The following is a 72,089-nucleotide window of genomic DNA, read 5'->3' as shown; positions in this document are numbered from 1 at the left end:
GGGTAGCGAGGCACGCATCGTGTTGTTGCCATCAAGGGTAAAAAGATGGGGTTTTCATCATTGGTTTGAGATTATCCCTCTACATCATGTCATCTTGCTTAAGGCGTTACTCTGTTCGTCATGCACTCAATACAATAGATGCATGCTGGATAGCAGTCGATGTGTGGAGTAATAGTAGTAGATGCAAAAAGTATCGGTCTACTTGTCTCGGACGTGATGCCAATATGTATGATCATTGCCTTAGATATCGTCATGACTTTGCGCGGTTCTATCAATTGCTTGACAATCATTTGTTCACCTACCGTAATACTTGCTATTTTGAGAGAAGCCTCTAGTGAACACTATGGCCCCCGGGTCTACTCCACACCATAATTTCAGCCTTACACTTTTTACTTCGTTGCACTTTCCGCCTTCAGATCTCACTTTGCAAACAATCTTGAAGGGATTGACAACCCATTTATAGCATTGGGTGCAAGCTCTTTTGTGTTTGTGCAGGTACTCTGGACTTGACGAGATTCTCCTACTGGATTGATACATTGGTTCTCAACTGAGGGAAATACTTACTGCTCATGTGCTGCATCACCCTTTCCTCTTCAAGGGAAAAACCAACGCAAGCAAGTCTCCGTCAACGTGTCAATTTTTGGCGCTGTTGTTTGAGAAGTAGCAGAAGGATTTCTGGCGCCGTTGCCGGGGAGGATCAAGTCAAGAACTCATCCAAGTAAGTGTCGCAAACTCATCTCTTGCATTTACTTTGTTTGCGAGTTGCCTCTCGTTTTCCTCTCCCCGACTTCACCAATTTGCCTTTTCGCTCGCCCTTTTTCTTTGCTTGCCCTTTGTTCGCTTGTGTGCTTGCTTGCTTGCCAAAGTCACATGAATGAAAACACCAAACTTTGTGACTTCTCGAATACTAATAATAATGATTTTATTAGTACTACGATTGCTCCCGCCACTAGTGCGGAGTCATACGAAATCAATGCCGCTTTGCTGAAACTTGTTATGAAAGAGCAATTCTCTGGCCTTCCTAGTGAAGATGCCGCATCCCATCTCAATACCTTCATCGAGCTTTGCGTTATGCAAAATAAGAAATATGTGGATAATGATGTGATTAAATTGAAGCTTTTTTCCTTTCTCGTTGCGAGATCGCGCAAAAACTTGGTTTTCTTCTTTTCCCAAAAATAGTATCGATTCTTGGGATAAGTGCAAAGATGCTTATATTTCCAATTATTTTCCGCCGGCTGATACGTCCATTTTGCATCATGTTTTCATGTTGATATTTATCGCTTCTTTGGCTGTTATTACATTTCACGATACAACTCTTTTGACTTTCTCTCTTATTTTGCAAGGTTTACATGAAGAGGGAGAATACCGGCAACTGGAATTCTGGCCTGAAAGTGGAGCAAAGTTGAGATACCTATTCTGCGCAACTCCAAACACCGTGAAAATCAACGGGGATTTTTTCCCAATTTATAGAAAATACTGGGCCGAAGAAGTGCCAGAGGGGGGCGTGCAGGTGGCCACAAGTCTGCACGGCGCGGCCACCCCCCAGGCCGCGCCATGAGGGCTTGTGGGCACCCTGCAGGCCCACTTGCCCCCCTCTTTTGCTATATGGAGGGTTTCGTCCAGGAAAAAATCAGGGCGGAACTTGAGCAGAACCAATCTAGAGCTCCGGCAGGATGATCCTGCCGGGGAAACTTCCCTCCCGGAGGGTGAAATCGTCGCCGTCGTCATCACCAACACTCCTCTCATCAGAGGGGACTCATCACCATCAACATCTTCATCAGCACCATCTCATCTCCAAACCCTAGTTCATCACTTGTAACCAATCTCCGTCTCGCGACTCCGATTGGTACTTGTAAGGTTGCTAGTAGTGTTGATTACTCTTTGTAGTTGATGCTAGTTGGATTATTTGGTGGAAGAGTTTATGTTCAGATCCTTGATGCTACTCATTACCTCTCTAATCATGAGTAGGATGATGCTTTGTGAGTAGTTACTTTTGTTCCTGAGGACATGGGATAAGTCATGCCAATAATAGTCATGTGAATTTGGTATTCGTTCGGTATTTTGATATGTTGTATGTTGTTTTTCCTCTAGTGGTGTTATGTGAATGTTGACTACATAACACTTCACCATTATTTGGGCCTAGAGGAAGGCATTGGGAAGTAGTAAGTAGATGATGGGTTGCTAGAGTGACAGAAGCTTAAACCCTAGTTTATGCGTTACTTCGTAAGGGGTTGATTTGGATCCACTAGTTTAATGCTATGGTTAGACTTTGTCTTAATTCTTCTTTCGTAGTTGCGGATGCTTGCGAGAGGGGTTAATCATAAGTGGGATGCTTGTCCAAGTAAGGGCAGTACCCAAGCGCCGGTCCACCCACATATCAAACTATCAAAATAACGAACGCGAATCATATGAACATGATGAAACTAGCATGACAAAAATTCACGTGTGTCCTCGGGAGCGTTTTCCCTCCAATAAGACTTTGTCCAGGCTTGTCCCTTGCTACAAAAGGGATTGGGCCACTTTGCTGCACCGTTGCTACTTCTTTTACTTGTTGCTTGTTGCGAATCATCTCACAACACAATCACTTGTTACCGACAATTTCAGTGCTTGCAGATATTTCCTTGCTGAAAACCACTTGTCAGATCCTTCTGCTCCTCGTTGGGTTCGACACTCTTACTTATCGAAAGGACTACGATAAATCCCCTATACTTGTGGGTGATCACCGGCTAAGATCATCTCTCTCCATAATGATATCGTGAATTTCAAGCAACTTGATCATGAAGATGTTGCACAATCTTGGGAGAGAATGAAATTGATGATTTGAAATTGTCCCGCTCATGGCTTGAGTCTTTGGATGATTATACAAATCTTTTATGTTGGCTTGAATTTCGCTTATAGAAATATCTTGGACTCTGCCTCAGGTGGAACGTTCATGGAAATCACGTTAGGGGAGGCCACAAAGCTCCTAGACAATATCATGGCGAACTACTCTCAGTGGCACACTGAAAGTTCACCTACTAGTAAGAAGGTACACGCTATAGAAGAAATTAACTCGTTTAGTGCTAAGATGGATGAGTTAATGAATTTGGTTGCTAGTAGAAGTGCTCCTTTAGATCCTAATGATATGCCCTTGTCTTCTTTGATTGAGAATAGCAACGCTAGCTTGGACGTTAATTTTGTTGGTAGGAATAATTTTGGCAACAACAATGCTTTTAGAGGAAACTATGTTCCTAGGCCTTTTCCTAGTAACTCCTCTAATAACTTTGGCAACTCCTACAACAATACTCATGGAAATTACAATAGATTACCCTCTGATCTAGAGAGTAATATCAAAGAGTTTATCAACTCACAAATTTTTTTCAATGCGTCCATAGAGGAAAAACTACTCAAAATTGACGATTTGGCTAAGAGCGTTGATAAAATGTCTAGTGATGTTGATGCTTTGAAAGTTAGATGTGCTCCTCCCAAGATCAATATGGATGTAACTTTGAAAGTTATGCGTGTTTCCATGATTGAGAGCAAAGAAAGAACCGCCCAAATTTGGGCTAGACATGAATGGCTTAAAAAGGCGTGTTCTCGTGATAAGAATCACAAAGATCTTAAAGTGCTTGGTGTGACTCCCATTGAATCTTTGTTTTCTTGTGTCAAACCTAATGATTATGGGGCTGGATATGAATCCACTTTGGTTGAAAAGTGCCCCAATGATTTGGAGTCCATCTATCTTGATGCTAAAAGCATTAAAAGTGGAGTAGAAGATATTAAAACTTTGAGTAGTAATGAAATTACTACCTTGGATTTCAAGGAATTCAATTATGATAGTTGCTCCTTGATTGAATGCATTTCCTTGATGCAATCCATGTTAAACTCTCCACACGCTTATAGCCAAAACAAGGCCTTTACCGATCATATCGTCGAAGCCATGATAAAATCTCTTGAAGAGAAACTTGAATTGGAAGTCTCTATCCCTAGAAAGCTTCATGATGAGTGGGAACCTACCATCAAAATCAAAATCAAAAACTATGAATGCAAAGCTTTGTGTGATTTGGGTGCTAGTGTTTCCGCGATTCCAAAGTCTTTATGTGATGTTCTGGGTTTTAATGAGATTGAAGAGTGTTCTCTTAATTTGCATCTTGTGGATTCTACAGTCAAGAAACCCATGGGAAGGATCAATGATGTTCTTATTATTGCAAATAGGAACTATGTACCCGTGGATTTCATTGTGCTTGACATTGATTGCAATCCTACATGCCCTATTATTCTTGGTATACCTTTCCTAAGGACTATCGGTGCTATCATCGATATGAAGGAAGGGAATATTAGATTTCAATTTCCTTTAAGGAAGGGCATGGAACACTTTCCTAGAAATAAAACAAGATTGCCTTATGAATCCATGATGAGTGCCACTTATGGCTTGAGCACCAAAGATGGCGATACGTGATTCTATCGCTTTTATGCCTAGCTAAGAGCGTTAAACAATAGCGCTTGTTGGGAGGAAACCCAATGAATTTATCTTTTTCTTTCTGTTTTGTAGCGTCCACACTTCATAATTCTGTTGTGATTGTGTTTTTTGTGTTTGAGCCAAGCAAAACTTTTATGACTAGTCTTGGTGATGGTTGTTTGATCCTGCTGAAACAGACATAAACTTTTCGCTCACGAGATGATTTTTCATTTTTATTCAGAAAGAGATTTTGAGTTGATTCTTCTTGCTGCTGGTTGATATGCCTTTTTCCCACGCAATCATAATTGTTCAGAATTTGTGAGGTACCAGAAGTATACGAAGTATACAGAGAGCTACACACTGGTCTGTTTTTGACAGATTCTGTTTTTGTTGAGTTGGTTGCTTGTTTTGATGAAACTATGGTTAGTATAGGGGGTACTAGCCATGGAAAAGTGAGAATACAGTAGCCCAACACCAATATAGATAGAATTCAAGTTTGCTACAGTACCAAAAGAGGTGGTAGTTTGTTTTCTTGTGCCAATGTTATCACGAGTTTCTGTTTAAGTTTTGTGTTGTGAAGTTTTCATGTTTTGGGTGATGTTCTCATGGACAAAGAGATAAGGAGTGTAAAGAGCTCAAGCTTGGGGATGCCCAAGGCATCCCAAGCCAAATTCAAGGACACCAAAAAGCCTAAGCTTGGGGATGCCCCGGGAAGGCATCCCCTCTTTCGTCTTCAATCCATCAGTAACATTACTTGGAGCAATATTTTTATTCACGACATGATATGTGTTTTGCTTGGAGCGTCTTGTATTGCAGGAGTCTTTTCTTTTTGTTGTATCACAATCATCCTTGCTGCACACCTTTTTGAGAGAGAGAGACATGCACTCATCGTGATTTTGCTAGAATGCATAGTGCAACTGTGAATTATTTGAAGTAATTACTCACTGTGTGCTTCTCTTGTGAATTTCTTCACTTCCTCCAATTTGGCCTTTGCAACCTCTAGCTGTGTTCGGTCGATCTGAATGTCCTCGGACAATTTCTTGTTTTGATCCCTCGAGGCCTATAAAATATTGCAACAAGATTATTAAGACCCTTAACTCAATCGTCTCGACCAAATTAAGATTTGCGTTCTACTAGGTTATAATTTGTGTTCAGTTGTTAAAATCAACACTTACATTAAGACTGGTTGACATACGGTTGGTGACTCCTTCAAGTTCTGCTCGAGCAGCTCCGAGGTATGCATCCACCGAATTAAATGAATTAAACTCATGTTCAAAAAGTTTAGGATGATGTAGTGACTCTTTCCATCGGTGGTGATAAATCACGCTTTCAACTTCAGAATTACTGACTGAAACCTCCTCCGGATCCTCTGGAAGTTAGTTTGAAGCAGGAACCTCTGCATTACCTCCCGCTGTTACGGAATGCCTTGGCCTGGGGTCACTACCTTCAACCCTCTCGACATCTTCGAATAGAGGTGACCATGTTCGGTTCCTATAGAGTTCGGCAACAATTGTGAATACCCACAAGTGGCCGTAAAGAGTACCAAAATTATGATTTTAATTTCAGTACCTCTTGGTTGGGGGTGCGGTCGAGGTAGTCCCTGTGGTTGCTCTGCGCTTACAGGCCCTACCATTGTTTGGGGCGGGCTTGGACAATGTTATTTTGGCCGGTGTTTGGCGTGTGGAGTGATGACTTTTGGGAGTAGGAGTCGACGCAGCATGGGACGGGCGCCCTTTTCTGGAAGAAGCCTTCTATGTACCCCGAGTAAAGGAAGGGAGTATCCGAGGGTGATTGGCTATAAGAGCAACTTTAGAGCTGTCAATACTCTCCTAGAAAAATACCCCGTCCTGAAATATGATCGACGTATCTGGGTCGTCATGGAACCATGGATCATCATCGCAGGAGTAATTCTTTGGTTGCATGTGCCTCGTTGGCAGGACCTTCCCATTTCTATCATGTCACGTCGCTTAGACCATTGTAGTGCCATAAGGGATGTATTCTTTGTTGAAGAGGTTGAACACCTCGACTAATGGCTGTGGCAATCACGTCGATGATGGTTAGCTTATGGTGTGTTAACAATCTCACCTTGGCGACCAGCTATTTCACTTCCGAACTATCCTCCTCGAAAGGGCTCTTTGGACACCAGTTGAACCATTTCTTTAGAGGAGCGGTTGGGAATTCGGGCAAACCCCTCTGAGCTAGATCGAATAAGGGGACGTCTTCAATATAGAACCATTCGGAGGTCCACTCTTCGGAGTCCTTCTTTGGGGTCCCTACAGGGTACCTCGTCCCTGCTATACGACATACTTCGGCTCCGCCTACTTCAAAAATGGTCCCTCCTCGAGTATAGGGGACGAGGCAGAAAAATCTCCTCCACAAATCAAAATGGGCTTCAGACCCCAGAAACATCTCGCAAAGGGAAATGAACCCAAGATGTGAACAATGGATTCAAGGGTGAGATGGTGGAGTTGAATCGCATAAAATTCTAACAAACCCCTTAAAAAGGGTGAATGGGAAAACCCAATCCTCGTAAGAGGACGGAAATAAAGCATACCCTGTGTTCCTGGCATGGAATAGGGAATTTCTCTGCAAAGTCTTCACCGTTTTGGAAGTTAATCCACAACGGGAGGGTGATAGATTTGAGGAACGAAGATATCCTTGCACCCCTAGATCACGCACACGAAGACGAGAAACGAAGCAGCTTGCCCAGTCACGTGGGAGCGGGTCGTGAGGGTGAGATGAGGAGCTTGGAGCGCTCGCCATGTCTCTAGGCTCACTGATGTTCTTCTCGGTGGTTGGGGGAATAGGGTGTGTTGCTTGAAGCATGCGTGACTGATTTAATAGGTGACTCCCCCCTCACACATAAAGGGATTTTTTGATAAAAGATTATTGGAACTGTCTATCTCCTATTGGTGTGCAGGAATTGAGGGGTGTCATCAACTCTGCACCAAAAAAGTCAGTTTTGTTGGCCATGCAACGCTTCGACAATCGGGAATGCCCGCAAGTCGAACTGGAGTCAGCCGACCATTGTAAAAGAGGGGAACTAGCCCCGCAAGCTGAAGACTTTGGACACGTGATCAAGACTGCGACATTGGAGGCCAGTTTGGGGGCTACTAAGGGATCTCGGTATTAAGGGGTCCTTGGGCCGCTGTCCTATATCTATGGGCCGAACAGGTAGGCCACTTTATGACTGTCACTAAGGGACCGAAGATTCTGATGAAACCGTGTACAAGACGGATACCTTCTGAGCCGTGGCATGTACTCGAAGTCATCATGGTATATTCGGTATGGCCACTCCTTGAGGTAACCAACATTGTGTAAATCTAGGTACCCCTGGTATCTATATAAACCAGAGGGTTTTAGTTTGTAAGGCACATTAAGATCATTACTCCTAGGGTTTTAGACCACAACATGCAATCTCAAGGTAGATCTTCTCTGTATTCGATACTCCGTCATTAATATAAACAAGAGCAAGACATAGCATTTTACCTCCTTTAAGAGGGCCCGAACCTCGGTAAACATCATCTCCCTTGTCCTCTATTACCCATCGATCCAAGATCCACAGTTCAAGACCCCCTACCCGAGACTCACCGGTTTTGACACCGACAAAGTGTTTACTATGCATTAGACTAACAAGATGGGATCTAGAAGATAACTAGTCATTTGATAACGGTGAGTAAAACAATGACTTAAAAACAAATGACAAGTCCAAATGGTATTAGTGAGACTTACACTCCTAGGAAGTCCTTGGCTAATGCCACTCTTAAAAGGTTGGGCACTTCTTCTGAGAGTAGGAGATTGGAAGTAAAAAAAAATAGAAGTATAAAGGCAAAATAAAGAAAACTGGAAGGTCCAGCTCATGTATGAATATCATGGATGTGATCTATGTTATGAGCATTGATGATAATATGATATATCCATAACAATGACGCTAAATGTCACAAGAATAAAAGAGTACCACATATGTGTGGCGCTCCATTTGGTCACACTAGAGAATCCGGTGTGGAGAAATTCCATAATGATGGATTTCGAAGTCTTTTGATTATGAATCATCTGACACTTGCAACATTCCTTTGTAACATGAAGTGACTAAAATACCCTCCACGGCCTATAAGGAATGAGCAACAAAGTTATTTGTAAACACACATTCTGATGTGTTCAGTCAAATGAGCATTGGTTGCTAGCAATGGATTTGTCTATCTAGAGAGATAACTCAAATAGATTTCCAAATATTTGCTTTATGAGACATAAGTCTGAATCTTTTTGAAGTAATTCAAAAGGTTTCCAGTATTAAGTAGAAATTCTTGTAACTTGAAAAAATATTTTTCCTACATTTATATTGCCGAAAGAAATACTTGAGTTTCAAGTTTAGTGAATGCCTCATAAGTTGTGATAAGAGTTTAATAACTTATACCTCCCGGAACACCACTTTCAGTGGAATGTCCATGAAGATGTAATCAAAACATTTATGACATCGTAAGATCAAAGATGACATAAATCAATTTTCCATTATCCCCTTTTAAAGTAATGTTTTAGAGATTGCAACTTTTACACTAACAAGAGCACCATCGGATTTGTTGAAATGATACCATGGTATGGTACACTGAACCATGTTATGTCTTTTTCTTTATATTTGGAATATGCGGCATGTGTAAAATGTTTACAAACATATTCCAAATCAGACAAGTGCTACTTTGTAGGTTATCCCCAATTATTGGGTATTTCTCCATCACTATACTAAGGCAAAAAGGTTTTCCACAAAGAGCAGTATGATTTCTAAGAAAATGTTTCTTCCAAAAAGGTGAGTGTGAGGACAGTGCAACTTGGTGAGATAACAATATCTTCATCGTTAAGTCATAGGAAACAAATCTTGGAAGAAATTTCAGAGTTTCCTACTATGAATGGTACGGAAGCCTCTACATGAGATGTATGGACTTTGGTCGAACTTGCAACTAAACCACATAGGCGAAACTCCTACAAACCTCTGAGGTGCATAAATGAGATAATGTTGTTAGACAATAGTATACCTACGACACACACAGAAGCGTTATTGGCCCAAACTCTAGAATTGGATAAATGGCAACATAATCCTAGATAGTATCCATATATATATATACATATATATATATATATATATATATATATAAATGATTGAAGATTAGATCTTGGTAAACACATTGGAAGACTTAGAGTCGAAGAAATATTAATGGAACTAAAAAATGATACGGATAAAATGTTTTATCCATAAAGCTTGACTTTTTAATTATAACAAATTCAAGGAGTTGACTATGGCAAGATTATCTCACCGTAGTGATGCTTAAAGTTTGTTCAAGTTAAACTAGCATATAATACATATTTCAATCATGAGATATGATACATGGATGCCAAAAGGATTTCCATGAGATGGCAATACAACCCAGGAATTGCATGTCATACAGTCCAAAGTATTTTATCAATCCATAGGATGCTAGTGAGTGTGCAAACTTCAGAGTTCCGGTAATGGACAGAAGAGAGCAAAATGGAGTTGGAATATTTGTTTTGATGAAATAGTCAAAAGAGTTAGATTTCATGAATGTATAGTGAAGATGCTTGTGTACAAGAAAGTAAGTGGGAGCATAATAATATTTCTAAAACCTTGTATGCTTGCACATTGTTGATTTGAAATAATATAAATTTCTTGACACGAATTAGGACTTCACTGAGAAATATTTTTTTATGAAGTACTTAGGCTAGGTAGCCTCAGTATTAGGCATAATTACCTATGGAGATTAAAAAATCCTAATAGGGCTAAGCCAAAATACATATTGACAAGATGCTAGAATGGTTTAGCTTGAGAATGCTAACATGTGTTTCTTGTCGATGTCACACAGAAAGAGTTTTAGCAAGACTCAATGTCCTAAAACCCCGATGAGCACAATACATGACGGAGTCCACACACATTTGTGTTTGTATTAACCATGTATTGCATGGTATGTAAATCAACCACACATGTCTTGTACTCCCAAGTAGTTGTGAATAAATATACCAAAGTTATCAAAGTACTGATCATAGGACAAGTGTGAAAAATCTCATCGAGTGCTAAAGTAGCACTAATGACATGTTGAATCATACACTTCATTCATGAACTTAGCATGGTTCTAAGAAGGCTTTGGTCAATGGAACATAATTGTAGATAGTTGGTCGATAACTAGTTCTGAGGAATCAATGTTCGACTAGTGATTCACATATATACAAAGCCATGCCCACATAAAATATATATTTTTTTTAAATCGTGAAAATGCGAGGATATGCAAATATACACACGGACCTAAAGTTGTCAGATCCTTTGGACAAAGACTATACCACAACTGAAGCCTATTTACACCTGTATGCCATAGGTGTAAAGTGTATTAGAATCGATAGATTATTGACTTTAGTGCAAGTGGGAGTCTGTGGCAAATATGCCTTACAAGAAATAATAAATGTTATTATTTATCTCCAAGTTCATAATTATGTTTATATTTCGTGCTATAACTGCTATGGTCCTCGAGTCTGCAATAACCATGAGGGTCGGAGGAAAACTCATATGCACGTGTGGAATAATAAATGGTAATTGTATTCCTAGTCATACTTCTAAGGTTAGCTCAAGTGTTACACGATGATTATGTTTTCTTGATCATGAGCATGTCTATGTCAGCAAATTTGAGGATACAATGTTAGAAGAACACTTGTCTTGAATTGAGATACATTCGTCACAATATAGTAAATAACATAGAGTAAGTTAACCTTTGGATAATTCCCCATGATAGTATTGAGTTTCTTCATGCTTTCTTAATAAAATTTGGGGTTTGTTAAAGGTCATCCGTAAAAGGGTGGCTATTATGGTAGCTTGCGGGTTTATGGAAAAGTATGACATGGAACTAGATAGCTCAAGATTGGGATTTCCTCCTCTGACAATTGAGAGATATTATTTGGGCCCTCCTGGTGTCATTATATCCATCATCGTCTAGCCAGACACAACGTGATTTGATCACGATGATTCCAGAACACGGGAACGAGAAAAGAGAACAAAAACGGTGATGAGGTAACAAGCAAAATGGACATGTTGTTGATTCACTACGATGCCGATAAATCACACCTCGGGTTTTTGTAATATATCATGAAGCAACATGAATAGCACATGACAACTATAGGTTCACTCGAATATTTACTCGTGTGGGTATAGGGGTTAATATGGATGTCCACGGTTCCACTATTGATCATTGATCGTAAAGTTCTTTGTTCTTGTCTATACTTCACCGAACCTACAGGGTCACATGCTTAAGTGTCATGTATCTATTGAATACTAGACAGGGAGTTTGAGACAAAGTCACCAGAAAAGTTTGGAGACAACAAAAAAGTTCTGGAGAGAAAACCAAAAGTGTTTCGGACCTACCGGAATTGTTTCGAAGAAAATGAAAACATTATGGAATTAAACCACGATGCCATAAATGTTTCAGAACATGCCCAGAATAGTTTTAGAGAGTACCAGAAATGTTCTATGACCTTTTGGAGTTTATTCTGAAGAAAGAGTAGCGGAAAACATCTTGCCCTAGCGTGAGGGAACAATATCCCATGATTCATGGGCTGTTTTGTTGGGGTGCCCCCAAGCCCTTGTTTGGTGGCTTTTTGGGGAGGGAACATCCATGTTTGGTGGCTTTTTGTTAGCCAGTTCCATGTAGGGGCACCTACCTTCTAGGCTGAAATTCTCAGCCACCACCACCTCCTCCTTCCCTATAAATAGAGGTGGAGAGGAGCTTTCCACACTAACTCTAAGTCTCATACAAATGCCATGCATGATCTGGCTTTCTTCTCCCCCTCACACGAAATAGTTTTGTAGAGACGAAAGGTTGTCTAAGTTCTGGTAGGAAGTAGTTCTGAACGGTGAAGCCCTATCTGATAGCTCACATAATATGTGCCCAACCCCATAGAGAGGTCGTATGTTTGTTTTTCTAGCCAAAGGGTTGTTTAGGGTCCTCCCGAAGGGCTATCCATGACACAATCCTAGGGATTGTCAGACCACCTCCCGAAGGGATGACCGAGGAGCAAACGATGGAGAACATCCTCGCGGTTGGGAGGTTGTAAATCCTAGCTGCGGGGATCTGAACTGATGATCTTCATCGAGTCTACTATTGTTGTGCTATGAGTTGGTAACGATCAGATCAAAACCTCGTATGCATCTTCATAGTGGTCCTGGGCTGGTATGTAGGACGAAATTTTATTGATTTCTGTTGTGTGACCCTATAGGAAGTTTTTGTATGGTGGGGCGGGAGTAATATTTTTGCTTTTGTTTGGACCACCATTAATGTGTTTAGCATGGAAGATACCGAAAATCTTTAACGTAACGTTGACACGAAAGGCACACCACTCAAAATATATTCATCTCTGTTTTAAGCCTTGAGTCGTGGCACCCCCGCCAATCTCTGCTTCCCTATATGGTAATTCTTTTACTTTTATGTTATTTACTTTCATTGTTGAGTCATGACGTCTACTATGCAACTTTATTCTTGTAGACGTTGTTGGGCCTCCAAGTGTAGAGTTTTATAAGACAACAACAAATTTCCCTCAGGTGGATGACCTAAGGTTTAACAATCCATGGGAGGTGTAGGATCAAGATGGTCTCCCTCAAACAATCGTGCAATCAAATATTAGAAATATCTTGTTTCACCAAGACACCCAATACAATGGAAAATTGTATAGGTGCACTAGTTCGGCGAAGAGATGGTGATACTGGTGTAGTATGGATAGGAGATATAGGTATTTGTAATCTGAAAATATAAAACCAGCAAGGTAGCAAGTGTAAAACAACGAGAAAAATGTTGTATAAATGCTGGAAATAAGGCCTAGGGTTCATACTTTCATTAGTGCATTCCCTCAACAATGCTAACATAGTAGTATCATATGACCATCCCTCAACATGCGACAAAGAATCACTCCAAACTTCATAAGTAGCAGAGAGCATAAGCTGAAATTGGTGTAGGTAGTATAACCACCACAAAGTTATTCTTTCAGATCAATATTTTGAGCTATTCCTATAAGTGTCACAAAAAACCCTATTGTTTGTACTAGAATAACACCTATGACACATATCAATCAACCCTAATGGCACCTAGGCACTCCAATGTCACCTTAAGTATCAGTGGGTCAATTATACGACATGCATCAAACAATTTCAGATTCATCATATTCAATCCAACACAAAGAACTTCGAAGAGTACCCCAAGATTTCTATGGGAGAATGTAATATGCAAACACGCAATCAACCCCTATGCATAGGTCCCCAAGATCACTGTAATCCGCAAGTTGATGTCATAACATATATCAAGTGAATCAATAGAATACCCCATTGCCACCACGAGTATCCACATGCAAGACATACATTAACTATTCTCAAATCCAATATTCAACCCAACAGAACGAAATCTCAAAGGGAAAGATTCAATGCATCACAACAAGATAGCAAGGGAAGAACACCATATGATCCAACTATATTAACAAAGCCCGTGATACATCAATATCGGGACATCTGAAAAACATTAGAGAGAGAGATTGAACACATAGCTACTGGTACATACCCTCAGCCCGGAGGGTGAACTACTCCCTCCTAGTCATGGCCTCCATCGGGATGATGAAGATGGCCACCGGAGATGATTTCCCCCCTTTGGAAGGGTATTGGAAAGGCTCTAGACGGGCTTTTCATCGATACGGAGAGTTGTGGCGGCAGAACGGAAGTTCTCTGCTTATTTCCATGGGTTTATGTATATATAGGATTTTTTGGCATTGGAATCATGTAAACGGAGCCACATGGACCCCACAAGCCATCACATGCGCGTCCAATATTGCTCATATGTTCCAGAAAAAATCGTCAAAAAGTTTCGGTTGATTTCGAGAACTTTCATTTTCTGCACAAAAAACAACACCACGGTAATTCTGCTGAAAACAATGTTAGTCCGGGTTATTTCGAAATAAATCACAGAAAGTGCATCAAATTCATATAATAATATTGTACACATAGGTGAATAGGGCATGAATACTTCATAAATTATCGATACGTTGGAGACGTATCAACATCCCTAAGCTTAATTCCGACTCGTCCTCGAGTAGATAAATGATAAAAGAAATAATTTACGAAGTGCTAATGATAGCATAGTATATAAATTTGATCAATGATAACTCCAGCCACCTTTTCTAGTAATATAACCAGCAATTTTTTCATCAAAATCATCATGGTTGAGTAGCAATCAATTCACATGTCATGGTTCAAACAATGCCTTTTCTTGAAACTTAACAACCCATGTTCTTAGTCGCCAAACAACTTCAATGCATCATCAAGTCTAAGTAAGATCTCCACATACTCAATTATCATATAATATTCTATGATTTATATTACTGGAGGAAAAAATTTAGAACAAACAACATCCATCGAACATAGAGAAAGATATGGGCTTAAAATTTCGCCTCCCAACATACTTACCATAAAGATAATTTTCAACAATAGTGAATCATGATGAGATATATTTGACTGGATATATATGTTTGGATCTTTCCCCACCACATTATGCTTGCCAACTAATAGATTGAGGTTGGAATAGAAAGTTGACTCGACTTGAAAATTAAATAACATCAAAGTAAATAGATTGTCCCTTCGTATAGGGAAGCAGGGATTTGCAGAGGTGCTAGAGCTCATTGTTTTAAAACAGATATGGATATGTAATTCTGGGTGGTGTGCCTTTCATGTCAACGTCACAACAGAGTTTTCAATATCTTCCGTGCTAATCTCATCATTAGTAGTTCCCAACCATAATTGAAATTTTACCCCCCCCCCTCCACCATTCAAACACATTCCATGGATAGTCGTATCCACGGGTACCATCCAAACAACCAACTTTCTAGGGGGGGGGGTTCTTGTTTATTTATTTTTGTATTATTTAGGACGAGGCAGCCTTTTTACCAACCTCTCTCATGCAATGACAAGTTAATAAACACTCATCTTGAGAATAACCCGCTTAGCATGGAAGATAAGGACCGCCGTGTCCCTCCATGAGCGGTATGAGCAGACAAAACATATGTTTATTTCAAGGTTTTAGAGGTGGCACATGGAAATTTATTTGAAATGAGAGTGAAATACCATATATAGGTATGTATGGTTGACCCTCAATGAATAAACTTGCTCAAGGATGTTGATGTACAAGTAGTATCTCTACTTAGTACAAAGTTTTGGCTAGCAACAGGTTCTAATCAAGCACCACACGTTAAAGGATCCATAACAATATAAATTCTATGAAAATATACCCAAATATAACCATTAAGTTGTCTTTCTTAGCCAACTTCAGTAATTTCATCAAGGTTGAAAATAATTAATGGGTATTCACAATCATAAAAGATGCCCAAGATGGTATATTTCTATGTGAAAGTTCTCTTTCTTATACTAATCATTTATGAATTGCTTGTATGACCGATATTTTGGTTGTAAAACTTCAACAAATTTTACTTTCTGAACCAAATGTGAAACTTCTACTAAGCATAGAAAACATGGATAGTTTCGGATTTCTGATATTCAATTCATACACAATTTACTCTTGGGGTATAAGTGAAGTGACTCCCCGCTGATTTGTGTTGGTTTCCCTCCAAGCTTAAAGGGTGATGTAGAACAGTGATGGCAATTGTTTCCCTCAACTATGAAGCCAATGTATCAATCCAATAGGAAGATCCACAAGACTATGTAAGAGGTACATGCACAAAATAACAAATCCTTGCAACCGAATGCGTGTAGGGGTTGTCAACCCCGCGTGGGTAAAATAAAAGCATAGATTGATAGGTGTAAATAGAGTGATAGCAAATAAAACACAACAAGGTATTTCAATTTTTGATAATATAGATTTGAAAATAAAAGAGCAAAATAAAATGGAAACGTGAATAGAAAAGTAGAAATTGCAAAAAGATGATGTGAAATAGACCGGGGGCCGTAGGTTTTGCTAGTGGCTTCTCTCGAGAAAATAGCAAACGGTGGGTAGAAAAATTACCATTGGGAAATTGATAGAAGAGCAAACAATTACGACAATATCCAAGACAATGATCATGTATATAGGCTTCATGTCCAAGACAAGTAGATCGACTTCTTCCTGCTTCTACTTCTATTACTCCACACGCTGACCGCTATCTAGCATGCATCTAGTGTATTAAGTTCATGGAGAAATGGAGTAATGCTTTAAGAACGATGACATATTGTAGAAAATATCTATTCATTTAGGAATAGACCCCATCGTTTTATCCTTAATAGCAATGATACATGCGTGTCATGTCTCTTTCTGTCACTGAGATTGAGGAATGCAAGATCGAACAAATCACAAAGCACCTCTTCCCATTGCAAGATAAAAGATCAACTTGGCGAGACGAAAATCAAATATCACAGAAGAAATATGAGGCTATAATAATCAAGAATGGATATAATTTCATAGATATGATCATAAACTCACAATTCATCGGATCCCAACAAACACACCGCAAAAGAATGAGTTACATCAAATAGATCTCCAGGAGACCATTGTATTGAGAAGCCATCTAGATACTGCCTACAGACCCATAGGTCTGATATGAACTACTCACGCATCATCGGAGGAGCACCAATGAGGATGATGAACCCTACGTGATCGTGTTCCTCTCCGAAACTGGCACGAGATTGGATTTCGTGGCTTCCAGAACTTGCGACGGTTGAAACAATTTTTCGTCGACTCCTCTATTGTTTCTGGAATATTGGGGTATTTACTGAGCTCGGAGGCGGTGGAGGAGGTGCCCGAGGCCCCCACTAGGCACTAGGCCACGCCAAGGGCCCTTGGCGTGCCTAGGTGCCTAGTGGGCCGCATGGCCTCCTGTGGTGATCATCCTTGGTTTTCAAGTTTCCTTCTCGTCCAAAACAAATCTCCAAAAAGTTTCGTGGCGTTTGGACTTCATTTGGTATTAATTTTCTGCGAAGGAAAAAACATCAAAACACATCAACTCGCACTGGGCATTATGTCAATATGTTAGTCCCAAAAAATGGTATAAAGTTGCTATAAAATGATCATAAATCATCCAAGAATGGTAATATAACATCATGGAACAACTAAAAATCATAGCTACGTTGGAGACGTATCAGCATCCCCAAGCTTAACTCCTGCTCATCCTCGAGTAGGCAAATGATAAAAAAAGAATTTTTGATGTGGAATGCTCCCTAACATGTTCATCATATTCTTTTGTTTTTAGCATGGACATATGGAATTGGAGATGATGCAAAGCAGTAGTCTATAATTTGACATGAAAACTTCAATACTCAAGCATATCAACAAGCAACCAAGGCTTTTGAAATATCAATGCTAAAGAACACTATCCTAGCCCATCATGCTATATCATTGATCCATTCATGCAACACACCCAAATATTAGCTACTTCCAATGCTCAAGTATGATAAGAGTGTTCCTTAGTTGGTGCTTTATAAGAGAAGATGGAGACTCAAATTCAAATTAAAAATTGCATAAAGTAAAGGGTTTAGGGTTTAGGAGTTTTATAAGAGAAGTATGATAAGAGTGTTCCTTAGATGGTGCTTTATAACAGAAGATAAGAGTGTTCCTTAGTTGGTCCTTTGCACAGGGAAGGAGAGATTTGTAGAGGTGCTGGAGCTCAAAGTGAAAATTTAGAGATAAAATATTTTGGGTGGTATGATTTCCTTGATAACGAAAATGACTAAGAGTTTACAATATCTCCCATGCTAAACAAATCATAGGCGGTTCCCAATCTGAAAATAAAGTTTATACCTTTTTCCACCACTCTTTCACATTCCACGGCTAGCCGCATGCACGGGTACCATCCATACCAACACTTTCCAAGGAATTTATTATTTGACAAGATAAAATAAAGTATCTTTGCATGTTGGGACTGGGTATCCCTATTACTCCTATAGTCTCATGCAATGACAAGTGAATAAACACTCATCTTGACAATAACCTATTTAACACGGAAGATACCGGCCACCCATCGCCAATTCATGAGCGGTACGGGCACACAAAATATAAATTTATTTTGAACTTTAGAGTTGGCACTTGCAAATTTACTTAGAACGGCATCAAAATACTGCATATAGATTGGTATGGTTGACTCATTTGGCACAACTTTGGGTTTAGGATTTGGATGCACAAGCAGTATTCCCGCTTCGTACAAGGGAAGGCTAGAAAATACATTGAGAAGCGTCCAACCAAGGAACGAAAACCATCATAAGCAAACATTAAACATAGCATAATTATTGAATTCATGTGCATGCATAGGGAATCACAAACCTTAAGACCAATATTCTTACTAAATCATATTTGCTCGTCAATAATAACTCACATATCACTATTTTGATATCCCAAAACTAATGCAAACAATAAAGTTTAACATCCAATGATCTTCATGGGAGTTTTTGTTATATCCTTCCAAGATATCTATCACCTTGGGACTAATTTCATTCAAAGCAAATAGTCATTGCAAATAATAAGCTCTCAAACAAATATAAGTGAAGAACGAGAGCACATGTTTCTTTAAAATTTTCAACTCTGAAAATTATATAAGTGAAGCATGAGAGGATTTATCCAAAATTTATACTACTCTAAAAATAATCTAAGTGAAGCATGAGAGCAAATTTCTTCAAAATAACAGCACCACCGTGCTCAAAAATATATAAGTGAAGCGCTACAGCAATTCCATGGCTCTAAAAAATTTAAGTGAAGCATAAAGAGCGATTCTAACAAATCATAGCATAATTGGGCTCTCTCAAATGGGTGTGTCCAAAAAGGTTTATTATAAAAAACTAACCAGCAAAGCAAGAAAAGACTCGTATAATACAAGACCCTCCAAGAAAAACTCATGGTATGTGATGAATAAAAATATAGCTCCAAGTAAAATTACCGATGGTTGTTAAAAGAAAGAGGGGATGCCTTCCGGGGTATCCCCAAGCTTAGTTGCTTGATACTCTTTGGATATTTCCTTGGGGCGACATGGGGCATCCCCAAGCTTAGGCTTTTATGACTCCTTATTCCTCATCCATCGTGATCTCACCCAAAACTTGAAAATTTCAATCACACAAAACTCAACAAAACTTTTGTGAGATCCGTTATTATAAGAAAACCAAACTTTATTTTAGTACCGTTGAAAATCTATTCCAACTTTTTTTGCATTATACCTACTATATTCTAACTTTACACACATGTATACCCCCCAATGCAAACCATAGAATCACCAAAATAAGCACACAACACAAAGAAAACAAAATCTCTCAAAAACAGAATAGTTTGTAAAGATTCGAATTTTACCCATACTTATGTAACTCCAAAAATTCTCAAACATTAGGAAAATGTAGAGAATTTGTATATCAATCTTGTGTAAAACATTCAGACACTTTTGATGCTTATGTGATGTTTAGCATTTTTTTTACTAGACACAAAAGTTTATGTTTTCCAACAAGATCAAAGCAACTATTACCCCACATGATCCTAAAGGCTTTACTTGGCACAAAAACTAATTAAAACATAAAAACATAATCATAACAGTATTAAAATTGTACAAACACTCAAAAACAGAGAGCAAAAGGGAATAAGACATTTTATTCATTGGGTTGCCTCCCAACAAGCTCTATCGTTTTACGCCCCTAGCTAGGCATAAAGCATAGATTTTAAGTATTATCATTTTAGTTTTTGCTATCTTTGTAAAAGCTTTCTCAAACCCGGGTAGCTCTTTACGTTTTCCAATATTCTCAGGAAAAGAGACCATCTTAAGATCCAATATATCCAACCGCTTATTACACAAAGTAATCAAAGTATTCATGCAATTGAGGTTTCCACTGATATGTTTGAGAGGTTCATAAGATTTTTGCAATTCAATTTTTGTGTAGATCACCCAGTTTGTCTAATATTTGAGGTATTTCTTGTGTAAAGATAAATCCCTTTTTGAGTGGCGGAACCCCCAATATCCCCTCCATTATTTCATAAGAAGCATTAGCATCAACCTCAACAAAATTTCATTTAGCGGCAAAATATAGAAGTTGTTTGTGATGCATGTTTCATCCTATGTAAAAATTGTAGAGAAAAATCTTTGCATCTCCTTTTAAATTGCAAACATCATAAGATTCCATCAACTTATACCGATCATATTTAAAATTTTCTCCTTTTCTTTGTTTGAAGTACAAGACTTCAAAATCTGGTGACAAAGGAGGAGTAGTAATGCAAGACATAATGACCATGCAAACAAGAGTTCTGGCAAGAAAACGGCGAACGGAAAGAAGGAAAATAAAAAGGGACTTTTTTGGGAAGTGGGGGAGAGGAAAACGAGAGGCAAATGGAAAATAATGTAATTTCAAGGAGATGAGAGTTTATGTGTAGTAACCTGATAAATCTTGACTTGACCTTCCTCGGCAATGGCGCGAGAAATCTTGACTCCCCGCTGATTTGCGTTGGTTTCCCTCCAAGCTTAAAGGGTGATGTAGCAGAGTGACGCCAAGTATTTCCCCCAATTATGAAACCAAGTTATTAATCTAGTAGGAAGATCCACAAGACTATGTAAGTGGTACCTTCACACAAATAACAAATCCTCGCAACCCAACGCGTGTAGGGGTTTTCAATCCCTCGTGGGTAAAATAAAACGATAGATTGATAGATGTAGATAGAGTGATAGAAAATAAAAGACAACAATATATTTTTGGGTTTTTCATAATATAGATATGAAAATAAAAGAGCAAAATAAAATGGAAACATGAATAGCAAATAAAGATTGCAAATAGACGGTGTGAAATAGACCCCGGGGCCATAGGTTTCACTAGTGGCTTCCTTCGAGAAAATAGAAAACGATGGGTAAACAAATGACCGTTGGGAAATTGATAGAAGAGCAAATAATTATGATATCCAAGATAATGATCATGTATATAGGTATCACGTCCAAGACAAGTAGACTTACTTCTGCGTGCATATATTTCTATTACTCCACACATCGACCGCTATTGAGCATGCATCTAGTGTATTAAGTTCATGGAGAAACAGAGTAATGCTTTAAGAACGATGACATGATGTAGACAATATCTATTCATGTAGGAAAAGACCCCATCGTTTTATCCTTAATAGCAATGATACATGCATGGCATGTCTCTTTCTGTCACTCGGATTGAGCACTTCAAGATCGAACCTATCACAAAGCACCTCTTCCCATTGCAAGATAAAAGATGAAGTTGGCCAAACAAAAACCAAATATCACAGAAGAAATACGAGGCTATAATATTCAGGAATAGATATCATTTCATAGATCTGATCATAAACTCACAATTCATCGGATCCCAACAAACACATCGCAGAAGAATGAGTTACATAAATAGATCTCCAAGAGACCGTTGTATTGAGAAGAAAAACGAGAGACAAAGCCATCTAGATATTGCCTACAGACCCGTAGGTCTGATATGAACTACTCATGCATCATCAAAGGAGCACCAATGAGGATGATGAACCCCTCTGTGATCATGTTCCTCTCCGGAACGGGCTCTAGAATGGATTTTTGGGCTTCTAGAACTTGCGGCGGCTGAAACAATTTCTCGTCGACTCCTCTAGAGTTTCTAGAATATTGTGGTATTTATACAGCTCCGATGCAGTGGAGGAGGTGCCCGAGGCCCCCACTAGCCACCAGGCCGCGCCAAGGGCCCTCAGCGCGCCCTTGTGCCTAGTGGGCCGCCTAGGCCTCCTGTGGTGATCATCCTTGGTCCTCAAGTTTTCTTCTGGTCGAAAAAAACTCTCCAAAAAGTTTCATTGGCATTTGGACTTCATTTGGTATTGGTTTTCTATGAAGAAGAGAAACAACAAAAAAACAGCAGGTGTCACTGGGCACTATGTCAATAGGTTAGTGCCAAAAAAAGATATAAAGTTTCTATAAAATGATCATAAATCATCCAAGAACGATAATATAACAACATGGAAAAATAAAAAATTATAGATACATTGGAGCCGTATTGATACGTCTCCGTCGTATCTATAATTTTTTATTGTTTCATGCCAATATTCTACAACTTTCATATACTTTTGGCAATTTTTTATACTATTTTTGGGACTAACATATTGATCCAGTGCCCAGTTCCAGTTCCTGTTTGTTGCATGTTTTTTTGTTTCGCAGAATATCCATACCAAACGAAGTCCAAATTCAATAAAAAATCTATAGGGATTTTTTTTGGAATATTTATGATTTTTGGGAAGAAGAATCAACGCGAAACGATGCCCGAGGGGGTCACGAGCCCAGGAGGTGCGCCTTACCCGCCGAGGCTCGCCTGGAAGGCTCGTGACCAACCCCTAAGGCGGTTGGGGCCCTTCTTTCGCCACAAGAAAGCTAATATCCGGAATAAAATTGTGTTAAAAGGACACCTCAATCAGAGTTATGGATCTCCGGGAATTTAAGAAACGGTGAAAGGCCAGAATCTGGGAGCTCAGAAACAGAAGGACACACCGAGAGAGATCCAATCTCGGAGGGGCTCTCGCCGCTCCATCGCCATGGAGACCATGGACTAGAGGGGAAACCTTTCTCCCATCTAGGGAGGAGGTCAAGGAAGAAGAAGAAGAAGGGGGGGCTCTCTCCCCCTCTTTCCCGGCGGCGCCGGAACGCCGCCCAGGACATCATCGTGTGACGGCGATCTACACCAACACCTCTGTCATCTTCACCAACACCTCCATCACCTTCCCCCATCTATATTCAGCGGTCCACTCTCCCGCAACCTCTCTACCCTCTACTTGAACATGGTGCTTTATGCTTCATATTATTATCCAATGATGTCTTGCCATCCTATAATGTCTGAGTAGATTTTCATTGTCCTATCGGTGATTGATGAATTGCTATGATTGGTTTAATTTGCTTGTGGTTATGTTGCTGTCCTTTGGTGCCCATCATATGAGCGCGCGCGTGGATCACACCATAGGGTTAGTAGTATGTTGATAGGACTATGTATTGGAGGGCAAGGGTGACAGAAGCTTCAGCCTAGCATAGAAATTGATGCATACGGGATTGAAGGGGGGCCAATATATCTTATTGCTATGGTTGGGTTTTACCTTAATGAACGTTAGTAGCTGCGGATGCTTGCTAATAGTTCCAATCATAAGTGCATAGAATTCCAAGTAAGGGATGATATGCTAGCAGTGGCCTCTCCCACATAAAACTTGCTATCGGTCTAGTAACGTAGTCAATTGCTTAGGGATAATTCCGCAACTCCTACCACCACTTTTCCACACTAGTTAAACTAACGAAATTGTTTATTTATCTAAACGGCCCCTAGTTTTTATTTACGTGTTCTTTGTTATCTTGCAAACCTATCCTATCACACCTACAAAGTAACCTTGGGAAGTGCACCTTTTGCACCGACGGAGTAACTTTTTCTTGTCTATGTTGTTACTCCACGGGTAATTGAAGTTGATAAAGTCAAGATTGAAGCTATTGAGAGTTGGCTACAGCCCAAAATGGTCACACAAGTAAGGATTTTTCTTGGACTCGCCGGGTATTATAGGTATTTTTTGAGACATTTCAGCACCATTGCTGCACCTCTCAATGAGCTTACAACGAAGGATGTGCCTTATGCTTGGGGTACCGCACAGGAAGAAGCCTTCACGGTTCTGAAAGATAAGTTAACACATGCTCCTTTACTCCAACTTCCTGATTTTAAGAAGACTTTAGAGATTGAATGTGATGCTAGTGGAATTGGATTAGGAGGTGTGTTATTACAAGATGGTAAACCTGTTGCATACTTTTCTGAAAAATTAAGTGAGCCTAGTCTGAATTATTCTACTTATCATAAGGAATTATATGCTCTTGTTCGGAATTTGGAAACATGGCACCATTATTTATGGCCCAAAGAATTTCTTATACATTCTGATCATGAATCTTTGAAACATATTAAATGTCAAGAAAAATTGAACTGTCGAAATGCTAAATGTGTCGAATTCATTGAAACTTTCCCTTATGTCATTAAACACAAGAAGGGTAAAGAAAATGTTATTGCCGATGCATTGTCTCATCGTTATACTATGCTTTCACAACTTGACTTTAAAATATTTGGTTTGGAGACCATCAAAGATCAATATGTGCATGATGCTGAATTTAAAGATGTGTTGCATGCATTCCAACTAGCTCTGTTCGTTTATTGTGGTTGCACAAGGCGCATGGAGGAGGATTAATGGGACACTTTGGCATGAAGAAGACAGAGGACGTACTTGCTACACATTTCTTTTGGCCAAAGATGAGATTGGATGTTGATCATTTTGTTGCTCGCTGCACTACATGTCAAAAAGCTAAGTCACTACTCAATCCTCATGGTTTATATATGCCTTTACGTGTACCTAGTGTTCCTTGGGAGGATATATATATGGACTTTGTTTTAGGTTTACCTCGAAAAAAGAAGGGAAGGGATAGCATATTTGTTGCCGTGGATAGATTTTCAAAAATGGCACACTGTATACCATGTCATAAAAGTGATGATGCTCCTAATGTTGCTGATTTGTTCTTTCGTGAAATTATTCGCTTGCATGGTGTGCCAAATACAATTGTTTCAGATCATGGTGTTAAATTTCTTAGCCACTTTTGGAGATGTTTATGGGCTAAGTTGGGGACAAAATTACTTTTTAGTACTACATGTCACCCCCAAACTGATGGACAAACTGAAGTAGTCAATAGATCATTGTCTACTATGCTTAGGGATGTTTTGAAGAATAAATTGAAAATGGGGGGAAAATGCTTGCCTCGTATTGAATTTGCTTATAATCATTCATTGCATTCGACTACTAAGATGTGCCCTTTTAAAATTGTGTATGGTTTCATACCTCGTCCACCTATTGATTTGTTGCCTCTTCCATCTTCACAGAAGGTTAATTTTGATGCTAAACAACATGCTGGATTGATATTAGAAATGCATGAGGTAACTAAGGAAAACATTGAGCGTATGAATGCTAAATACAAACATGCTGGGGATAAGGGTAGAAAACATGTTGTCTTTGCACTTGGATATTTTTGTTGGTTGCATTTGGTCAAAGCTAATGCCACGTGTTGATGGTCCTTTTAAGGTGTTAGAGAAAATAAATGATAATGCATATCAACTTGGGATGCCTGCAGAGATTGGGGTTAGTCGCATTTTTAACATTGTGGATTTGAAGCCTTATTTGGGTGAGGAAGATGAGCTTCCGTCGAGGACGACTTCAATTCAAGAAGGGGAGGATGATGAGGACATTGATACCATTGTTACACCTACTATACCTACTCGACCAGTTACTAGAGATCGCGCACGCCAATTGAATTACCAGGTACTTTTGTTTCTTGGAAATCCTTCTAGTGTTTATGAACATATGATGCTGCCTAAATTAGATACTTTTGTTTTTATTATGAATGAAGGACCTACCATGGACAAGGAGGATGGTCATTGGAGCGAGATCAAGCATGGAGGGAAAGGTGCACACGCTGAAAGAACAAGGGAGATTTTAGTGGTGATTTTCGGACTTCGAAGCCTGTAGCGACCCGACTCAAGACGAGTCAAGCCTCTGGTGTTTCCGTACCATCCCAAGATCATGCTGGTACACACACAGTACATAATGTATATATCCAAGAGTTCAATCACACAACTTTATTAACCGAAATCCCATAAAGAGTACTTTATTACAATAAAGGATTACAATAAAGTGGCTGAAGGCCATCTCATGAGATGTCTAACGAAGACTAGCGGAAGCATCAGGTAGACGGGTCCATCCGACTCCAAGGGCATGTCACTGAGCGTAGATCGTAGCCTCACTCCTGGTTAGAAAAGTACTCTGCAACATGATACGTTGCAGCCGTGTAGGTCAGCATATTGAATATGCCGGCAAGTCATCAAAGAGAGGAGTAAAAATAATCAACTATCTCTACATGCATATTTGGCCGGTGGGGCTAAATTTTGCATAAAGCCAGTTTTATCCTGCAACAAGAGGGGTTGGAAGCAAAATATTACTACAATGTTTGTTGTTAACGAGATGGTTCCGCCAACCAATTCTCGTACCCGAATAGTTGTTAACACCCACATCATTATTAAGTTGTGTCGAGAGTTCAGGGGAAATTCAATGCCTTCGCTCAAGTTGTCCATGACCGTGGACACGGCTAATCGATTAGGTTGGGCACTCTGCAGAGTTTTGCACACGTGCCCCACAAGATTTGATCGCCTCCGGGTTTGTCCTCGCACTTCAGGGTGTTTGAAGACCGGATGATCAAAACATGCATGGTCTTTCAACGGGTCCCTCTGAATCCCTGTCGGTGCCCATCCATTCCTACCGTTCGTCTACGTCTGCTAGCACCGCCTGTCCAGAGTCGCCGCGTTGTCCAACCAAGCCAGAGCCCATAATGACTTGTGGCTGTGCAGGTAAGCCTTGAGTCTTGAAGTCTCCGTCCGTCTCTTTGAGCCTGGGTGAAGCTTTCCGCAGGATGACATGGCCTCTCCAGCATCCCGGGCATCCACTGGGTTCTCCAGGGAGCCGATCAACCGTCCTTCACCCAGAGTTGCATTTGCGTCCGTGGTCTTGAAAATCTTGTCTTAACCGGTCTTGATTATTATATCAACCTCGCATCACTCGTGGTATACACTCAACTGATGACCCGTCTACTCAAGCATAGCATTAAGATATTGTCGTCCCGGGGCCAAGTATCGGGGTTGTTGTGTTCCTACCACATGATACTACAACTTATGCTAAAGTTTCCAAGTACCTAGGCAGCATGCAATTGGGCAAAGAAAGGTGATCTACCATGCATCGAAGACATAGGTAAAATAACATGATCAAAATGACTTGCCTTGATGATAGTTGTCTTGCTCGAGCGCTTCTAAGTAACACGCTTCGCACTCCGGATGATCTACCGATACAAACACAAAGCACACCATAAGCACTTCAATCATGCCACAAGTAAAAATAACATCACAAGTAATGATTTGCGAAAGCCTAAGCAAAAGAATTCAACGTGCGCTGGTATGGCAGAAACTTGTTTCTGTTGAAAACACCAGAAACAAATGCTTTAAAAAAATTTGAAACTTCTACCACAGTAAGTTTTTATCACTAGGAAGCAGTAGCAAAAAGAATCAACTCAAAATCATTTTTTAAACTCCTGGAATAGGCAAAACAAGGTTTAAATTAAATCTGCTCTAACTTATATTTGAAAATTTCAAACGTAGACTAATTATATGTTTTTACAAACTACAGGCAATTTCTGAGCTACTGGAAAAAGAATCAATGTCATTGGACTTCGGGATAAAAAGTTGTGACCAAAACAAAACAGAAAGTTTCTGTTTTTGCAAACAGGCAGAAAAAGTAAAACTAACCTAGCTAACTAATGGGGTACACGTGGCAAGCTACTGTTGGCTGGGAGGGGTGTTTGATGCATGTCTAGGAGCAAACGGCCTAAGGCTAGCAAAGTTGCTGGTTAAAAGAATAAGTGAACTAAAAGGCCACTGGTTTTCTAAACTAAACCGAAAGGTTATATATGATCTAATCTAAACCGTCCAACTAGGATCTAAGGGCTAAAAAAAAGAAACGAAGAAAGACAGAGAGGTGGGAGAGAGTACCGTGCTGGGACAGTAGCTCCGGCGAGGTCACGTCGCCGGCGAGGGGAGGGGAGCTCCGGGGCGGTGGAGACTTCGGGGAGGCGGCGGCGGGGGTCCTCCTCCGAGGGGAGGCGGCGGTGGAGCGAAGGGGGCGCTGGGGTGGCGCTCCCAGGGGCGGCCGACGGTGGCAGAAGCTGCTCCGGCAGGCGGCAGTGGCGAGGGGACGGGGCGGCGGCGGTCCGACGTGTTTAGGGTGGGAACGGGGTCGGTGGAGGGGCTGGGTTTATATAGGCTAGGAGGGGGGTGGTGCTAAGGAAGGAGGAGAGAGGGAATCGGGGTGAATCCCGGGTACTGGGGAGGAGTCGGTCTCGGGCAGTAGAATAGGAAGGAGGAGGAGGTAGGAGAAGGCCGACAGGGAGTGGGTTTGGCCAGGGTGGGGACCACGGGCCAGTGAGAGGGAGGCGGTGGGGAGTGGGTCGGTTGGCCTAGACATAAGGGATTTGATCCCTGGGCAGGGGGATTTCGGCCCAGCCTTAAATGCCGCTCGGGGGCGGCGGCAAAAGAAAAAAAAGATTACCCTTCCTATTTATAACTGTTCCGAGACAGAAAATAAAAACGAAAAAAAGAAAGTAAATCAAAATAATAATATATGGTATCATATACCAAAAAAATCAGAAAAAAAATCTCTACCCGAATAACATTTTTCCAAAGCAAAAATAAAACTTAAGAAAAAATGTTTTTTCAGAAATTCCCAATTTGCTTTATTTCTTTTTGCAATTATTTTTGCAAAAGAACTTTGGGTTTCCTTGGCTCAAATATTTCAGAAATTTGCCCACACTTTGGAGGGTCATTTTCCTCCGCTCTCTCTCTTGCGTGCAAGAGAGTATTTCTCCGGCTTTTCTCGTGCGAGGGAAAAAATGGAATTGCAAAACAAAAAGACGAAAGAAATTCACGAGCTAAATTTATTTCAATCACTTATGCATAGATGCTTTGCTACAATGTAAACATTTCCAATTAGGAAAATTGGGATGTTACAAACCTACCCACCTTAAGATGAATCTCGCCCTCGAGATTCGGGTTGGCTAGAAAACAGGTGCGGGTGGTCTCGACGAAGATCCTCTTCTCGTTCCCAGGTGGCTTCTTCCTCGGTGTGGTGGCTCCACAACACCTTGCAGAACTTGATGATCTTGCTGCGGGTAACTCTGTTGGCGGTCTCGAGAATCCTGACGGGTTTCTCCTCATACGTCAGATCACTGTCCAGCTGTATGGCCTCTAGGGGCACTGTATCTCTCAACGGAACATCTGCCATCTCAGCGTGGCATTTCTTCAATTGGGTAACATGGAAGACATCATGAACTCCGGACAATCCTTCCGGCAGTTCCAGTTTGTATGCAACTTCGCCTCTACGCTCAAGAATTCTGTAGGGGCCAATAAAACGTGGTGCTAATTTTCCTTTCACACCGAATCTCTTGATTCCTCGAAGTGGAGACACCCGAAGATATGCTCGGTCTCCCACTTCGTACGTTACTTCCTTGCGTTTGCTGTCGGCATAACTCTTCTGCCTGGATTGAGCTATCTTGAGTCGGTCACGAATAAGCTTGACCTTCTCTTCAGAATCTTGGATAAGGTCGGGACCAAAAAGTTGTCGGTCTCCAACTCCATCCCACATCAACGGTGTTCTACACCTCCTTCCGTATAGAGCTTCGAAAGGGGCCATCTTCAGACTGGTCTGGTAGCTGTTGTTGTATGAGAACTCGGCATAAGGTAAATTGTCATCCCAACTAGACCCATAGTCTAGTGCGCAAGCTCTCAACATGTCCTCCAGAATCTGATTGACTCTCTCGGTCTGTCCATCTGTCTGCGGGTGAAAAGCTATACTGAACTCCAATCTCGTTCCCAAGGTTTCATGCAGTTGGTGCCAAAATTTTGATGTGAACTGAGTCCCTCTATCTGACACAGTGCTCTTCGGTACTCCGTGCAGACATACGATCCTCGTCATATATATCTTGGCCAGCTTGGCACTCGTGTAAGTAGTCTTCACCGGAATGAAGTGAGCTACCTTGGTCAAACGATCGACCACAACCCAAATAGAATCATAGCCAGAACGGGTCCTGGGTAATCCTGTGATGAAGTCCATACCAAGCTTTTCCCATTTCCACTCGGGTATCGGCAGAGGTTGGAGCAAACCTGCTGGCTTCTGATGCTCGGCTTTTACTCGCTGACAAACATCGCATATTGCTACGTACTCGGCAATGTCTTTCTTCAATCCTGTCCACCAGAAACTTTCTTTCAGATCTAGATACATCTTGGTGTTGCCAGGGTGTATCGAGTACGGGGAATCATGGGCCTCCTGAAGTATCAACTTCCTGAGTTCGGGATCATTGGGCACATAGATGCGATCCTCAAACCATAAAGTTTTGTGTTCATCCTCACGAAAACCTTTAGCTTTCCCGTCTTCCATTTTCTGCTTAATCTCAGCTATCTCCTTGTCTGATTTCTGTGCTTCGCGGATCTTTTGTGTCAAGGTGGACTGAATTTCTAGAGTGGCAACAAATCCTCTTGGAATTATTTCCAATTTGAGCTCTTGGAGGTCATCGACTAACTCCTGGGATAATCCTCCCGCTGTGAGCGTGTTCACATAAGTCTTGCGGCTCAACGCATCGGCTACAACATTTGCCTTGCCTGGGTGATAATGCAATCTCATGTCATAGTCCTTGATCAACTCTAGCCATCGCCTCTGTCTGAGGTTCAACTCCTTCTGCGTGAAGATATACTTCAGGCTCTTGTGATCAGTGTAAACATCACAACTATTTCCGATCAGGAAATGTCTCCAGGTCTTGAGAGCATGCACTACGGCTGCTAGTTCCAAGTCATGTGTGGCATAATTCAACTCTTGAGGTCTGAGCTATCTGGATGCATAGGCTACAACTTTGCCTTCTTGCATGAGTACTCCTCCGAGTCCTTGACAAGAAGCGTCACAGTAAACCTGGAAATCCTTTCGAATGTTCGGCAATATCAGCACTGGGGCTGTAACAAGACGTTTCTTCAGTTCTTGAAAACTGGTTTCACATTCCTCAGTCCAAATATACTTGGATTCCTTCTTCAATCACTCTATCATGGGCTTGGCAATCTTTGAGAAATTCTCAATGAACCTCCGGTAATATCCGGCAAGTCCGAGGAAACTGCGGATCTCCTTGACTGAAGTGGGTGCTACCCATTCGGTGACTGCCGCGACCTTGGCAGGGTCCACTGCTATTCCTTCTCCTGAGATGACGTGTCCGAGAAATCCGACTTCCTTCAACCAAAACTCACATTTGCTGAACTTTGCATATAGCTTATGATCTCGAAGCTTCTCCAGAACTAGACGCAGATGTTCCTTATGTTCCTCTTCGTTCTTGGAGAATATCAGTATGTCATCGATGAACACCACGACAAACTTGTCCAAGTATTCCATAAATACCTTGTTCATCAGATTCATAAAATATGCCGGAGCATTAGTCAGTCCAAATGACATGACCGTGTACTCATACAAGCCGTACCGAGTGGTGAAGGTTGTCTTGGGTATATCCTGTTCACGAATTTTCAACTGATGATACCCGGATCGAAGATCGATCTTTGAGAATACGCGAGCTCCAACTAACTGATCAAACAGATCATTGATCATCGGCAAGGGGTACTTGTTCTTGATGGTCACATCGTTCAATGCACGATAATCGACAACCATTCTAAGGGACTTGTCCTTCTTTTCAACCAAGAGCACTGGGGCTCCCCAAGGTGAAGAACTTGGGCGAATATACCCTTTGTCCAATAACTCCTTAATTTGCTTCTTGATTTCTATCAAGTCATTTGCGGGCATCCGATAAGGTCTCTTGGATATCGGGGCTGTTCCGGGTAATAGCTCAATCAAGAACTCAATCTCTCTATCGGGTGGCATGCCCGGCAATTCCTCCGGAAATACATCTGGATACTCTTGTACAATCGGTACTTCCTCCTGGACTACTCCCGTGAGAGAGTTTACTCACTTACTCCGTGTCGGGCTCTGAGATACGTACTTAATCCACTTCTGCTCGGGGGTGGTGAGCAAAATAGACTTAAGGGCACAATCGATATTTCCGTCATACTTGGCCAACCAATCCATGCCTAGGATTACATCCAATCCCTAGGACTCTAATACGATGAGGTCGGTGGGAAAATTATGGTTCCCGATGTTGAGACTCAAGGCATGGCATCCTATCCCGGCTGTCATCATGCCTCCTGGGGAACTGACCTTAATAGGTTGGCTGAGGGTTCTAGTTGGCAAACTATACTTTTCCACAACTACCCTTGATATGAATGAATGTGTTGCACCAGAATCAAAAAGTACCAATACTGGATGTGAATTTAGCAAAAACTTACCAACCACAGTATCAGGGTGATCATAGACCTCTTCAACATCAATGTGGTTCACCTGAGCTCGAGGAAAAGGATTGGGCTTCTTTGCTGCAGAGTTGCCGTTTCCATTTCCCTGCTTGTTCTGGGGACATTCAGTGGCATAGTGTCCCATCTTCTGACACTTGAAGCAGGTGATGTGAGTCAGATCCTTCTGAGCTGGAGCTGAATGCTGCTGAGTGCCAGTACCGCCATTCTTGAAGTTGCCGTTGTTGCGGTGGTTTCCATTTCCTCCATGGTTGTGGCCTCCATGGTTGTGCACTGGGTGGTTATGCTGAACGTGTCCTCCAAACTTACGGGATCCAGTCCTGGTATTCCCTGAGTAAGGGGTGTAGCGAGGCTTCTGCTGAGTACCGGAGTTGAACTTTCCGACCCCATACTTTCGCTTGCGGTTCTCCATCTGCTGATGTTTCCCCTCCAAGATGAGGGCCTTATCAACCAGCTCCTGGTAGTTGTTAAAGGTAGCTACCGTCAACTCAATGCTTAGCTCATCATTGAGTCCTTCCAAGAACTTTTCCTGCTTGGCCGCATCATCCGCCACATCTCTAGGTGCATAACGGGCGAGCATGCTGAATTCATCGACGTACTGGGCCACAGAGCGATTCCCCTGGCGTAAGTTGCGAAACTCATGCTTCTTCAGACTCATTGCACCGGCTGAGACATGCGCGGTGCGGAAGGCTTGCTTGAACTGCTCCCAAGTGACTCCAGCAATGGGATAAGTGGTGGTGTAGTTCTCCCACCAAGCAGCTGCAGGGCCTTCAAGTTGATGCGCGGAAAAACGCACCTTCTCGGCTTCAGTACAACCAGCAGTGATAAGTTCACACTCCATCTTGCGGAGCCAATCATCTGCCACAATGGGCTCAATGCTGCTGGAGAAAGTTGGAGGGTTCAACCTCAAGAAACGGGTGAGATTGTCTGCCTGGGGTGGGTGACGGTTGTTGTTATTGTTCTGGTTCTGGATGATCAGCTGCATCAGGGTGTTTTGTTGCTGGATCAACTGGGTGAGTTCCGGCGGAAAGTTGGAGGTAGGGGCGCGTCTCGGGGGCATCTGATGTTTGTGGAGGGGTGAGATTAGCATAGAACAATGGTCTAAGAGGAATTACACTACCCATATGAATGCAACACACAAGTATCACACCACACATTTTATTCAATCATCACAAAGGTTCACACGGGGATACAAAATTCGATAATCCTAAACATTGGCCTAAATCGTATAACGATAAAGTAAATTTGGTGGTCTAGTCTAAGTGTCCTCCTCAGAAACGCATGGTGATGGGTCCTTCGGTGGAGCTTTCTTCATAGTCCTCGTCGTTGCTGATCAAGGGGGCTACGTCTCCTTCGGGATGAAGGTTCTCGCCCATGTCCAGTTCCTCCTCCAGGTATGCAACTCGAGTCTTCAGCTTCTCGATCCGCTCCAGAAAGTCCTTCGCCTCCAGTTCGTGCTCATAGTGGGCTTCCCGGGCTGCTTCTTCAAGTTCAAGCTCGCGGAGTGACAGTTGCTTGATCTTCCTGGCGTCCTTGATCACGTGATGCTCCAGAGTCCCGGTGTACTTCTCCAAGGTCTGAGCATAAGACAAGAGAGCGTCCTTGGTCTTGCTTGAGATGATTTCTCCGTCTTCGTTTCTCCGGGATACGGTGAATAGGTCTGGAGAAATAGGGCAGCCTTTGTATTCTTCCTTGATACGTCCGAGTGCACAATGGATCGCCATATCCCTTCCGAGAATCCAGTTGGGTGCGATGAACTTGAAATCCATCGGTTCAGTGCGCGGCTGGAATGTCCTTCCGGGAACGTGCACCTCGATCTTGTAGCGTGAATCCTCCGGGTAAGACGAAGTTGGCTTCCCTGTGATAGTCGGCAGAGCAATCCTCAAATCCTTGGTGATCTGCACCAGCTCCTTTCCGAACGGCATAGTGGTGTCGGGCTGGCAAAACTCCGTGAACTTAACAGGGATGAAGGTGGCCATCTAGACATTGGAAAATCGGAGAGAAGTCAGAAATGATTAGACGAGGAAATAGAAGATTTATAGACATAAGAGAAAATAGTTTTCTTCCTAAGGCTTTTCCATTCCTAGAGGTTACTTCCTAAGGTCAGCGTGTGCTCTGAATACCATTTCTGTAGCGACCCGACTCAAGACGAGTCAAGCCTCTGGTGTTTCCGTACCATCCCAAGATCATGCTGGTACACACACAGTACATATGTATATATCCAAGAGTTCAACCACACAGCTTTATTAATCGAAATCCCATAAAGAGTACTTTATTACAATAAAGGATTACAATAAAGTGGCTGAAGGCCATCTCATGAGATATCTAACAAAGACTAGCGGAAGCATCAGGTAGACGGGTCCATCCGACTCCAAGGGCATGTCGCTGAGCGTAGATCGTAGCCTCACCCCTGGTTGGAAAAGTACTCAGCAACATGATACGTTGCAGCCGTGTAGGTCAGCATATTGAATATGCCGGCAAGTCATCAAAGAGAGGAGTAAAAATAATCAACTATCTCTACATGCATATTTGGCCGGTGGGGCTAAATTTTGCATAAAGCCAGTTTTATCCTACAACAAGAGGGGTTGGAAGCAAAATATTACTACAATGTTTGTTGTTAACGAGATGGTTCCGCCAACCAATTCTCGTACCCGAATAGTTGTTAACACCCACATCATTATTAAGTTGTGTCGAGAGTTCAGGGGAAATTCAATGCCTTCGGCTCAAGTTGTCCATGACCGTGGACACGGCTAATCGATTAGGTTGGGCACTCTGTAGAGTTTTGCACACGTTCCCCACAAGATTTGATCGCCTCCGGGTTTGTCCTCGCACTTCAGGGTGTTTGAAGACCGGATGATCAAAACATGGTCTTTCAACGGGTCCCTCTGAATCCCTGTCGGTGCCCATCCATTCCTACCATTCGTCTACATCTGCTAGCACCGCCTGTCCAGAGTCGCCGCGTTGTCCAACCAAGCCAGAGCCCATAATGACTTGTGGCTGTGCAGGTAAGCCTTGAGTCTTGAAGTCTCCGTCCGTCTCTTCGAGCCTGGGTGAAGCTTTCCGCAGGATGACATGGCCTCTCCAGCATCCCGGGCATCCACTGGGTTCTCCAGGGAGCCGATCAACCGTCCTTCACCCAGAGTTGCATTTGCGTCCGAGGTCTTGAAAATCTTGTCTTAACCGGTCTTGATTATTATATCAACCTCGCATCACTCGTGGTATACACTCAACTGATGACCCGTCTACTCAAGCATAGCATTAAGATATTGTCGTCCCGGGGCCAAGTATCGGGGTTGTTGTGTTCCTACCACATGATACTACAACTTATGCTAAAGTTTCCAAGTACCTAGGCAGCATGCAATTGGGCAAAGAAAGGTGATCTACCATGCATCGAAAACATAGGTAAAATAACATGATCAAAATGACTTGCCTTGATGATAGTTGTCTTGCTCGAGCGCTTCTAAGTAACACGCTTCGCACTCCGGATGATCTACCGATACAAACACAAAGCACACCATAAGCACTTCAATCATGCCACAAGTAAAAATAACATCACAAGTAATGATTTGCGAAAGCCTAAGAAAAGAATTCAACGCGCGCCGGTATGGCAGAAACTTGTTTCTGTTGAAAACACCACAAAACAAATGCTTTAATTTTTTTTTAAACTTCTACCACAGTAAGTTTTTATCACTAGGAAGCAGTAGCAAAAAGAATCAACTCAAAATCATTTTTTAAACTCCTGGAATAGGCAAAACAAGGTTTAAATTAAATCTGCTCTAACTTATATTTGAAAATTTCAAACGTAGACTAATTATATGTTTTTACAAACTACAGGCAATTTCTGAGCTACTGGAAAAAGAATCAATGTCATTGGACTTCGGGATAAAAAGTTGTGGCCAAAACAAAACAGAACGTTTCTGTTTTTGCAAACAGGCAGAAAAAGTAAAACTAACCTAGCTAACTAATGGGGTACACGTGGCAAGCTACTGTTGGCTGGGAGGGGTGTTTGATGCATGGCTAGGAGCAAATGGCCTAAGGCTAGCAAAGTTGCTGGTTAAAAGAATAAGTGAACTAAAAGGCCACTGGTTTTCTAAACTAAACCGAAAGGTTATATATGATCTAATCTAAACCGTCCAACTAGGATCTAAGGGATAAAAAAAGCGAAGAAAGACAGAGAGGTGGGAGAGAGTACCGTGCTGGGACAGTAGCTCCGGCGAGGTCACGTCGCCGGCGAGGGGAGGGGAGCTCCGGGGCGGTGGAGACTTCGGGGAGGCGGCGGCGGGGGTCCTCCTCCGAGGGGAGGCGGCGGTGGAGCGAAGGGGGCGCTGGGGTGGCGCTCCCAGGGGCGGCCGACGGTGGCAGAAGCTGCTCCGGCGGGCGGCAGTGGCGAGGGGACGGGGCGGCGGCGGTCCGACGTGTTTAGGGTGGGAACGGCGTCGGTGGAGGGGCTGGGTTTATATAGGCTAGGAGGGGGTGGTGCTAAGGAAGGAGGAGAGAGGGAATCGGGGTGAATCCCGGGTATTGGGGAGGAGTCGGTCTCGGGCAGTAGAATAGGAAGTAGTAGGAGGTAGGAGAAGGCCGACGGGGAGTGGGTTCGGCCAGGGTGGGGACCAATGGCCAGTGAGAGGGAGGCGGTGGGGAGTGGATCGGTTGGCCTAGACATAAGGGATTTGATCCCTGGGCAGGGGGATTTCGGCCCAGCCTTAAATGGCGCTCGGGGGCGGTGGCAAAAGAAAAAAAATATTACCCTTCCTATTTATAACTTTTCCGAGAAAGAAAATAAAAACAAAAAAAAAGAAAGTAAATCAAAATATTAATATATGGTATTATATACCAAAAAAATCAGAAAAAAAAATCTCTACCCGAATAACATTTTTCCAAAGCAAAAATAAAACTTAAAAAAATGTTTTTTCAGAAATTCCCAATTTGCTTTATTTCTTTTTGCAATTATTTTTGCAAAAGAACTTTGGGTTTCCTTGGCTCAAATATTTCAGAAATTTGCCCGCACTTTGGAGGGTCATTTTCCTCCGCTCTCTCTCTTGCGTGCAAGAGAGTATTTCTCTGGCTTTTCTCGTGCGAGGGAAAAATGGAAATGCAAAACAAAAAGACGAAAGAAATTCACGAGCTAAATTTATTTCAATCACTTATGCATAGATGCTTAGCTACAATGTAAACATTTCCAATTAGGAAAATTGGGATGTTACAAAGCCACCATAACGAATGTATGAAGGCTTGGACGAAATATACAAGATGTCACTTCATTAATTTCGTCTATAGGCTATTATAGGTGCGGCCTAACCTTATTATTGGGCCAGGCCCATGTAACTTCGAAATACTACCACATAAGCTGATTTTAGAGTTCGTGTGTGTGGGAAAACCGAGTTTAGGGTCGTTTTCGGACCCCTCCTCCAAGGGTCACGAAAATCCCTCTCTATACGCTCATATATACAGCCCTGAGGGCACTGTTTAGACTTGGGTTTTGTTTAGATTACAAGTTTGCCATAGCTGCAACTTCGTATTCTTTGTTTGTTTCCACGACCAGACAATGGCGTCACAGAACCCCACTTTCATCAATAAAGTTTTCCTCTTATATTCACAATATCCAGATTGCAATCTTCTTGGAAGCTCAATCCCCTCACTTCTTGTTTCGCCTCTACGCTCGTGCTTTTAGCAAGTATGTACCAGTCGTCAATCAAGGAGGGAGCACCAACCTCCGCGCCTAGCCGCAAGCTAAACGATGGTTCTATCCCGACCAAGCTAGCAATGGGAACCCCGGTAGGAAGATGGAAAGAAAGAGCAGGGGAAGAAGCAGGGTAGAGGAATTGGTCGACTCATCAGGCTCATGACCTGAAGACAACAGGTTCGAATCATGTCCCCGCCTCTTCACAAGGCTATCCTTCATTGCACACCTAATGGAAACCACTGCCTAGATTTCTGATGAAGGAAGTCGTCTACTAATCTTTGGCTAGTTCTTTCTTGTTCTTTGTTTGCATGTAGGAAACAGACCCTCGTGGTCAGGTTGATCATGCTCCGGCATGGTCAATAACCTCTCGGAATTCGTTTAGCGATTGCTAAGGCGCGATGTCCTCACACGTTCGTAGTTGGGTCGTCAAAGTCTACCTCTATCAGTACATCTTGGTACTACCTGGATGAATGGACAACGGAGTATCATGAGCTATCTTCATGACCCATCTAGTTATTCTAAGGTTTTTCTTTGGGACGAATAAGCGACCCTTGAAGTACAAGGCGCCATCATAGAGGTTCATCGTAGCGTTTAATTCTATCAACATGTTCATCGTAGAGCTGAATATTCTTGATGTGGCACACATGATCTGGCTCAGCAACGAGGTTACTGATGGAATCCTGATTAACAACACAGAGGTTCAACGTGGGGAAATGTTCAGGCGCGGGAACAAGATAACCGTGAGGAACAATTTGGAGGTTCACCTTACGGAATTCCTCTTGAATACGTTCGTGAACTTTATGAACTTGGAGGTGGTTGCAGTACGACTTGCGGCTCAAGGCACCATCCATTACATTAGCCTTGCCACGTGTATAGGAAATACCGAAGTTGAAATCTGCTATGCGCTCCAACCATCTCTGTTGACGGTGATTCAAATTAGGATGAGTAAACTGGTACTTCAGACTTTGATTATTAGTGTAGATCTCACAACGATTACCAAGAAGGTAATATTTCCACTCTTTGAGTGAATGTACTACTTTAGCAAGTTCAAGGTCATGAACTGGATAGTTCTCTTCATGAGAACGTAACTGACGAGAGGCATAAGCAATCACTTTGTGATCTTGCATTAGGATAGAGCCTATCCCTTGACGAGAAGCATCACAATATATGATGAAATCCTTTTTAGTATCCGGAGGAGCAAGTTCTGGAGTAGACGTCAGTTTGTCCTTGAGTGTTTGGAAACTTTCCTGACATTTATCTGTCCACTCATACTTAACACCTTCGTGAAGCAGATTGGTTAAGGGCTTTGCAATCTTGGATAAGTTCTTGGCGAATCGACGACAATAGCTGGCGAGTCCGAGAAAACTTCTGACTTGCTTGACGTTCTTCGGGGGAGTCCAGTCAAGAATAGCCTAAACTTGTTCGGGTTTGACCGCAATACCATCCTTGGATATCACATGACCAAGGTAAGTCACTTCATCTAGCCAGAATTCACATTTGGAATACTTCGCATAGAGTTGATGCTCCCGAAACTTTTCTAGTACAAGACGAAGATGTTCGGCATGCTCTTCTTTATTCTTAGAATATACCAGAATATCATCTAGATATACCACGACGAATTTGTCGAGGTAGTCCATGAAAATATAATTCATCAACCGAGAGAAGGTTGTCGGTGCATTGGTTAAACCGAAGCATGTGACAGTGTACTCGTATGAACCATATCGAGTAACGAAGGCGGTCTTGGGGATATCCTCTTCGCAAACATGGATATGGTGGTATCCCAACCTCAAGTCGAGCTTAGAGAAGACTGTGGAACGAGCAAGTTGATCATACAGATCATTTATCTCAAGAAGAGGATATTTGTTTTGAATGGTGGCCTGATTGATAAGACAGTAGTCTTGAACCAAATGATTTGTTCTATCCTTCTTCTTAACAGAGGGAGAAGGTCCTCCCCAAGGAGAGGAACTAGGACGAGTGAAACCCAAGCGGAGCGAATTGTGAATTTCTTGCTTAAGTTCAAGGAGTTCATGTGGTGGCATTTTATAAGGATCCTTGGTGATAGGCGTGGTACCGGGTACCAAGTCGATGACAAACTCAACATCTCGAGTAGGGGGAATCCGTGGAAGTTCTTCTGGAAAGACGTCTTGGAATTCTCAGACAATTGGAATATTTTCGATCCCTTCCACAGGTGCAGCATTCAATGTGTTGAAGGCATATAGTCACACCTCAGCATCTCGAACGAGATGAGCATGATAGCTTATTAGCTCATTTGAAGGATGTAGGAGGTGGGCGGTTTTGGTGGCGCAAACGATTGAAGTCGTATGAGCCTTCAACCAGTCCATTCCCAGTATGAGGTCAATGTTTGAAGACTTCAATAGTATGGGAGCGGAAATGAATTCCAATCCCTCAATTTCAACGGCAACATTGGGGCAGAACACAGAGGTTCGACATTGGCCCGCGGGTGTGTTTACCACTATAGGAACGTTCATCTCTTCGCTTCTAATGTCATGCATGTATGCAAGATTTTCTGACATAAAGGAATGTGATGCTCCTGTATCAAACAATACATAAGCAGGTACTAAGTTAATGAGGAGTGTACCCATCCAGGTAGCAGGGTGGTCCTGAGTTTGACCCATCTCAATGTTGTTGGCCTGACCACGAACATAAGAAGGATTGGCATTGTTGTTGTGGTTGTGATTGTTGCCACTGCTAGTGGAGGGAAGTGCCAAATGATTCTGATTCTTCCTACAGTCTCTTGAACGTTGACCTAGATGGCCACACTTGAAGCACAACCCATCCACAGGACGGGAAGGAGGAGCTCGTGGTGGTGGCGTCGGAAGCTGCAGCTGCCTAGATGTTGGAGGAGGCAAACGAGTTGCAGCATAAGATGGCATTAGAGCAGGAGCAGGTGCATGGTACATGTTGGGGGGAATCCATATCTCCCTCTTCTGTGTAGTTGAGCCCGAAGATGAGTCCATGTCAGGGTTGTGTTTGCTGCTATCCTTGTATTCCTGCAGACCAGTTTCAAACTGAATGACCCTGCTCACCAAGGTGGCGAAATTAGCATAGTCCCGAACAAGGAGTACCAGCTTGATGTCTTGGTGGAGGCCATCACGGAACTTCTCGTGTCTACGAGCATCAGTTGCAATGTCTTCCTCAGCATAGCGGGATAAGTCCAGAAACTTCCGTTGATAAGCATCCACAGTCTTGTTGCGCTGGACAAGGTTGTGGAACTCATGCTTCTTCCGCTCCATGATTCCCTAAGGAATGTAGCAGGCACGGAAAGCAGCTTGGAACTCCGTCCAAGTAATGACAGTTCTAGCAGGCTGAGAGCGCATTGAAGTAATGACTGTCCCACCATTGAGCAGTGGGACCCTTTAGGAAGTAAGCTGCAAAGTTGACATAGCTCTCTAGGGGCACATTGGCAGACTCCAACTCATAAGCCATGTCACGGAGCCACTCATCACCATCAAGAGGCTGACTTGAACTGCGGTAAACCGTAGGGTTGAGGCGGCAGAAGTCTTGAAGTGTCACGCCTTGCTGTTGGTTCATGTTTGGTCTGGGAAACTGGTCAATGTGCCCTTGCATAAACTGGCGGTTCAGTTCAAATTGTTGGACCAACCCAGCCTTATAGTCAGCGGGCGGGGGTGGTGGATTGTTTGCGGCACCACCCGGGCAGCCAATTGGTATAACCATCCTGCTAAAACTTAACAGGGTAGGATAATGCAATTGCACAGGTGTGGAATCATCCATGAAGAAATTCAAGCATAACGAAAAGGGAAATGCGGCAGATACTTCATAATAACCAAGTTCGACATAAAGACTCATACATAGGTTCGATGACAGACCATCGACTAAAAGTTCAAAATTTGGCGATAACCTGGACTCACTAGGCGACACGCAGGCACGGGGTGGAGGGATACAACAACGAGATATAGCGATAATGCTACATCACATCGGAGACAACGACTCAAACTGAAATTCTAATTTGGCGATAACCTGGACTCGCTAGGCGGCACGCAGGCACGTGGTAGAGGGCTACAACAACGATACATAGCAATAATGCTACATCAACGTCAGAAAAAACTGCTAAGTCCATGTAGCTGACGGTGACACTGATAGGAGAACCTAGGGGCATGATTCTGCATCTCGTTGTGACTCATGTGCAGGTATCGCATCGAATCAGTGAGCAGAGGTCCAAGTGTCAGAGTTCGACCACCAACAACAGGCCACTCAAGGCCTGATGGTAGCTTTGTCCTGCACGAGTGGAAGATGTACTCCGAATGGATCCTCGAAGTGTCTGCTGGCACCAACTGTGTCATCGTGTCATAAAGACGGGCATGCATGGCGTACAACTCCAGAGTCTGAGCTCGGAAGGCACGATCCAGTGTCTCAATGTACTGCACCGAAACCTATGGGTTGTAGCAGCGACTCACGTAGGGGGTACAAACAGCGACGAAGGATCGGTCGTTGCGCTCCCAAACGAAGGCAGTGTAGGCAGTGAGATCAGATCTAGTCTCATCCCCAAAAGAAGCACACAGGATGTATCTGAATGCAGTCTCCTTCAGCCGAGGGTGCGCTCCATGGCAGCAGGTGATAGTGATATAGGCAGCATCATGGACGAGCATATTAATCGTCAACCCAACTCCGCAGAAGTTGTGCATCTCGTTGGTGGAGACGAATGCTCGATCGAAGATGCGAACCTCAGCCTCGTACTGCTCCTGGTTGAACTTGTGGACGTCCTCATTCATAGTGTACTCGGGGTACCAGCAATATCCCAGCCTGGTCAAGAGGTTGACCAGAATGGTCGGGAACCCAGTCGCATCGACAACCATAGTCACACATACAATCTGTCTTGCGGGACGCATGTGAAAAGAAGGTTCAAGGATGTCAAATGACAGTGAGTGTAATATTTTATCAGAATAACAACAGTAGATAATCCAGCACTCCGGGTTTATGTGATTCCGAAAACCTAATGATAGAATTAGAAAAATCTTTAACCCAAAAGAGAAGAGAGATTATAACTCAGAGTATAGAAGATGAGTAAAATATACTAGTACAGCCGATTGAGATAAGGGCCCGTAAGCCACACAACAATGTTAGTGAAGTTTTTCAAGTGCTAGACTCAACTTAGGCCAAAGAGTTCGAAAGGGGGCTACCTACAGGCAGTCAGATCTGATACCAACTTGTGACTCCCTCGAGTTGATCGGACGCTAATCATACATGCAAATGCATATGAATAAGCTCAAGGACTCACAGGAAGATATCACAACGCAACTCTAGATACAAATAAAAACATACAAGCTTCATATTACAAGCGAGGGGGCTCGAGGGCTAGAATACAGAAGCTGAGAAACACATGAGTCAATGGAATCAACTAATATCCGAGTACAGACATAATACAAGGAGATGCCTTAGAGAAGGCTAGCACAAAAGATACATCGATCGAACGAGGCGAGGCCTCCTTCCTGGGAACCTCCTAAACTTCTCCTAGTCGTCAACGACTTCCATGTAGTAGTAGGCAACGTCGGGGTAGTAGACGTTGTTGGGGGGATACGCCATCTCTTGGGCTCCATCACCAGGTTGCAACAAAGGTATCAAGGGTAAAAGGGGGAGCAACGCGGCGGTGAGTACTCGTCCAAAGTACTCACAAGACTGACATCACAACTATACTAAGTATGCATCAGTATCAAAGGAATGGGGTTATATGTGGACTCAGTGAAGGAATGTGTGAAAGGAGAGAAGGGGCTAGTCCTATCGAAGACTAGCATCTTCAGGTGTCTTGCGACATTACAAGAGAGTAGAGCAAGTAACACAATTATATAGTCATATTGTTACAACAAGATAAAATTAAGGTCACGCCCAGATATTCTTCCTCGATACCCTGTGAGAAAGCAATCTCGGAGCAAACATTCCAGTTAAGTAATAGTTCAAGTTGTATTAGATCAGGGCACAACTCCAAGTCGTCCTGTAATCGTTGACACGGCTGTTCGAAAAGTTAATTTTGATCCCTGCAGGGGTGCACCACAGTACCCCAACAAGCTCGATCACACTCTGGTCGAACACACTTTCTCGGGTCATGCCCGACCTTGAAAAATCGACATGTTGTAGCCCTACCTAAGCTCAACGGAGAGGCCAACCCGTCGGTCTAAATCCTGAGTGTGCAGGGGTCATGGTCCCATCACCCTTTGTGCTCCTCCATGATGTGTGGGCGGCCAATGTCAGTCCAGGCACCGCTTATACAATACAATGCCTACGCGGACTACTTGGGCGTGCATTGCTCCATTGCTGACGTTTGAAGAGCTTCGGTTGATACCATGACAACGAGTACCCATAACTCCTCACATGTGAATGTTAGTGTGAAAAGGTATCCGGTCAACTCAGATTAAATACCCAAATCCCATTAGCATTTTAATTAACACTATGGCCATGATATGTTGTCCGGTCGCCCCGTCTCAAGGATGTGTGGCAAGGGCCAAGAATTACCGGATATGCCTCGTCACATCCACGCGGTAATCCACCCGTAACACACCTCATCAAGTTCACAGTAGCAAGGTCAACTAACTGAGTAGTTGTAACATCAGGGGGATCCAAGGTATCACCCTCGATGGATCCGAACAATGTAACCGTCAAGGTGGCCAGAAAGGAATCACCCTCGATGGACCATGCTTGATGGGTTATACGATAGAGTCGTTATTGGAGGTGGTGAAGGAGGAATCACCCTCCAAGAACCACCGCCGGTCAACTACACTACAGCGCTAACATCGGAGTACGTAACGAGGTGTCACCCTCTATACTCGATGGTAGCTCTGCAGAGTCATACAGCTAAGGAGGGTGTGAGTGATGTGACGGGTCTTGGCTCGTCGATCACATGATCGAGACTTGAATATAAAGCGGGGCAACTGGGACTAAGGGGTCAAAGGGGAACAGTGCTCCACCTATACTAAACATTTAATGTGAAGTAGAGTAAAGTAGCAATTCATCAAAAACATGATATGCATTAGAATAGGAGCTATCTACAACAGTAGCAAAATCTAGAAAGCACGAGGGAGAAAGAATGGGTGATATAGGAATTATCAAGGGGGGTTGCTTGCCTTGTTTCTTCGCAACAAAGGGCTGGTCGCCAGGAGGTAGTTGTACTCGGCAGCAGCGTCAGTCTTGGGGTCTACCAAAGAGAAAAGGGGGGATAAATCATAAATGTAAAGCAACACATGCATCACGATGCATGACAGGGCAAAATGCAGTGCTAGGCATGAGCTAACGCAATATTATACGTCACCGACGGATCTGGAAAATATCTGATGATATTTCCTGGGTCTCTGGCTACTACTGAACACGCAAAAATGATGGAAAATTTGTTGGGGAATGTTGCATGGGAAACAAAAAATTTCCTACGCACACGAAGACCTATCATGGTGATGATCATCTACGAGAGGGAGATCGGATCTACATACCCTTGTAGATCGCTAAGTGGATGCGTATATAACGTGATTGATGTAATGGAACATCTTAGCGATTCAAATCGCAGCCCATCCCGCGATCTCATCATGATCCATCCCGTGATCCCATCACGATCCATCCCAATCTAGTGCCGAACGGACAGCACATCCGCGTTCAGCACACGTACAGCTCGATGACGATCCATGCCTTATTGATCCAGCAAAAGGGGCGGAGAGGTAGATGAGTTCTCCAGGATGGCGGCGTGGTGGTGGTGGTGGTGAACTAATACAGTAGGGCTTCGCCTAAGCACCGCCTAACTAGACTAGAGGAGAAACTGATCTAGATGAAGTAGAGGGAGCACATGGAAATTTGAGTTAGGGCTGCCTCTGATTCCTCTAGTATATATAAGAGGGAGGTAGGGGAGGAGGCAGCCTCAAACCCTCAAGGTTTGGCCGAAATTGGAGGTGGATGGGTCCTAGTCCAATCCTACTAGGAGTAGGATTCGTCCTCTCCACTTGGAAACCCTTTCCTCCTCTTCCACCTTTGGGTTTTTTCCTTCTCAAACATCATGGGCCTTAGTGAGGGCTTAGGCCAACACACTGGGGGCTGGGTTGTCTCCTCCAACATCCCATGAGTCCCCTCGGGGCGTGACACCCCTCCCGATGGTCCTCGGTACCCTCCCGGCGCTCCCGGTACAGTACTGAAGTACCCGAAACTTTTCTGATGACCAAAACAGGACTTCCTATACATCAATATTTACCTCCGGACCATTCCAGAGCTCCTCGTGATGTCTGGGATCTCATCCGGGACTCCAAACAACTTTCGGTTACCAACACCTATAACTCAACTATACTAAAACGTCACCGAACCTTAAGTGTGCAGACCCTGCGGGTTCGAGAACTATGTAGACATGACCTAACACATTCTCCAGTCAATAACCAATAGCAGAACCTGGATGTCCATATTGGCTCCGACATATTCTACGAATATCTCTATCGGTTGAACCTCTATGTCAAGGATTCAGTTAATCCCGTATGATGTTCCCTTTGTCCTTCGGTATCTTACGTGCCCGAGATTCGATCGTCGGTATCTCCATACCTAGTTCAATCTTGTTACCGGCAAGTGTCTTTACTCGTTCCATAATACAAGATCCCATGACTAACTCCTTAGTCACATTGCTTGCAAGGCTTATTGTGATGTTGTATTACCGAGTGGGCCCCGAGATACCTCTTCGTCACACGGAGTGACAAATCCCAGTCTTGATCCATGCCAACCCAACAGACACCTTCGGAGATACCTCTAGAGCAGCTTTATAGTCACCCAGTAACAGTGCGACGTTTGATATACACAAGGTATTCCTCCGGTGTCCGGGAGTTGCATGATCTCACGGTCATAGGAACAAATACATTGACATGCAAAAAATAGTAGCAACAAACTAACACGATCATTTGTACGTTTATAGTTTTGGTCTTTTCCATCACATCATTCTCCTAATGATGTGATCCCATTATAAAGTGACAACACTTGTCTATGGCCAGAAAACCTTGACCATGCTTTATCAACAAGCTAGTCAACTAGAGGCTCGCTAGGGACAGTGTGTTGTCTATGTATCCACACATGTATTTGAGTTTCCAAGCAATACAAATCTAGCATGGATAATAAACGATAATTATGAACAAGGAAATATAACGATAAGCAATTTATTATTGCTGCTAGGGCATATTTGCAATAGACTCCCACTTGCACGAGAGTCAATAATCTATTTCACATCACTATGTGATTGTAATGAATCTAACACCCATATAGTTCTGCGGTTCGATCATGCCTTGCTTGTGAGAGAGGTTTTTAGTCAACGGGTCTAAACCTTTCAGATCCGTGCGTTCTTTACAAATCTCTATGTCATCCTATAGATGCTACTACTGCGCCATTTGGAACTATTCCAAATGACTGCACCATTATACGAATCCGGTTTACTACTCAAAGTCATCCGGATTAGTGTCAAAGCTTGCATCGATGTAACCCTTTACGACGAACTCTTTTATCACCTCCATAATCGAGAAAAAAAATCCTTAGTCCACTAGTTTCTAAGGATAACTTTTGACCGATGTCCAGTAATCCATTCGTGGATCACTTTTGTACCCCTTGACAAATTCATGGCAAGGCACACATCAGGTGTGATACACATCATAGCATACTATAGAGCCTATGGCTAAAGCATAGGGGACGACCTTCGTCCTTTCTCTTTCTTCTGTTGTGGTCGATCTTTTGAGTCTTACTCAAATTCACACCTTACAACACAGCCAAGAACTCCTTCTTTGCCGATCTATTTTGACCTCCTTCAAAACCTTGTCAAGGCATGCATTTCTTTGAAAGTTTTATTAAGCGTCTTAATCTATCTCTATAGATCTTGATACTCAATGTTCAAGTAGCTTAATCCAGGTTTTCCTTTGAAAAACTCCTTTCAAACAACCCTTTATGCTTTCAAGAGAAATTCTACATCATTTCTGATCAACAATATGTCAACCACATATATTCATCAGAAATTCTACAGTGCTCCCAATCACTTACTTGGAAATACAAGTTTCTCATAAACTTTGTATAAATCCAAAAGCTTTGATCATCTCATCAAAGCGTATATTCCAACTCCGAGATGCTTGCTCCAGACCATAAAAGGATCGCTAGAGCTTGCATACTTGTTAGCATCCTTAGGATCGACAAAACCTTCTGGTTGTATCACATACAACCTTTCCTCAAGGAAACCGTCGAGGAAACAATGTTTTGACATCCTATTTGCAAGATTTCATAAATAATGCAACAACTGCTAACATAATTCCAACAATCTTTTAGCATCGCTACGAGTGAGAAACTCTCACCATAGTGAACTCTTTGAATTTGTCGAAAACATCTTTGTGACAAGTCGAGCTTTCTTAACGGTGACATTCACCATCATTGTCTGTCTTTCTTTTAAAGATCCATTTGTACTTAACAGTTTTACGACCATCAAGTAGTTCTTCCAAAGTCCACAATTTGTTTTTACAAATGGATCCTCACTCGGATTTCATGACCTCTAGCCATTTGTCGGAATCCGGGCCCACATTGCTTCCCCATAGCTTGTAGATTCATTGTTGTCCAACAACATGACCTCCAAGACAGGGTTACCGTACCACTCTGAAGCAGTACGTGACCTTGTCGACCTACGAGGTTTGTAGTAACTTGATCCGAAGCTTCAGGATCACTATCACGATCTTCCACCTGCATTGGTGTAGGCGCCACAAGAACAACTTCGTGCTCCCTGCTACACACTGGTCGAAGAGATGGTTCAATAACCTCATCAAGTACCACCATCCTCCCACTCAATTCTTTCGAGAGAAACTTTTTCTCGGGAAAGGGCCCATTTCTAGAAACAAACACTTTAATTCTGGATGTGAGATCGGAAGTATACTCAACTGTTTTGGGTGTCCTATGAAGATGCATTTATCCACTTTGGGTTCGAGCTTATCACGCTGAAACTTTTTCACATAAGTGTCGCAGCCGCAAACTTCTAAGGAACGACAACTTAGGTTTCTCCAGACCATAGTTCATACGGTGTCATCTCAACGGAATTACATGGTGCCCTATTTAAAGTGAATGCGGTTGTCTCTAATGCATAACCCAAAAACGATAGTGGTGATTCAATAAGAGACATCATAGTATGCACCATATCCAATATGGCGTGGCTATGACGTTCGGAGACACCATCACACTATGGTGTTCCAGGTGCATGAGTTGTGAAACAATTTTCACATTGTCTTAAATGTGTACCAAACTCACAACTTAGATATTCATCGCTACGATCACATCGTAGACATTTCATCCTCTTGTCACGATGATCTTCAACTTCACTCTAAAATTACTTGAACCTTTCAATATTTCAGACTTGTGTTTCATCAAGTAAATATATTAGTATCTACTCAAAATATCGGTGAAGTAAGAACATAATGATATCCACTGCGTGCCTCGGCACTTATTGGACTGTACACATCAAAATGTATTACTTCCAACAAGTTACTCTCTTGTTCCATCTTATTGCAAGCGAGGCCTTCAGTCATCTTGCTCAAGTGGCATGATTTGCATGTCTCAAGTGATTAAAAATCAAGTGAGTCTAAACAATCCATCCGCATGGAGTTTCTTCGTGCGTTTACACAAATAGGCATGGTCCGCATGTCTCAAACGATTCAAAAACGAGTGAGTCCAAAGATCCATCAGTATGGAGCTTCTTCATGCATTTTACACCAATATGACTCAAGCGGCAGTGCCACAAGTAAGTGGTACTATCATTACTACTTTGTATCTTTTGGCAACAATATTATGAACATGTGTATCACTACGATCGAGATTCAATAAACCATTCATTTTAGGTGCGAGACCATTAAAGGTATTATTCAAATAAACAGAGTAACCATTATTTTTTTAAGTAAATAACCGTGTTGTGATAAACACAATCTAATCATGTCTATGCTCAACGCAAACACCAAATAAAAATTATTTAGGTTTAATACTAATCCTGATGGTAGAGGGAGCGTGCGATGTTTGATCACATCAACATCGAAAACGCTTCCAACACATATCGTCACCTCACCTTTAACTACTCTCCGTTTATTTCGTAACTTTTATTTAGAGTTACTAACACTTAGCAACCAAACTGGTATCTAATACCATGTTGCTACTAGGAGTACTAGTAAAGTACACATCAATATCATGTATATCCAATATACTTTTTTCGACTTCGCCAGCCTTCTCATCTACCAAGTAACTAGGGTAGTTCCGCTCTAGTGACCGTTCCCCTCATAATAGAAGCACTTAGTCTCGAGTTTGGGTTTAACCTTGGGTTTTTTCACTAGAGCGGCAATTGTTTTGCCTTTCATGAAGTATCCCTTCTTACCCTTGCCCTTCTCGAAACTAGTGGTTTTACTAACCATCAACACTTGATGCTTCTACTTGATTTCTACCTTCGCAGTGTCAAACATCGCGAATAACTCAAGGATCATCATCTCTATCCCTGATATGTTATAGTTCATCACGAAGCTCGAGTAGCTTGGTAGCAGTGACTTTGGAGAACCATCACTATCGTATCTGAAAGATTAACTCTCACTTGATTCAAGTGATTACAACACTTAGACAATCTGAGTACATGCTCAACGATTGAGTTTTTATCCCTTACTTTGTAGACAAAGAATCTTGTCGGAGGTCTCATACCTCTCAACAAGGGCACGAGCATGAAATCCCAATTTCATCTCTTGGAACATCTAATATGTTCTCTGACGTTCAAAACGTCTTCGCTGCCTCAATTATAAGTCGTTAAGCATTACGCACTGAACTATCACGTAGTCATCAAAAATGTCTATCTATGATATTCGCAACATCCATAGATGACACTCAAGGTTTAGCACATAAAGTGGTGCATTAAGGACATAAGCCTCCTGCGCAGCAATGAGGACAATCCTCAGTTTACGAACTCAGTCTGCATAATTGCTCCTATGAACTTTCAACTAAATTTTCTCTAGGAACGTATCTAAAACAGTAGAGCTACAGCGCAAGCTACAACATAATTTGCAAAGTCCTTTTGACTATGATCATGATAATGAGTTCAATTAATCATATTACTTGAGATCTCCCACTCAAATAGTCATCTCTCTAGTCATTCGAGTGGCGCATGATCCAAATCCACTAACTCAAGTCTGATCATCACGTGAGTTGAGATTAGTTTCAATGGTGAACATCTCGATGTTGATCATATCAACTATATGATTCATGATTGACCTTTCAGTCTCTTGTTTCTGAGGCCATGTCTATACATGCTAGGCTCGTCAAGTTTAACTCGAGTGTTCCGCGTGTGCAACTATTTTGCACCCGTTGTATGTGAACGTTGAGTCTATCACACCCGATCATCACATGGTGTCTCGAAACGACAAACTATCACAACGGTGCACAGTCGGGGAGAACACAATTTTATCTTCAAATTTTCGAGAGGGGTCTCCTTGTAATTCTACCGTCGTCCTAAGCAAAATAAGGTGCATAAAAGGATTAACATCACATGCAAATCAAAAGTGACATGATATGGCCATGAACGTGTGCTTCTTGATCTCCATCATCAAAGCACCGACATGATCTACATCGTCATCGGCGCCGCACCATGATCTCCATCATCGTGCTGCCATCGAGGTTGTCGCGCTATCTATGGTATTACTACTAAAGCTACTGCCTAGCAATATAGCAAGAGCATCTGCAACCGCAAAAAAAATTTAAAGATAACCCTATGGCTCCTGTCGGTTGTCGTAGTATCGACGTGCAAGTCGATATTTAACTATTACAATATGATCATCTCATACATCCAATATATCATCTCATGTCATTGGCCATATCACATCACAAGCATGGCCTACAAAAAGAAGTTAGACGTCCTCTAATTTGTTGTTGCATGTTTTATGTGGCTATTATGGGTATCTAGTATGATCGCATCTTACTTACGCAAAGCCACAACTGTGATATGCAAATTGCTATTTAACCTTCTCCAAGGACCGCCTCGGTCAAATTTGATTCAACTCAAGTTCAAGAAACAGACACCCGCCACTCATCTTTATGCGACAAGTTGCATGTCAGTCGATGAAAACGGTCTCTCGTAAGCGTACGACTAAAGTTGGTCCGGGCCGCTTCAATCCAACAATACCGCCGAATCAAGAAAAGACTAAGGACGGCAACAAATTGAACATCAACGTCCACAAACTCTTTTGTGTTCTACTTGAGATATGATCTATGCATGAACCTAGCTCTAACACCACTGTTGGGTAATATTGCATGGGAAACAAAAAAATCCTACACATACGAAGACCTATCATGGAGATTGGATCGACATACCCTTGTAGATCACTAAGTGGAAGCGTATATAACGCGGTTCATGTAGTGGAACATCTTTGTGATTCAAATCGCAGCCCGTCCCGTGATCTCATCACGATCCGTCCCGCGATCCCATCACGATCCATCCCGATCTAGTGCCGAACGGATGGCACCTCCGCTTTCAGCACACGTACAGCTCGATGACGATCCCCGCCTTCTTGATCCAGAAAGGGGGACGGAGAGGTAGATGAGTTCTCCAATACGACGGCGGTGTGATGGTGGTGGTGAACTAATCCAGCAGGGCTTCGCCTAAGCACCGCCGAACTAGACTAGAGGAGAAACCGATCAAGATGAAGTAGACGGAGCACATGTCAATTAGAGTTAGGGCTGCCTCTAATTCCTCTAGTATATATAAGAGGGAGGGAGGGGAGGATGCAGCCTCAAACCCTCAAGGTTTGGCCGAAATGGGAGGTGGAGGAGTCCTACTCCAACCCTACTAGGAGTAGAATTCCTCCTCTCCACTTGGAAACCCTTTCCTCCTCTTCCACCTTTGGGTTTTTTCCTTCTCAAAAGTTATGGGCCTTATTGGGGTGTTAGGCCAGCCCACTAGGGGCTGGTTTGTCTCCTCCCATAGCCCATGAGGCCCCTCGGGGCGTGACACCCCTCCCAATGGTCCCTGGTACCCTCCCGACACTCCCGGTACACTACCGAAGTACCCGAAACTTTTCCGGTGACCAAAACAGGACTTCCTATATATCAATATTTACCTCCGGACCATTAAAGAGCTCCTCGTGACGTCCGAGGTTTCATACGGGACTCCGAACAACTTTCAGTTACCAACACCTTTAACTCAACTATACTGAAACGTCACCAAACCTTAAGTGTGCAGACCCTGCGGGTTCGAGAACTATGTAGACATGACCTGAGACATTCTCCGGTCAATAACCAATAGTGGGGCCTGGATGTCCATATTGGCTCCTACATATTCTACGAAGATCTCTATCGGTTGAACCTCTATGTCAAGGATTCAGTTAATCCCGTATGATGTTCCCTTTGTCCTTCGGTATGTTACTTCCCCGAGATTCGATCGTCGGTATCTCCATACCTAGTTCAACCTCGTTACCGGCAAGTCTCTTTACTCGTTTCGTAATACAAGATCTCGTGATTAACTCCTTTGTCACATTGCCTGCAAGGCTTATTTTGATGTTGTATTACCGAGTGGGCCCCGAGATACCTCTCCATCACACGGAGTGATAAATCCCAGTCTTGATCCATGCCAACCCAACAAACACCTTCGGAGATACCTGTAGAGCACCTTTATAGTCACCAAGTAACGTTGTGATGGTTGATACACACAAGGTATTATTCCGGTGTCCGGGAGTTGCATGATCTCATGGTCATAGGAACAGATACATTGACATGCTGAAAACCGTAGCAACAAACTAACATGATCATATGCTACGTTTATAATTTGGGTCTTTTCCATCACATCATTCTCCTAATGATGTGATCTTGTTATCAAGTGACAATACTTTTCTATGGCGAGAGGAGCATCCGCAAAGGCGGGCGACAAGGGGCGCTGGGGCGGGGGCGTCGGAGTGGGGCTATGGCGAGCAAGCTCGGAGGGTCGGAGCGGGGCCGCAGGTGGTTGCTTGCGTGGTGCACGCGAGGTTGACGCAAGGGGGGTGTGGCCGGTCGGGTGGAGAAGGGTGGCAGGAGCCCGGGAGGGCTCACCGGCAGCGTCATAAGGGGCGAGGCTAGGCTTATGGAAGCCGGTCAGGGAGGGCGAGGAGGAGGTGCGACGGCCGGCGGTGGAGACGCGACATGGCCACGGCATGGTAGGGAAGCAGGGCGGCGACATGGTCGAGGGGATGGGGCTCCCCGATCCCAATCCAATCGGGGGGAGGAGAGAGGAGAGTGGGGGTATGTCACATCCCTAACCCTTAAGCAAGATAGCATTGTGCTCATGTCTTCTTTGCATTTGCATCTAAGAAGTTTCAACAAAAACAACAAAGTGGCAAAGGAAAAACTCAAAACCCTAGCCACCATTTCAATTAAAGGAAATCTCAAACTAGTTCAAAATCAATGAACCCAAAATGGCCTCAAGAAATGTTCAAACTTTCTGATAAATCATGAAAGTAAATGAGCATTGGAGAAAACTATTTTCTTGACACTTTAAGCATTTTAAATAAATGCAAAAGCCACTCGTTTCAAACTTTAAAATTTGAAATCAGAATCTATAAATTTCCAAAAATGTTGAAAACCTTGGAAATGAGTGGGGATATTATAACAAATATTTCAGGAGGTCTAAAATAGTTTTTACTTTTTGTTTCGGAGCTGAATTAATTAGCAAAACAATAATTAGCAAAACAGAAAAACAAAAACAGAAAAAAAATGGAAAAACCTTACCAGTCGCCTAAGCCTGGCTCGGCCCATCTCCCCGCTCGTCCCCTCCCTTGCGCCAGTAGGCAGCAGGAGGTGGCCGCCGCCCCCTCCGGCGCGGCCACGCACCTGCGTGCCTGCCTGGCCGCCGCCTCGCGCTGGCGACGACGGGGATAAGCTCCCCAGAGCCTCCCCTATCCATTCCCCGCCTCGGTTCTCCTCCTCCTCCCGGATCTCCTCCTCCTCCTTGCTGCCGCCATTAGAGCCGAGCTCGAGCTCGAGCTGCCCGTGCCCCTGGCCATAGGATTCCCTCCCAGAGCACGCCATTAGCTCCGCGTCGTCACCCTAGTCATCTCTGCAGAAGCCGAAGCTTCTTCGAGCCCTGCAACGCCCGCAACGCCGTCGTCTTCCACCTCCGGCCGCCGGACCTCTCCCGTCGATTCATCGCCCCCAGGCCTTCCCCGAGCCGTCTAAGCTCTGCTCTGCACTCCCCGTGAGCATGCGGTCGTTTCCCCTAAGTTTTCCCCGTCGATCCCCTCCTCTAGCCCTAGTTTCACCGGAGCCCGACAAGGACCGCCGCTGCCGCTCGTCGCCGGCAGCCCTCCGATGATCAGCTCGTCCTTCCGAGGGCACCAGCAGCTCCAGGACGATGCGTAGATGTCGTAGCAGCTAAGAACCGAGCGTAGATCCCCCTGATTCAAAGACCCCGATAACGCCCGAGCCTTGGCCGCCGCCAAGCTCGTCGCCGGCGTCATCTCCGGCCAGATCTGCCCCGGCTAGGCGCAGAAATGAAGCTGCGGGAGACGTGCCGTTCCTCTGGTGCTCTCCGCGCAGCATTTGGCCCCTGTGCGCCGTTACCGAGCCCCTCCGCCGTGCTGGTGGTCGCTGGAGGCTCCCCGCCGGCGAGGACGACCTCGCCGCCGGTGGATGTCAACGTGGCAAGCTAACCCAGCCGATTAGTGACCTAATCACTCGCTGACAAGTGGGCCCAAGGCCAAGTCAAACCTCAGTTAGGGCTGGTCAGCGCGGGATTAGTCCCAGAGAGGCTGACCAGTGGGCCCCCCTGTCAGGTTTGACCTGAACAGGTCGGCTGACCTGCTGACGTTAGCCTGATGCAATAAATAGAATTTCCAGTATAAAACTAACTCAGGAAATTGCTAAAATTTGTAAAAATCATAGAAATTAATCTGTAACTCCAATGGAAATAATTTATATATGAAAGAGTATCAGAAAAATTCAAGGATTCTGATTATGGTATTTCCAACTATGTTTGAAAAAGTTACGGAACCCTAAATTGTGCAATAAGGAATAATTCAAATCTTATATTCACTTTATAAATGGAATTTGCAAAAATATTCAAATTCCATTATATATACAATGATCACACACTGCCTTAATTACAAATCATTACCATAACATGACATTTCATGCATGTTAACATCAAGTTGATCCGAGCATCAGGTCGAATCAATTAAACCGGTATCCCAGAATACCCGTTTGAATTGCTATTCGAATGTGACTCAAATCAACTCTAAACCTATTACATGTTGAAAATAATAACTCATCACCTTGCATTCTCATGCCATGCTCATGCATCACTTTGAGTGCATATGATTGTTATTGAATGTCGCCATTTATTTCGGTAGGCTCCGCACCCCCGGATTCCACCGAATATCCGTCTGACGGATATCGTTCCTCCTCTGAGCAACAAGGTAAGCAACCCTTTTGATCATCCCGATAAATCCCATGTTCTTGCTCCTGCACCTATTTATTGCATTAGGATCAAATGCTCCAACTGCTTTTGCCACGATAGTTGAACCCACTTCCTTTGCATGACTTAATCTTGTCACAGTAAATAGCCGAACCTTGCAACCTAGCATACCTGGTAGTTGCTTGAGCTATGATGTGCCTTATCCTGCTATAAATGCTATGCTTAGAGTTAGGTATGGTCTGTCATCTGGGAGATGAACAGAAATGTGGAATGTGTCCGGTGAGCAAAGGTTGTGTGTTGAACTTGATTTGGTAAAGGTACCGGTGAAAGGCCGTGTAGGAGTACATGGCGGGTTGTTTCATTGGAACCGTCCTTAGGAACTGAGTTCCGTGTATGTAATCCAAGACTAGATACTACCACATGCTGGGCCCTGAAATATGACCCCGCTCGGCCTATTAATCGCGTAGTACTCGGTCCAGGAGTTGCAAGTAGTTTCTGGTGTTTATAGTAATGCTGGAGGCCGTGCATGGTGCTGACCTGAGAGGTGGACCGTGATGCGGTAGGCAGTGGCACGGTGTACCAAGTGGCACCCGGATGGTGGGCTTGGGAACCCTGCGCACTTCGTTTGAGGCCTTGGCGGAAACCTCGGCCGGACTTCCGTACGGGTTACTCTCAGATAGGCGATAAACCTGGACTAGGTACTAGTGTGGTTAATGGTCGTGGCCGACTCCCTCGTTGGGCTTCCGCTTGAAAGTTGCCGAGGTGCATGACGTGCACATGGCGATAATTGGCGAGAGCGTGTGTGACGAAGTACACCCCTGCAGGGTTATGATCTATTCGAATAGCCGCGTCCGCGGATATGGACTACTTGGAGACATATGTTGTTCATAGATAACTTCAATGGCTACTCATAAAATGGTCAAGATAAGCGTGAGTGTCGTGGACGGCATTTCCGTATGGAGACGGAATGATTCCACGATAGTGTATTGTTGTGGTGTTAGTGGACTCGTGTGCGACAAATCAAGTTGTCAAAACTAATTTCTAAATGCAAGTTGTCTAGCCACGAGTCAGATGCTGGCTTCCCGCATGAAACCCCACAATACCTTTTGATACCTTGCATGAGTAGTTAGTTGTCCTAAAGTCTTGCTGAGTACCTTCGTACTCATCTTTACTTAATAAATGTTGCAGAGGTTGCTAATGACCCTAATGGAGGGTTCTTCATAGACATCGACGACGACGAGTAGCTGGTGTCCCAGCTACGATCTGGCCCTACGTCGGCTCTGTAGTATAGTCAGGCCATGTGCCTTCTAGTTGCACTGTGTGTACCCAGACAGTTTATAACTCTTCCGCTGGCTTGTATTTGTATGACTGCTATTATGGGTCGAGAGACCTTAATGTGTAATATTATGTGTGTGGCTCTTCCGAGCCTCTTGAATAAAGGTTGTATGTTTATGGTTATGTTGTGATGCCATCGATGTATCTATACATATCGGTATGCCATGCGTACGTGTGTCATACTTGATATGTATGGGGTTCGAATACCTAGTCATGAACTTTAGTAGCACTCCTTACAAGGAAATGCCCCTTTGTGATCCAACGAGCCTTGGTAGTCCGCTACTGCTCCGGACACATTGGTTGACCGGCATGTGTCCTTCTTAGCTGCTGTGTCTGTCCTCTTTGGGGAAATGTCGCGCGACGTAATGGACTCCTTGTAGCTTTCTACGACTCGTCTACGTTCGCTGATGACCGACACCTGCTTTGTTGGGTCATGTATGCCTATCCTTGTGCGGAACTGCCACTTTGGTTTATGACTAGACATGTCGATCCGGGTTCTTTGACATTGGATTGCTAGCGACACCTATCGCATACGTGAGTCAAAAGACGCAAACGGTCCCGGCTAAGGTAAGGCTGCAGCCGTGGAGTTAACCGTGCGTGAGACCACAAAGAGATGCGATGTGTTACAGGCTGGATTCCTATGGCTTAGGATCAGGGTCCCGACAGCGTTGGTATCAGAGCCTGACTGACTGTAGGTTTACTAAGCCAAACTGGTCGAGGTTGAGTCTAGAATTGCTTTAGTTATATATAAGGGAATTGTTTGTGGAAGGGAACGTAAGACTCTTGTTCTCTTCTCAAGTTATTCTATTCTGGTCATCCTCGTCTCTTCTGCGGGAATTAAGGACTAGGTTACTCATCTTCTCCTAGGCTCGTGTTTCCGATCGGTAGCTTATAGGACTACGAGTCGAGAGATATTGGGTTTCTTTTATTCCTAGGAAGCAGGAAGTAAGTTTGGTGACCAGAGAGTTGAACTTGATAGTTGAGTGGTTATGCTATTCCATTTTGGGTTGTCTCAAATTTGTTTTGAGCATTTACAGCCGTTATGCTGCCCAATTTTGCATTCAGAGCTCTAATGCTTTTGCATTACTCTCTATTTACAGATGCCTGGCCGTCCTTCTCGTCAGGTGGTACGTATGACCAGGTTCATTGATGTACCGGGTCATACGGCCATGCTGGTCAGGGTGATGTCGGTGTGCGGTTACCGCTGGTACCCCGAGTACACAGTGGAGGAACAGTACCGGGACTTCAACCAGAGCCAGTACATCTGCACTGTTAGGGTATTCACAGACTACCCTGGAGCGGAGAAGCCAATCCATTGGTCCTATGGGTTGGGGGTCAGCGTTGACATGGCAGTACAGGATGCTGCCTATTCAATGCTGACTATTATGAGAGCGAGACATGCACTGCTGCAGAATTCAGAGTTCTGTTATGTTCCGGCCTCTCAGTCTGGTGAAGAGGGATACCTCAGTGGAGTCTATTTTGATTCTTCTATGGAGGATCCACTACTGCAGTCCACTGTTGAGATGCTAGAGAACAGAGACAGGGATGCTCGTGCTCTCTGCATGGAGCTTTATGCTACCCGTGCCCGTCTGTGGACAGCTTTGACGCAGCTGGCACCGGTAGTCCAGACAGGGTATGGAGAGATGGAGATGCTGAACCCTGTTAGGACCCATCTTCCGGCCCACGTTGACTGGCCAGCTATAGGAGGAGTCACACCTCTTCGGGGACCCCTCTTACCACCAGTCAGGGGACCAAGGACACATCCGTGCCCTTATGGATCCCAGGGATCTCAGGCTAGAGTGTTTCCTGATCCGCAGGTTGAGCTTCCAGGTCATGGAGGTAATCTCTATGAGATGTTCTATGCGGATGCCTGAGCTGTGAGCGGAAGGATAGTATGGTAGTAACCGTACGTTCACAGTCCTGCGTGACTTGTGAAGTATGGTAGTAATGTGAAATGAATTCCGGAGGCCTAGATAAATAATGTATAGGAAGCTTGTAAGCCTCTGATGAGTAGTTCCACCATTTCAGTAGTTTGCTCTTCGGGTAAGTTTGTACTGAACTATGTAAGGGTGTGTATGAACCATGGTGTATATATAGCAGTTGCTTGTTACCATGTTGTTCGGATATTCATTTCCGCATTCCGTGTGTTCAGTACATTCTTAATCCATAGCTAGTATTGATATGATATTGGTCTAAGCTATGAGTTTGTTTGTCAGGATGGTGTTCACCAGGTTGAACCGTGCCCCTGCTCATGAGCAAGGTGAGGGTAGTCAAGCGTCGCAGGAAGACCTGCCTCACCCACCTTCTCTGGTAGAAGTGATGCTTGAGGCAGAAAGAAACAAAAGGGAGACCAACCGACTGCTAGAGCGTATTGAGCAGAATACGGCTCAACAGCCTAGGAATGCTGCAGTGTCCCTCAATGACTTTGTGAAGCTGAATCCTCCAAAGTTTCATCATTCCGTCGATCCCCTCGACGCTGATGACTGGCTGTGCAGCATCTCACGCAAGATTCGCTCGGCGAATGTGTCTGAGGCCGACAAGGTGACCTTTGCGGCGTATTTCCTGGAGGGACCCGCCAATCTGTGGTGGGAGAATTTTGAAGCTATGCGTCCCGCTGAACCAGTGGCCACATGGGCAGACTTCAGTGCAGCTTTTCATCTGCACCATATTCCAGAGGGCCTGATGGACAGAAAGAGAGGGGAGTTCTGTGCCTTCACTCAGGGCAAGTTGTCTGTGGATGCCTATAGCCGCGAGTTCGGTAACCTCGCCCGCTATGCAACAGAGGAGGTGTCTACTGACGCCAAGAAGCAAGCAAGATTCCGTAAGGGTCTGAGCCCCGAGCTCCATCGAGACCTGCGCTTCCATGAGTGTGCAAGTTTTCAAGCCCTGGTCAACAAAGCGATCAGTGCGGAGACTGGTCATTCTGACTTCGAAGCCACAAGGAAGCACTCCCGTGACTTTGGCTCGTCTTCTGGTTCCGCGTTTCCAAAACGCGGGCTGTGGGTTCCAAACAGTTCTCTGCCGCCAAGATACACTCCGAGGCCATCCTACGTGGCGCCTCAGACGAATCAGGCCAACCCTCCAGCAAAAGCATATGGTGGTCCAGCTAGCAATGCTGCACCACGTGCCAACCAGGTGATATGCTACAAATGTGGAGAACCAGGGCATTATTTCCGTGAGTGTCCTCAGAATGTGGGTGCCAAGCAACCCAGAAAGTCCGTCGGGCAGGCCCAGTCGGGCAAAGCTTATTATGTGAAGCCAACTCCTGCACGTGGCTGTGTGAACTATGTGTCAGCAGAAGAAGCTGCAGAGGATCCCGACGTCATGCTGGGTACGCTTCTTGTTAATCATCACCCAGCGTCCGTTCTCTTTGACACTGGGTCTTCTCATTCCTTCATTTCAGAAAGTTATGCACAGTTGCATAACATGTCATTTTGTGATATGCCAATCCCATTGGTTGTCCAAACCCCTGGTAGTAAATGGCAAACCTCTAGGATAACCTATGACAATGAAATTCTAGTAGACAGGCTAGTTTTTCTAGCCTCATTGATAGCATTGAAGTCTTCGGATATTAATATCATCTTGGGCATGGACTGGATGTCAGCTCACTATGCCAAGATTGATACTCACTCTAGAAATGTCCAGCTTACCCATCCCTCGGGTGAGATAGTAAATGTCTCCACTCGAGTTGCCAAATGCCAGCTCTATGTCTTAAATGCCAACCCTCTTCCGGAACTTGAAGACATTCCGGTAGTCCGTGACTTTCCGGATGTTTTTCCAGAGGAACTGCCAGGAATTCCACCTGACAGAGATGTAGAGTTTGTGATAGATCTTGTTCCAGGAACTGTGCCAATAGCCAGAACACCTTATAAGATGGCACCCCTAGAGCTAGCCGAACTTAAGAAGCAACTAGATGAGGCCTTGAGCAAAGGTTTCATTCATCCTAGCTCTTCTTCTTGGGCTTGCCCCGTCCTCTTCGTCAAGAAGAAAGACGGAACGGATCGGATGGTTGTAGATTACCGACCAGTTAACCTGGTCACCATAAAGAACAAGTATCCGCTCCCCAGGGTCAACGATCTGTACGATCAGCTCGCTGGATCCTCAGTCTTCTCCATAATGGATTTGAGGTTGGGATACCATCAAATCAAGATTAAGAACGGGGACATTCCAAAAACAGCCTTTGTTACTCGTTATGGCCAATATGAGTACACCGTTATGTCCTTCGGTTTAACCAATGCCCCATCCACCTTCTCTCGACTGATGAATTCAATCTTTATGGAGTATTTGGATAAATTCGTCGTAGTATACCTCGATGATATTCTCATCTACTCAAAGAATGAACAAGAACATGCCGAGCGTCTAAGGCTGGTATTGATGAAACTTCGAGAGCATCGCCTTTATGCCAAATTTTCAAAATGTGAATTCTGGTTACCAGAAGTGACCTATCTAGGCCACGTAATCTCTGGTAAGGGTATTGCTGTCAATCCCGAGAGAGTTCAAGCTGTCCTTGATTGGACTCAACCTGAATCGGTTAAGCAAGTTAGGAGTTTTCTTGGTCTAGCGAGCTATTATCGCCGCTTTGTCGAGAATTTCTCCAAGGTTGCAAAGCCTCTAACTGAACTCCTCAAGAAAGATAAAAAGTTCGAGTGGACACCACAGTGTGAGCATAGTTTTCAGGAACTGAAAAGACGCCTGACTTCCGCACCTGTGTTGCTACCACCAGATTTTTCTAAGGACTTTGTTATCTATTGCGACGCCTCGCGACAAGGATTAGGTTGCATTCTCATGCAAGATCGTCATGTGATCACATACGCATCTCGAAAGTTGCGTCCACATGAGGATAATTATCCCACACATGACCTTGAGCTTGCAGCTGTGGTCCATGCACTAAAAACCTGGCGACATTACCTTTTGGGTAATCGTTGCGAAATATTCACTGATCACCAAAGTCTGGAATATATCTTCACCTAGCCGGATTTCAATCTCAGGAAAAGACGGTTGAGTTGATCTCGGATTACGACTTAGGGATAACTTACACCCCGGGGAAGGCCAATGTTATGGCCGATGCACTAAGTCGTAAATCTTATTGTAACAATTTGATGCTACAACAAGGTCAACCACATCTCCATGAGGACTTTCGGAAGTTGAATCTTCATATTGTTCCTCAAGGATTCCTTTCTACCCTGGTGGCGAAGCCTACTCTTAAGGATCAAATTATAGCTGGCCAAAAGTGTGACAAGGGTATATCACGGATCAAGGAGAATATTTTTAGCGGAAACGCTAAAGAATTTTCCATGAATGATCAAGGTGTTGTGTTCTTCCAGAATCGTTTAGTGGTTCCTAAGAACCCACATCTAAGGCAGTTAATCCTTAAGGAGGCTCATGATTCTCCTCTCACCATTCATCCCGGTAGTACTAAGATGTATCAGGACCTACGCCAGAGGTTCTGGTGGACTAGGATGAAGAGAGAAATTGCTGAGTTCGTTGCTAACTGCGACATTTTTCGTCGAGTTAAGGCAGAACATCAAAGGCCTGCTGGCACCCTTCAACCTTTAACTATTCCTGAATGGAAATGGGATAAAGTTAGCATGGATTTCATTACCGGATTTCCCAAGACCAAGAAAGGAAATAATGCTATCTTTCTGGTCATTGACCGTCTTTCCAAAGTGGCTCATTTTCTTCCTGTTCGTGAGAGTATAACAGCTAGCCAGCTAGCAGAGTTATATATCTCTCGAATAGTGTCTCTTCATGGTGTGCCCCTGGAAATTAACTCGGACCGTGGAAGTATCTTTACTTCTCGCTTCTGGGAAATTTTTCAGAATGCCATGGGGACTCACTTATCTTTTAGCACTGCTTTCCATCCTCAATCAAGTGGTCAAGTAGAAAGAGTGAATCGAATCCTAGAAGATATGCTCCGAGCTTGTGTTATTTCGTTCGGTACGAATTGGGAGAAGTGCCTTCCATTCGCCGAATTCGCTTATAACAATAGTTATCAATCAAGCTTGGGCAGAGCCCCTTTTGAAGTTCTCTATGGACGAAGATGTCGAACCCCTCTTAATTGGTCAGAAACCGGAGAGAGGCAACTCTTTGGCCCGGACATGATCCAGGATGCAGAAGAGCAGGTTCGCATTATTCGTGAAAAGTTGAAAACAGCCCAGTCTCGTCAAAAGAGCCAATATGATCGTCATCATAAGGCTGTGACCTTTGAAGTTGACGAGAAGGCTTACCTTCGGGTTACACCTTTGAAGGGTACCCATCGTTTCGGTATCAAGGGCAAGTTGGCTCCTCATTACATTGGACCTTTTCGCATTCTTGCCAAACGAGGAGAAGTTGCCTACCAGTTGGAACTTCCTCCGCATCTTTCCAAGGTTCATGATGTTTTCCACGTCTCGCAACTCAGGCGTTGCTTTTCGGATCCTATCAAGTGGGCCACGAAACGCTTGATCTACAAGATAACCTTTCTTACCGAGAATACCCCGTGCGTATTCTTGATCAAGCTGAGCATACCACTCGACGTCGAAACCTCAAGTTTCTTAAAGTTCAATGGTCAAATCATTCTGAAAAAGAGGCAACTTGGGAAAGAGAGGATCGTCTCCGACTTGAATATCCTGCGTTATTCCCGACGACTTCTAAATGTCGGGACGAGATTCTTTTGAGTGGGGGTGAGTTGTCACATCCCTAACCCTTAAGCAAGATAGCATTGTGCTCATGTCTTCTTTGCATTTGCATCTAAGAAGTTTCAACAAAAACAACAAAGTGGCAAAGGAAAAACTCAAAACCCTAGCCACCATTTCAATTAAAGGAAATCTCAAACTAGTTCAAAATCAATGAACCCAAAATGGCCTCAAGAAATGTTCAAACTTTCTGATAAATCATGAAAGTAAATGAGCATTGGAGAAAACTATTTTCTTGACACTTTAAGCATTTTAAATAAATGCAAAAGCCACTCGTTTCAAACTTTAAAATTTGAAATCAGAATCTATAAATTTCCAAAAATGTTGAAAACCTAGGAAATGAGTGGGGATATTATACCAAATATTTCAGGAGGTCTAAAATAGTTTTTACTTTTTGTTTTGGAGCTGAATTAATTAGCAAAACAATAATTAGCAAAACAGAAAAACAAAAACAGAAATAAAATGGAAAAACCTTACCTATCGCCTAAGCCTGGCCCGGCCCATCTCCCCGCTCGTCCCCTCCCTCGCGCCAGTAGGTAGCAGGAGGTGGCCGCCGCCCCCTCCGGCGCGGCCACGCACCTGCATGCCTGCCTGGCCGCCGCCTCACGCTGGCGACGACGGGGATAAGCTCCCCAAAGCCTCCCCTATCCATTCCCCGCCTCGGTTCTCCTCCTCCTCCCGGATCTCCTCCTCCTCCTTGCTGCCGCCATTAGAGCCGAGCTCGAGGTCGAGCTGCCCGTGCCCCTGGCCATAGGGTTCCCTCCCAGAGCACGCCATTAGCTCCGCCTCGTCACCCTGGTCATCTCTGCAGAAGCCGAAGCTTCCTCGAGCCCTGCAACGCCCGCAACGCCGTCGTCTTCCACCTCCGGCCGCCGGACCTCTCCCGTCGATTCGTCGCCCCCACGCCTTCCCCGAGCCGTCTAAGCTCTGCTCTGCACTCCCCGTGAGCATGCGGTCGTTTCCCCTAAGTTTTCCCCGTCGATCCCCTCCTCTAGCCCTAGTTTCACCGGAGCCCGACAAGGACCGCCGCTGCCGCTCGTCGCCGGTAGCCCTCCGATGATCAGCTCGTCCTTCCGAGGGCACCAGCAGCTCCAGGACGACGCGTAGATGCCGTAGCAGCTAAGAACCGAGCGTAGATCCCCCTGATTCAAAGACCCCGATGACGCCCGAGCCTTGGCCGCCGCCAAGCTCGTCGCCGGCGTCATCTCCGGCCAGATCAGCCCCGGCTAGGCGCAGAAATGAAGCTGCGGGAGACGTGTCGTTCCTCTGGTGTTCTCCGCGCAGCATTTGGCCCCCTGTGCGCCATTTTCGAGCCCCTCCGCCGTGCTGGTGGTCGCTGGAGGCTCCCCGCCGGCGAGGACGACCTCGCCGCCGGTGGATGTCGGCGTGGCAAGCTAACTCAGCCGATTAGTGACCTAATCACTCGCTGACAATTGGGCCCAAGGCCAAGTCAAACCTCAGTTAGGGCTGGTCAGCGCGGGATTAGTCCCAGAGAGGCTGACTAGTGGGGCCCCCTTGTCAGGTTTGACCTGAACAGGTCGGCTGACCTGCTGACGTCAGTCTGATGCAATAAATAGAATTTCCAGTATAAAACTAACTCAGGAAATTGCTAAAATTTGTAAAAATCATAGAAATTAATCTGTAACTCCAATGGAAATAATTTATATATGAAAAAGTATCAGAAAAATTCAAGGATTCTGATTATGGTATTTCCAACTATGTTTCAAAAAGTTACGGAACCCTAAATTGTGGAATAAGGAATAATTCAAATCTTATATTCACTTTATAAATGGAATTTGCAAAAATATTCAAATTCCATTATATATACAATGATCACATACTGCCCTAATTACAAATCAGTACCATAACATGACATTTCATGCATGTTAACATCAAGTTGATCCGAGCATCAGGTCGAATTAATTAAACCGGTATCCGAGAATACACGTTTGAATTGCTATCCGAATGTGATTCAAATCAACTCTAAACCTATTACATGTTGTAAATAATAACTCATCACCTTGCATTCTCATGCCATGCTCATGCATCATTTTGAGTGCATATGATTGTTATTGAATGTTGCCATTTATTTCGGTAGGCTCCGCACCCCCGGATTCCACCGAATATCCGTCTGACGGATATCGTTCCTCCTCTGAGCAACAAGGCAAGCAACCCTTTTGATCATCCCGATAAATCCCATGTTCTTGCTCCTGCACCTATTTATTGCATTAGGATCAAATGCTTCAACTGCTTTTGCCACGATAGTTGAACCCACTTCCTTTGCATGACTTAATCTTGTCACAGTAAATAGCCGAACCTTGCAACCTAGCATACCTGGTAGTTGCTTGAGCTATGATGTGCCTTATCCTGCTATGCATGCTATGCTTAGAGTTGTGTATGGTCTGTCATGTGGGAGATGAACAGAAATGTGGAATGTGTTCGGTGAGCAAAGGTTGTGTGTTGAACTTGATTTGGTAAAGGTACCGGTGAAAGGCTGTGTAGGAGTACATGGCGGGTTGTTTCATTGGAACCGTCCTTAGGAACTGAGTTCCGTGTATGTAATCCAAGACTAGATACTACCACTTGATGGGCCCTGAAATATGACCCCGCTCGGCCTATTAATCGCGTAGTACTCGGTCCAGGAGTTGCAAGTAGTTTCTGGTGTTTATAGTAATGCTGGAGGCCGTGCATGGTGCTGACCTGAGAGGTGGACCATGATGCGGTAGGCAGTGGCACGGTGTACCAAGTGGCACCCGGATGGTGGGCTTGGGAACCCTGCGCACATCGATTGAGGCCGTGGCGGAAACCTCGGACGGACTTCCGTACGGGTTACTCTCAGATAGGCGATAAACCTGGACTAGGTACTAGTGTGGTTAACGGTCGTGGCCGACTCCCTCGCTGGGCTTCCGCTTGAAGGTTGCCGAGGTGCATGACGTGCACAGGGTGATAAGTGGAGAGAGCGTGTGTGACGAAGTACACCCCTGCAGGGTTATGATCTATTCGAATAGCCGCGTCCACGGATATGGACTACTTGGAGACATATGTTGTTCATAGATAACTTCAATGGCTACTCATAAAATGGTCAAGATAAGCGTGAGTGTCGTGGACGGCATTTCCGTATGGAGACGGAATGATTCCACGATAGTGTATTGTTGTGGTGTTAGTAGACTCGTGTGCGAGAAATCAAGTTGTCAAAACTAATTTCAAAATGCAAGTTGTCTAGCCACGAGTCAGATGCTGGCTTCCCGCATGAAACCCCACAATGCCTTTTGATACCTTGCATGAGTAGTTAGTTGTCCTAAAGTCTTGCTGAGTACCTTCGTACTCATCTTTACTTAATAAATGTTGCAGAGGTTGCTAATGACCCTAATGGAGGGTTCTTCGTAGACATTGACGACGACGAGTAGCTGGTGTCCCAGCTACGATCTGGCCCTACGTCGGCTCTGTAGTATAGTCAGGCCATGTGCCTTCTAGTTTCACTGTGTGTACCCAGACAGTTTATAACTCTTCCGCTGTCTTGTATTTGTATGACTGCTATTATGGGTCGAGAGACCTTAATGTGTAATATTATGTGTGTGGCTCTTCCGAGCCTCTTGAATAAAGGTTGTATGTTTATGGTTATGTTGTGATGCCATCGATGTATCTATACATATCGGTATGCCATGCGTACGTGTGTCATACTTGATATGTATGGGGTTCGAATACCTAGTCATGAACTTTAGTAGCACTCCTTACAAGGAAATGCCCCTTTGTGATCCAACGAGCCTTGGTAGTCCGCTACTGCTCCGGACACATTGGTTGACCGGCATGTGTCCTTCTTAGCTGCTGTGTCTGTCCTCTTTGGGGAAATGTCGCGCGACGTAATGGAGTCCTTGTAGCTTGCTACGACTCGTCTACGTTCGTTGATGACCGACACCTGCTTTGTTGGGTCATGTATGCCTGTCCTTGTGCGGAACTTCCACTTTGGTTTATGACTAGACATGTCGATCCGGGTTCTTTGACATTGGATTGCTAGCGACACCTATCGCATACGTGAGTCAAAAGACGCAAACGGTCCCGGCTAAGGTAAGGCTGCAGCCGTGGAGTTAACCGTGCGTGAGACCACAAAGAGATGCGATGTGTTACATGCTGGATTCCTATGGCTTAGGATCGGGGTCCCGACAGGGTAGTGGGGCGGCAAGGGTGTTCGTGGGGTTGTTGGACCCTTGTAGCACCGGAGGGGGGAGGTGGGCCGGTTTGGTTGGCTGGCCGGTTGGGGAGGCCAGGCTAGGCCTTGTCCCAAGGGGGAGGGGGCTTTACTTCTTTTTTATGTTTTCTTTTTGCTTTTATGTTTTATTTTATTTTTTATTTATTTATTAAAGTAACCAAAATAGTTTTCTATTTTTTGTAAAATGATCCAATAATTATGTGGCAATATTAGACTTTGCCACAAAAAGTTTGGGGGAATTTGAGAAAGGTTTGGAATTTACATAATTTAAAAGTCATCCAATTTATTGTTTTGGCCTCTATTTTAATGGTTTTAAAGCTTTTAAATACTTACAAAAAAGTTGATTACAATTATATAGGTACAAGGGCATTATTTACAACCCATTCATGATTTTTAATTTCAAGTTTGCAAAACTTTTAAATCCACCCTTGAAATGAATTTGAATTGCAAAGGAATTTGAATCAGGGTTTGATTCCAAGAGTAATCATAACTTTATTAGCAAAATGGATTAGCTTAATCCCCATGTTACTATAGCTTAATTACAAGGGGTTACTATAGCATAATCCGGGGATGTCACGGGCATCCCCAAGCTTAGACGCTTGAGTCTCCTTGGATATTTACTTGGGGTGCCTTGGGAATCCCCAAGCTTGAACTCTTGCCTCTCCTCCTTCTCCTCATCTCGAGACCTCCTCGATCTTCGAACACTTCATCCACACAAAACATAACAGAAAACTTGTGAGATATATTAGTATAATAATGCAAGTAACTACCTTAAATACTGTTGAAAACCCATTCATATTTTGTTTTTGCATTATAGATACAGTAATATAACTTCTTCATGACTTATACCACCGATACAATCATTAGTTTCATCAAAATGAGCAAAACAATGCATCCAAACAAAATTTGTCAAAAACTGGACAAACTGTAGTAATATGAACATTGACCATACTTCTGTACCTGTAAAACTTGTGAAAACATACGAAGAAATAAACAATTTGCATATAATGATTGTGTAGAAATTTCATAAACTTTTGGCGTTTCAGTAAAAAAATGTAAATTCACGCACTACAGACAAAGTTTCTGTTTTTGCACCGCACATACCAACAAGAAATCTAATCATCCTAATGGTAAATCTTGGCACATTATTTTTAAAATACTATGGATTTGTACAAGGGAATAATTATTTTGTTGAAAATTTTATGTAATTGAGAGTCACAAAGTTTCCATCAGCATGAATAAAGTTCAATGACGTCCCCCACTTCAACGGTGTTCGTCTTTCTGACTTTCACTTTACTTTTTGAAAACTTTCAGGTTCCCCTCTATATTTTTTGTTTTTTAACTTTTTAAAAGCACACAACAGAAATAAATGACTCTCTGAAAACATTCAGGTCTTCTCCCTCGCAGCACTTTCTTTAAAGTCATTAAGCTAGGCATAAACTGCTCAAGTAATGGTTACACCAGGATCACAAGGTATATCAAAGCCAATTTTAATTAACAATGATTTTTAATTTAGTAGTGAGCACAAAGCAACATATATCATGCAATTATTAAGTATAACGCTCTTCATATGCATCGTCATGTCATAAGATAACAATTCATGCACATCAAGTAAAGGCCAATACATAGCATAAGCACTTTCTTGCAATTTTATCATGTTGGAAACATAAAGAGGTGGAGATGTAGTTCCTCTCTCATAATAATTACAAGTAGGATCAGCAAGTACATGCATATTATATCCACCAAAATTATCATGTGTAGTGGTAAAACGTAACCCATCAATATAATACTTAATAAGAGCAAACTTCTCTGAAATAGTGTAGTTGGGAGAATTCAAAAACATAATAGGACTATCATGTGTGGGTGCAATAGCAACAACTTCATTCTTAACATAAAGAACTATCGCCAGTTCATGTTCACACGCATAGTTAATATTGGCATCTTGGCCACAAGCATAGCAAGCATCAATTTCATCAAAAAGGGATATTTCAAAAGAATCAATGGATCATATCAGTTATCATAGGATTCATCCTTCGGTAAGCACGAATAGAAATTAAACAATGTATGAGTTGAAGAGTTACTCTCATTAGAAAGTGGGCACAGGTAGCTAATCCGCTCTTCCTCCTTTTGTTCTTCACTCTCCTCGTCATCTTTTTCATCCAATGAGCTCACAGTTTCATCAATTTCTTCTTCCATAGACTCCTGCAAAATATTAGTCTCTTCCTGGACAACATAGGAGTCCTCAATATATAGTTTAACATAATCTTTAGTAGCGTGTTTTCATAACAATATTTAAGTATGAAAAAATTTCAGATTTGTAAAGACTATCATCATACTTTTCAATCAAAGAAGCAATTTCATAAGCACCCTTAAAAGCAAAAAAAATCTTCAATTTGTTTAACATTATAAGAACTATAAACACCTTTAGCATGAGAAGATAAGGTTCCATTATCACTAAACTCACATTGGTAGGGAAGGTGTTTCTTAGGGTCTTCAAAACAACAAGTAAAATCATATATTTCACATAAATTCCAAGCATAGCAATGCAAAGTATTAATATGATGCCATAAAAGTTTCCCTTTTTGTGATAAGTGGTGTCGCACATAATAAGCATGCTCATCTAACAATTTGCCCTCAACTAAACTAGTTGGGGTTTCACCACGACCACATAGGGATCGAAGATGATCCAACTAAAAAAAGCTTCATCGGTACGATAGATTTTGGCAGGTTCTTCAATCATTGGTTCGGTAGGTACAACTATTTTTTTGTATTTTGCATTTCCTACCCATAACTAAAGATAGAAAACAAGAACAAAATAAAAACTACTTACTGATAAAGTAAACAAACACACACGAGAATATTCACCCCATGCTATTGCTCCCCAGTAACGGGGCCAGAAAAAGGTCTTAATAACCCACAAGTATGGGGGGTCGTTTGTAGCCCTTTTCGATAAATAAGAGTGTCGAACCCAACGAGGAGCTAAAGGTAGAACAAATATTCCCTCAAGGTCTATCTATCACCGATACAACTCTACTCACACTTAGTGTTTGCTTTACCTAAAACAAGACTAACTAGAAGTACTTTGCGAGAATAAAACTAGAAATAAATTGCAAGATAGTAAATATAGTAGTGTAGTAGCAAGCTTTTTGTAACACAAGAGAATGATTTGTCCCTAAGCAATTGACTACGTTACTAGACTGATGACAAGTTTTTATGTGGGAGAGGCCATTGCTAGCATGTCATCCTTTACTTGGAATTCTATGCACTTACTATCGGAACTATTAGCAAGCATCCGCAACTACTAACGTTCATTGAGGCAAAACGAAACCATAGCATTAAGATA

The sequence above is a fragment of the Hordeum vulgare genome, chromosome 4H (assembly GCF_904849725.1).
Source record: "Hordeum vulgare subsp. vulgare chromosome 4H, MorexV3_pseudomolecules_assembly, whole genome shotgun sequence".
NCBI lineage: Eukaryota > Viridiplantae > Streptophyta > Magnoliopsida > Poales > Poaceae > Hordeum > Hordeum vulgare.
This window is presented reverse-complemented; position numbering follows the sequence as displayed.